We start from the raw sequence: 72,089 nt of genomic DNA, 5'->3' as shown, positions 1-72,089 counted from the left end.
CCTGCAAAGGGATGATAATTGAGTATATAAGGGTTGCTCAGTTCACCAAGTGAAAGAAGAGAGGAGAGCTGAGGTATGAGTCCTGTAGGACATCCATGGTTAGTGGGCATGATGTAGATGAAGCTAAAGCAGAGGAGAATGAGGACTAGACAAATACAGGGGAGGAGAACAATCAACAATGATGTTCCAAACTTCTCAATAAGAGTATCAAGGAAGTAGGGAGATCAGTAGTGTCAAATGTTGCAGAGATGTCTGGAAGAATGCAAATGGAGGAAAGATCACTGGATTTGGCAACTAAGAAACTGGTGACTTTGGTGGGAGCAATTTCAGCGACATGATGAGGTTGATAGAAAGATGGTAGAGAGTCAAGGACAGGAGAGGAGAGAAAGTGGAAGCATCTATTTAGGATGCCCTTCTCCAGGAGTTTATCCACAAAAGAAAGAAGTGATGTGAGATGATAGTGGGATGGAAGGATCAACTGAGGGTTTTCTGAGGATAAGAAAACATGAGTATGTTTTTATTTATTAGGAAAACAGCTGATTGACAGAAAAAAGTGGAGATAAATGAAAGAATGGGGATGGCAGAGAGGGCAATACGCTGTGGTAGAATGTATCTGGGGGATGGGAGATAAGGAAAAGATGAGAAAGGACAGAATTTCCCTCCCTAGAAAAGTTTTTTAGCTGAGAGAATTGGAGGAGGGGGCATGGGATGTTTGAGTAGATGTGGAAAGGTTTCAAGCAATTACTTTAGTGAGTGAGATATAGTCAATTAGGGGTTCACAAAATAATTGCCTAGCTGCAGTGACAGTGCAGTTGACATGGTCCTCCTCCTTCTCCTTCTCTTTCTCTTTCTTCACCTCTTTCTCCTCTTTCTATTCCTCCTCCTCTCACTCCTCCTCCTCCTGCTGCTGCTCCTTTTCTTATTACAAGTATTACTCTGTTTTACAAAACAGTGATATATACAGGGAGTCTTAGTATGACTTTAGTTGACTGATAACTCAAAAGTAGTCACAATTGTGACATGTCAGATAAAAAAAAAGAACAAAAGAGAAAAGAACTGCTATGATCTTTGACTTTACTGAGAAAGGCTTCAAGGCATAAGCAGGCAGTAATCCCACTGTACTCCAACCTGGTCACACCATATTTAGAGATCTATGTCAACATCAATAGAATACTCTTTAGGAATGGTATTAATGAGCTGAAAATTTTGGAGTCAACTTGGAATGGTTAAGGATCCTGAGACCATGTCATAATATATATCCTCGAAGGAGATTGGAATATTTAACCTGTAGAAGAGAAAACTTAGGGGGCAACATGATAGCTATTTTCAATGAGATATCAAGTAGAACAATCAGAATTCTACTTTACTTTGATCGAAAAACTAGGAGCAAAAGATGAATGATGCATAGAAATGGAATCAGGATTCACACGAGAAAAGAAAATTTTCCTAATAGAGCTTCCTAGGTACAACAATAGGCTACCTCCAACAGCAGTGAATTATTCCACAATGAACGCTTTTAAGCATGCCATAGAGAATAGAATATTTGATATGTTTGATAGTAAAAAGGATTGATGTTGAGTTACAAATACCAATTCTGAAGGTGGAGGGAGGAGAAAGAGAGGCAGAGGGAGAGAGATAAAGAGGGAGAGAAATAGAAGGATAGGCAGAGGTGGAGGAAGGGTTAGAAAGGGAGGGAGAGAGAACTGTGGATTAAAGAAATACAACAAATATCAGGAAACCATTTAGTGCAATACATATGAAAATAAAGCTATTAAGGAGATGTGGTTTAATGTCAGAATCTTTCTCTCTTATGTACAAGAGTAGCATGTTTTCATGCACACACGAAGTTGAGGTGGAAGGTGTGGCTTAATGAGTTTTCCAGGATGTTGCTGTTTCCATCTGGATCTATCCTAACACTCTTTCATGGATGGACATCAATTAGATGCCTCATATAAACTGGTACAGACTCAATCTAAGGGCTATCATATAAGATCATGTGAGTCTGTTTTGTTTTGTTTTGGTTTGGTTAATTGACTTGGTATTCAAGTTAAAGCTATTATATTGAAGCACAATTTTTCTTTAAAATGAATCAACTTATTTTTTACTTTATTTATTTAGTTTTGGTCTGTGAATTTCTTTGACAACATGACTAATGTGGAAATATATATTTCATGACTGCTCATGTATAACCTATGTCAAATTGCTTGCATTCTCAATAAAGGGGGAACAATGGAGAAAATGGGGAATTAAAGGTGTTAAGAAATGAATATTAAAATTATTTTATATATAAATTGGGAAAACTTGACATTTTAAATTCTTTAACATTAAAATAACTTAAAATGATGCATTTTATTTTCTTCAGTTTTCATGAACTTTGATCCTCAGGATTTGTCTAAAAATAATACTTCATGTGTCAGTGTTTGGTTCTTCCTAAAAGTATTTTGAAATCCATGTCCTCATATCCTCTTGATTAGAATAAATTCATTTACTGAAATATAAATCTTTAGAAATTTTATCCTTTTACTAGATTTATTCTTGAGTCTCTTATTATGGGTAGCATGTAGTCTACTAAGATGATCATGCTGGAATTATTTTAAAGACATGAAATTAAAACCCTCTGCTTTTCAGTGTCACTTAAGAATATATCTAGGTAGGAGTGGAGCCAAGATGGGGGAGTGAGAGCAACTACTGACCAAAACTCTTGGACAAACTCCCTCAGATACCTCAAAAAAGAGAATCTGACCAAATTTTGGAGGTGCACAATCCAATAGGAGACAGACTGTGGCAGTCTGACAGCCCATGACAGACTGGAAGACCCATTCAAAAGATTTTTTCCATGGGGGTTGAGGAGAATACAGCACTGTCCATCTCCACCTCAGCAGGGCTGAGCAGGAAAACCCCAGGGCAATCTGAGGAGGCCACAGCATGGCGAGAAAGCAAGTCAGGGCAAGAGTCAAGAAGAGCCAAGCAAGTGAGAGCCACGGATGGAGCCCCAGGTAGAAAGACACAACAGCAGCCAGGATCACCAAGCACTGAACTTGCCTTAGCTCTAGCTCAGCTGAGGAGAGTTTCCAGGACCAGACAACCCCTCCCCCACACTTAAAGTCTAGCTCCAAGGCTAATCCAGGAGAAGAAAAAAGAATCCAGCCTGCCTCTGCTTTCTCATATCAGCCAGCTCAGCACCAGGTTCTTTAGCTTCTAGCTGACAGAACCAGAGGCCATAACACACAAAGCCTCACCATCATGAATAAGAAGTAAATGAGGAAGGAAAAGATCATAGAACCTTTCTATGGGGACAAGGACAAAATCCCAAATACCAAAGAGTATTGAGACTGTACTCTCACCTGAAACTTCAGAAGGGACTATGAACTGCTCACATGCACAAAGATCACTCTGGGAAGAACTGAAGAAGGAAATAAAAGAAAAAATGACCAATGATTTTAAAATATGAAAAAAGGACTCACTGAAGAGAATAGCTTTTTAAAGAGGAAAATTGAACAAATGGAAAAGGAAGTACAAAACCTAACTTGGACAAGTGGAAAACTGGAAAAGGAAGTATAAAAACTAACTGGAGAAAATAATTCCTTAAAAGGAATAATTGGACTGATGGAAAAGTAGATGTAAAAGTTAACTGAAGAAAACAATTTGATGAAAATTAGAATTGGACAAGTAGAAGGTAATGACTCTATGACACATCAAGAATCAGTCAGACACAATCTAAAGAATGAAAAGATAGAAGAAAATTAAAAATATCTAACTGGAAAAACAACTGACATGGAAAATAGATCTAGCAGAGAAAATTTAAGAATTATTGGCCTACCAGAAAGCCATGATGAAAACAAAAAGAGTCTGGACAAAATCTTCCAAGAAATCATCAAGGAAAACTTCCTAGAAGTGCTAGATCCAGAGGGCAAAATAGTCATCGAAAGAATCCACTGTTCACTTCCTGAAAGAGATCCCAAACTATAAACACCAAGAAACATTGTTGCCAAATTCCAGAACTATTGAGTGAAGGAGAAAATATTACAGGCAGCTAGAGAGAAATCATTCAAATATCGAGGAGCTATAGTCAGGACCACACAGCTTCTACATTAAAAGATCTAAGGAACTGGAATATGATATTCTGTAAGGCAAAGGAACTGAGACTACAACCAAGGAGTGAAATTCAGTGAAATAAAGGATTTCCAGACTTTCTGAAAAAAAGGTCATAACTCAATAGCAAATTTGATCTTCAAACGCAGACCTCAAGAGAGGCATAAAAAAGTAGAAGGGGAAAAGAAAACTTGTTGCACAATTTAGACAAACTGTTTACTTCCCTATAAGGGAAGATGATACTTGTTAATTTTTAGAACTGTATATGTATTATGAGATATAAAAGGGATATACATAGATAGAGGGAATGGGTATGAAGGAAATTATGTGATGGTAAAAATGTGATTTAAGAATGTGAAGGGATTGTAACAGGAGATGTGAAAAAGAGGAAGCAGGAAATGTTAAATTACATTACAAGAAGAAGTACAAAATTATATCATAATAGGGGAAAAGAGGGAAGTGAGATGAGTATTGTTTGAGAGGTACTATCATCTGATTTGGTTCAAAGAGGGAACAGCAAACTTAATTAAGTATACAAATCTAACTAGTTCTCTATGAATTAGAAGGGGAAGGGGGAAAGAAAATGAAGACGAAGCTAAAAGGGAAGGAAGAAGTAGTAAGGGTAAAGGCCAATAAAAGGGATGAAGTATGAAAGAAGGAAGGGAAGACTGTGGGAGTTGGGCAACAATTAAAACTCTACTGGGGAGGGGAAGAGAGAAGGGAGAACTAAAAGCACAAACCATGAGAAAAAGGATTGAAGGAAAGACACAGATAATGGTCATAACTGTGAATGTGAATGGGATGAATTCTCCCATAAAACAGAAATGGACAGCAGAATGTATTAAAAGCCAGATATTGTGCTTCAGCTGATATAAGAAAAGCAGGAGAAGGAATCCTAATCTCAGACAAAGCAAAAGCAGAAATAGATCTAATCAAAAGACATAAGGATGGAAACTATATCCTGCTAAAAGACACCACAGACAATGAAGGAATATCATTACTAAACATGTATGCTCCAAGTGGTATAGCATACAAATTCTTAGAAGAGAGGTTGGGGCAGTTGTAGGACCAAATAGACAGCAAAACTACACTAGTGGGGGACATCAACTTCCCCCTCTCTAAACTTGATAAATCTAACCTTAAAATAAACAAGAAAGAAATTAAGGAGGTGAATAAAACTCCGGATAAGTAGATATGATGCATCTCTGGAGAAAACTGAATGGGGATTGAAAGAAATATATCTTTTTTTCAGGGGTACATGGCACATATAAAAAATTGAGCATGTTCTAGGGCATAAAAACCTCACAAGTGCAGAAAGGTAAAGATAGTCAATGCATCCTTCTCAGATCATAATGCAATAAAAATTACATGTAATAAAAGGTCATGGAAAGATAGATCAAAAATTAGTTGGAAACTAAATAATCTAATCGTAAAGAATGAGTAGGTTAAACAACAAATCATAGAAAGAATCAACAACTTCAATCAAGAGAATGACAATAATGAGACAACCTACCAAATCTCATGGGGTACTACAAAAGCAGTTCTTAGGGGAAGAATTATATCTTTGAATGCCTACATGAATAAAAAAGAGAAAGAGGAGAACAATTAATTGGACATGCAGATAAAAAAGCCGGACAAAGAACAAATTGAAAATCCTCAAGTAAATACCAAATTAGAAATAATGAAAACCAAAAGAGAGATTAATAACATTGAAATTAAGAAAACTGTCAAAGTAATAAGTAAAACAAAGAGTTGGTTTTAGGGAAAAAACAATAAAATTGATAAACCTTTGGTTAATTTGATAAAAAAAAAAAGAAAGAAGAAAACCCATTTGCCAATATCAAAAATGAAAGGGATGAACTCATCTCCAAAGAGGAAGAAATTAAAACAATAATTAAAAATTACTTTGCCCAAATTATGCCCATAAATTCGACAATCTAAATGACTTGGATGAGTATTTTAAAAAAATACAAATAGCCCAGATTAAGAGAAGAGGAAATTGAATACTTAAATAACCCCATCTCAGAAAAATACATGAAACAAGCCATCAATGAACTCCCCAGGAAAAAATCTCCAGGGTTCGATGCATTTACAAGTGAATTCTACCAAACATTTAAAGAGCAGTTAATTCCAATACTATCTAGACTATTTGGGAATATTGAAGAGAGAAGACATTCTCCCAAATTCTTTTTATGTACAAATATTGTTTTGATACCTAAACTAGGAAGAGACAAAACAGAGAAAGAAAATTATAGACCAATTTCTCTAATGAATATAGATGCAAAAATATTAAATAAGATTTTAGCAAAAAGGATATAGCAACTTATCATGAGAGAAATGCATTATTATCAGGTAGGATTCATACCAGAAATGCAGGGCTGGTTCATTATTGGGAAAACTATTAGCATTATAGATCATATCAACAACAGACATAACAGAAACCACAAGATTATCTCAACAGACACAGAAAAGGCTTTTGAAAAATGCAACACCCATTTCCATTAAAAACACTGGAGACCATAGGAATAAAGGGAACTATTCACAAAATAATAAATAGTATCTACCTAAAACCTTTAGCAAAGAGATAAGTTAGATGCATTTCCAATAAGATCAAGGGTGAAACAAGGATGTCCATTATCACCACTACTATTCAATATGGTACTAGAAAGGTTATCTGTAGCAATTAAAGAAGATTAAGAAATTGAAGGAACTAGAATAGGCAAAGAAGATGATGTGATGATATCCTTAGAGAATCCCACAGATTCAAGTAGAAAACTACTTGAAATAACAAACAACTTTGGCAAAGTTGCAGGTTACAATATAAACCCACACAAATCTTCTGCATTTCTACATGTTGTTAAAAAAGCCCAACAGCAAGAGATAGAAAGAGAAATCCCATTTAAAGCTAGGGTAGACACTATGAAATATTTGGGAGTCTCCTTATCAAAAGAAATCCAGGGACTATATGATCACAATTACAAGACACTTTTCACACAAATTAAGTCAGATCTATGTAAGTGGAAAAACATCAGTTGCTCCCTAGTAGCCTGAGCCAATTAAATAAAAATGGCAATTCTACCTAAATTAATTTACTTATTTAGTGCCATACCAATTAAAGTATCAGATAATTATTATCTAGACCTGGAAAAATCATATCAAAATTCATCTGCAAGAACAAAAGGTCCATAATTTCAAGGGAACTAATGAAAGGAAATGCTAGGGAATGTGTCCTAGCTCTACCAGATCTCAAATTATATTATAAAACAGCAACTATCAATTATCACTTGCTACTTGTCTAAGAAACTGAAGGGTAGACAAATGGAATATCCCAGCTACTCAAGACTCAGTAGGCAATGAATACATAAATCTACAGTTTGATAAACCCAAGGAATTCTGCTTCTGGGATAAGAACTCACTGTTTGACAAAACTTACTGGGAAAACTGGATCAAAGTGAGGTGAAAACTAGGGATAAACCAATGCGTGACACTGTACACAAGAATAAAGTCCAAATGGGTACACGATCTAGGCATAAAGAGTGATACTATACACAAATTAATGGAGGAAGGAATAGTGTATTCATCAGATTTATGGAGAATGGAAGAATTTTAGACTAAACAAGAGATAGAAAGCATTATGAAGTGCAAAATGGATAATTTTGATTACCTTGAACTGAAATGTTTCTGCACAACCTAATCCAATGCAACCTAGGTTAAGAGGGATGTAGAAACCTGGGAAAGAATTTTTGCAATTAGTGTCTATGATAAGGCCTAGTTTCTGAAATACATAGAGAACTGAGTCAAATAAATATACACAAATGCAAGTCATTACCAATTGATAATTGGTCAAAGAATACAAACAGGAAATTTTCAGAGGAAGAAATTAAAGTTATCTACAGTCATATGAAAAAATGCTCTAAATCACTACTGAATAGAGAGATGCAAATCAAAACATCTCTGAGATACCACATCATACCTGTTAGAGTGGCTAACATGACAGAACAAGAAGACAATAAATGTTGCAGAAGATATGGGAGAGTTGGAACACTAATTCATTGTTGGTGGAGCTGTGAGCTCACTCAACCATTCTAGAGAGAAATTTGGAACTATTCCCAAAGGGCTACAAAAATGTGCATACCCTTTGACCCATCAATATTCCTCCTAGGACTATATCCCCAAGAGATCATAAAAATGGGAAAGGGTCCCACATGTACAAAAAGATTTATTGCAACACTCTTTGTGATGGCCAAAAACTGGAAATCAAGGGGATGCCCATGAATTGAGGAATGGCTGAATAAATTGTTATATGAACATAGTGGAATACTAGCGCACTATAAGAAATGAATAGAAAGACTTCACTTAGGCATCGAACCATTTATATAATCTGATGCTGAGTGAAAATAGCAGAACCAGGAGAACTTGTACACAGCAACAAAAACAGTGTGTGAGAATTTTTTCTGGTAGAGTTAGAACTTCATCGCAATGCAAAGACTTAAAAAATTCCCAATGGTCTTTTAAGGCAAAATGCCTTCCACATCCACAGAAAGAACTAAGGAATTCAGTCGCAGATTGTTGCAGATCATTTTCTTTTGTATTACGTTTTGGTTTGTTATATGATTTCTCCCATTCATTTTAATTCTTCCATACAACCTGACTATGGTGAAAATGTATTTAATAGTAATGCATGTGCAGAACCTATATAAAATTTTATTCCATCTCATGGAGATAAATGAATGAATGAATGAATGAATGAATGAATAGTGTATCTGGTATTTCATAAGCCTGGGCTCCTCTTATACACTCCCAGGGGATGAATTTGTCAATTTTTATACCTTATAAAGTGCTTCATTGTAAAATATATAATTTATTTATTTTTCAGTTCCCAAGATTTACTTCCACTACAACTTAAATTCAAAATTTTCTTCCCATCTCTCCCCCACCATGCCAGCATCCATCCAATTTATTCCTTCCTCCACTCTGTCCACCCTTCTACTATCACCTCTTCTTCGATTCCCCTCCCATATATTTTCCTGTAGGGCAAAATAGATTTCTATATCCCATTCCCTGTACATCTTGTTTCCCAGTTGCATGCTAAAACATTTTTCAACATTCATTATTAAAGCTTTGAGTTCCATATTTTCTCCCTTCCTCCCTGCCCACCGACCCTCATTGAGAGAGCAAGTTATTCAATATAGGTTATACATGTGTCTCCATGCCCAACCCTTTCATACCAGTTATACTGCAAAAAACTAACCACATTTCGCTCTGTCCTCTCCTGCCCTCCATTTATTACATTCTCTCCCTTGACCTGACCTCCCACAATAGTGTTTGCTTCTGATTATCCCTTTCCTCAATTTGACTTCCCTTTGATTATCTTCCTCTCCTATCCCCTTCCACATTGCCTTCCTGCAGGGTAAGATAGATTTCCATATCCAATTGAGTGTGAGATCCCCTGAGAGTAAGGCTCACTTATTCCCTTTCATTTCCCTCCTCTTCCCCTCCATTGCAAAAGCTCTTTTTGGCCTCTTATTTGAGTTTCTTTGCTATATTCTACCTCTCTCTTTTTATTATTCTTAGTACATTCCACTCAACAGTAAATTTTATTTTTTCTGTATACTCCTTTCATATTTAGCTCACCCTGTGCCCTCTGTCTATGTATGCATATGCATATGTGTGTGTGTGTGTATTTTTCTTCTAACTACTGTAATACTTAGAAAGGTCCCATGAGTTCCAAATATCATCTTTCCATGTAGGGATGTAAACAGTTCACCTTTAATAAGTCCCTTCTGGGTTCTCCTGTTTACCTTTTCATGTTTCTCTAGATTTTTGTATTTGAAAATCAAATTTTCTATTCAGTTCTGTTCTTTTCAACAAAAATGTCCTCTATTTCATTGAAATTACATTTTTCTTCCCCTGAAATACTATAGTCAGTTTTTCTGGGTAGGTTGTTCTTGGTTTTAGTCCTATCTCCTTTGGCCTCTGAAATAGTATATTACAGTTCCTTCGATCTCTTAGTGTAGAAGTTGCTAAATCCTGTGTTATCCTGATTGTATTTCCACAATACTTGAATTATTTATTTCTGATTGCTTGTAATATTTTCTCCTTTACCTGGGAACTCTGGAATTTGGTTGTAATATTCCTGGGAATTTTCCTTTTGGGGTCTCTTTCAGGAGGTAATCAATAAATTTTTCCATTTTCTCAATGAGGGTGGGTGGAGAGGGAGGAAGGGAAAGAATATGGAACTCAAAGCTTTAATAATGAATGTTAAAAAATGTTTTAGCATGCAACTGGGAAACAAAGCATACAGATAATGGGATATAGAAATCTATTTTGCCCTACAGGAAAATGTGCAGAAAGGGAATTGAAGAAGAGGTGGTAGTAGAAAGGTGGACAGACCAGAGGAAGGAGTAAATTGGATGGATGCTGGCATGGCTGGGGGAGAGGTGGGAAGAAATTTTCTTGTGGAAGCGAATGTTGGGAACTGAAAAATAAATAAATTATGTATTTTACAATGAAGCACTTTATAAGGTATAACAATGATAAATTCATGCCCTGGGAGTATAAAAAGAGGAGAAAAGGCTTAAACTATTTTCCAGTGAATGAAATGCCATATGTAATCTTCATTCATTCATTCATTTATTTAGCTTCTGATTCTAAAACGTCAGGACAGTTTTCCTTGAAAATTTCTTTCAAGGTGATGTCTAGTATCTTTTTTGATCATGATTTTCAGGTAGACCAATAATATTTAAATTAACTCTCTTTAATCTGTTTTACAGTTCAGTAGTCTTTCCAATGAGAAATTGTCTTCTTTTTTTTTTCATTCTTTTGGTTTTATTTAATTTTTTCTTGATTTTTCATGAAGTCATTAGTTTCCATCTGCTTTATTCTAATTTTTAAAGAGCTATTTTCTTCAGTGAGCTTTTGCACCTCCTTTTCCATTTGGCCAATTCTACTTGTTAAATCATTCTTTTCCTCATTGACTTTTTGGACCTCTTTTGCCTTGTGGGTTAATCTACTTTTGAAAATGTTCATTTCTTCAGAATTCTGGGGTGTTCTTGAGCAAGCTGTTGACTTGTTTTTCATGATATTCTTGCATCACTCTCATTTCTCTTCCCAATTTTTGCTCTAATTTTCTCTGACTTGATTTTCAAAATCCTTTTTGACCTCTTGCATTGCATATTTTTTAGGAGCCTTTGGATGTAGGAGCCTTGACTTTGCTCTCTTCCTCCAGTTGTATGCCTTGATCTTCCTCTGGCTGTATGCTTTGCTCTTCTTCATTTGAAAGGATGGAAGAAAATACCTTTTTACCAAGAAAATAACTTTCTCTAGTCTTATTTTTCTCATTTTTGGCAATTTCTCAGCCAATTACTTGACTTTTGAGTCTTTTGTCCAGTGGAGGTTATACTAACCTAGATTTCAGAGGTTTTGTGCAACTGTTCTCCAAGATATCTCTAGAGACCTGTAAGTTTTCAATTCCTACAAAGTGTCACAGTCAAGGGAGAGGTATTTACCCTTTTCTTGCCTGGTCTCTGCTTTGTGAGCAACCAAAAGCACTCTTTTATGCCCTGGAACTACACGTAGGAGTCCCTTTGCACAGTTGCCATGAATTCTACCATGCCAACACTTCTCCTCACCCCAGGAAGGCCACCCAGGACTGAGACTCAGATTACCTTCTTGATTCCCCCAGGGTCTGTCAGCTGAGAGATCCAGAAGTGGATACTGCTACTGCAGTGGCTCCAAGCCTCCCTGGGGCCGAGACTGGAGCCCAACCAAAGTCCCCTCTCACCCAGGTAACAGAGCTTTATCACTGACCTTTGAAACTGTCTTAGACATTTGTGAGTTGCAAAATCTAGGAACTGCAACAGCTGACCCTGATTCAGTGCCCTGAAGCCTGCTCCAGTCCTATGTGTGCCAGATGTGGCCCACCCTGGGCTTGCCTTCAAGTCCAGTTGTGACAGATCATGCCTGTCTACCTTCCATACTGTCTTGGACTGGAAATCTGTTTTAGTCTGTCATTTTGTGGCTTTTGCTGCTCTAGCTTTTGTTAAGAGTCATTTTTATATATATTTTAATGACTTTGGGGGGAAACCTTGAACAAGTTCATGGTTCTACTATACCATCTTGGCTACACCTCCTTAAAATTGCCTCACATCTCCATATATGTATGTATGTATGCATGTATTTGTATTTTTCAAAAGATAGACCCAGTTGATAAATATTTTATACATGGATGAGGATAGGGATAGAAGTTGTAAATTCATTTCTTGTTTGGAATTCTGAAAGGAAACTCTCTGTAATTCCACTATAATGTATAGTATACAGGACTTGCCAAAAGTACTGCAATATTATGTGAAATCAAATCATCAAGTATCTATCATGTGACAAAGAATTGGAAACTGAGTGGATGCCAATCACTTGGGGAACAGCTGAACAACCTGTAGTATATGAATATAATAGAATATTATTGTGATATAAGAAATGATGAACAGGCAGATTTCAGAAAAACCTGGAAAGACTAAGAAGAACTGACACTAACTGAAGTGAGAAGAACCAGGAGAACATTGTACACAGTAACAGCAACACAGTGTGATGATCAGCTATAATTGAGTTAGCATGATGCTCCAAGAAAATTTCAAAAGACTCATGGTGGAAAATGCTATCCCCATATAGAGAAAGAAGTATTATGGCATCTGAATACGAATTCAGGCACAAGATTGTCACTGTTTTTTGTTTGCTTGTTTGTTTTTCTTTCACATGATTTTCCCTTTTGTTCTGATTCTTCTTTTACAACATACCTAATGTGAAAATCAGTTTAACCTGACTGTACATGTATATCTTATATCAGATTGCTTGCTGTCTTGGGTTGGGGGTAGTGGAAGGAGGAAGGAAGAAAAATTTGCAACTCACAGTTTTATAAAAATGAGTGTTGAAAACTTTCTTTATATGTAATTGTGAGAAAAAGAAGATACTATTAAATGAGGAAAATAAAGTATCTAGCATGTACCAGGCACTTGCCTAAGGGCTGAGGTTACAAGTAATGGCAAAAGTCATCTGCATTCTGAAGGAGCTCTCAGTATAATGGGAGAGACAACATGCCATACAAACAATTACATACAAAGAAAATATATACAAGACAAATAGGAGATAATCAATAGAGGGAATATAGTAAGTGGCATGAAGAAGGATGGGTAAAGATTTCATATAGAAGGGGAGAACTTATCTGGGACTTAAAGAAGACATGAGGCAGAGATAAGGAGGCAGAAAATTCTAGACATGGGGGACAACCAATGAAAATTCTCTGAGTGAATGGAAATGGTGCCATATTATATACACATATACATACACACACACACCCCACACACACATATATAAATACTTGCATATATAATATATACAAATATGTGTAGTTAGATAGATTTATAACTATGTTAATATGTATATACAGGGTTTATATGTCTGTACAGAGAGACACACAGAGACAGTAAAAGAGACAGAGCCTGAGAAAAACAGCAATAAGGAGACAATAAGAGACACAGGTAGAGACACTCCCAGAAAGAGAGAGATGGATATACCTAGAAAGAGAAAAAGAACAAGATAATGATAGAAACAGAAAGAGAAAGAGAAGCAGGTAATTGAGATCACTAGATGTTTGACTTTTTTTTCTGTTTCAGGAAAGATCATCAAATCCTGAATTTGGTATAGTTATATATATGTATGTATGTAGGTAGGTAGGTATATATGTATATGTATGTATATATGTATGTATATCTATATCCATATAAGCATGTATTTATGAAAGAAATATATACATGTATGTACATATGTGTGTATATGTATGTGTCTGTATGAAGGAAATGGAAATGTTTCTTATATCTTAAACCACAGAAATGTTACACATTCATACATACACACACACATAGAATTTTCCTCTCTATTCCTTAAATGAATAAGTATATTTTATGTCTATATGTGTAGCTACAGACATCTTTCTCTGAATTTCTATAGCTATAGTTATATTTTTAAAGACTACATGGGAAAAATGCTACAAAGTCTTGGCAAATGTGACCTTTACTAGAGACTATTTTATCAGAATTCCTTTGTGAAAAAAAAATTCTGTGACTTTTTGAATAGATATCTGTAAAATAAATAAGCTAGTTCAGGACACATAGAGTTCTAACTGCGAGAACAGTAACAGCATACCTTTATTTCATTCATAAACCAGGCAGTATTCAAAATCATAAACCTTAAAATTTCAATTGAAGGGCATAACTGATGTTCTCAGTTATCCCCTCTGGTGGTTTCTACATGGGTAGCTATTGTTTATTTGGCTGACAGAATCTGGACAATTTGATATGGGCTTAGGGAACCTTAAATTCTCAGAACCATAATCACTTAAACCATCTAACTGCTCTGGGTTACCAGAGAGACAGAAAAATAAAGAAATAGAAAGATTGAGTGATGAATTGATTGATCAATAAATAGATCAAATGATAAGAAAGGAAGGGAGATAAACTTTCTCCCTTTTCTGTGGGGAATAAATGCATATACTTAGCTTGATATGTATTCATTAAACATGCAAATGCATGTATATATACATGTATTTAGATATATAGATATGCGTGTATATATGTGTGTACATAAAAGCATGTTCACACACACACACATATATGTTGCCTATAAGTAACTGAAAAAGTAAAGTCTCCACTCATTCCTTATCATTTACCTGGATACTGAGAACTCTGGAGAAGAAAAAAAATCCTTCAAATGGCCACAATCAGATCATTAATTTTGTAGACTGAGGAAGATTTCAGAACAAAGGCTTAATGAGTTATTAGCAGAAAGATCCTCCCAAAAAGAACATATAAAAAGACCAATAATATAGCAATTACCTTTTAAAGAACATTTTATATAATTCATCCCATCTGATGTTCACAAAAAAAGTGGCAGCGATGGATATGGCTAACATTTTTACCCGTTTTTGTTAATGAGAAAATGGAAATTTAAGGAATTCACATGACCAATAAACAGAAGGGGTAGGATATAAAACCAGATTTTCTTTCCACTTTTAAATCTAATTCTCTGCCCCTGTGAAACACTATCTCTGTTTTTGGAGTCACTATTCTGGCGGCTTTAACATTTCTGTAACGTTTAGGGTCATTTCTCAGTCACCCAGGGGAAAAAAAAATGCATGAATACGTTCTGATCAGTTTGAAGTTGTGACTGCAGACCTGGGTGATGGATACATTTGGGGTAAAGAATAGCTCAGATGGCAGGGGGGGGGTGGGTGGGTGGAGCCAAGATGGCTTAGTAGAAAGACACACATACACAGGGTCTCCCCACACAGCCCATAAAATACCTGTAGAGAGGGACTCTCAACAAATTTTGGAGCAGCAGAAGTGGAGAACAACAGAGTGGAGGAGATTTCCAGCCCAGGGTGACCTGAAAGGTCCATGGGAAACCTCTGTTGCACTGGACGTGGAGCAGAACCTAGCCCAGCCCTGGCCACATGGCTCACAAATAGCCCTTGGGGGTGGAATCTCCAGTCTCGGAATCCCCAGTCTCAACAGCAGTAGCGGGTCCACAGATCCCTCAACCCACAGGTGCTAAAGGTCAGTGACAGGGTTTTTTCACCTGGCCAGGAAGGGAGAAGGACCTTCCCATAACCCTGGCAGCAGGTCACATTGCAGGCTCAGCAGCCACATACATTGTTGGAGCATAAAAACCCTGGGGGCACTAAGGAGCTGAGTCTTGCCTCCCCCCTGTGTAGAGGTCCTGGGTGAGCTGGTCTTTGTCTCACACTGAATGGCAGCCCTGCCCATCCAGTTTATCTGAAAATGTAACTGGAGGCCAAGTGGCTGTGGAGAGGTAACTAACTGCTAAGATTCTGCGCACAAAAATCCCTCCCTGAGCCTAGAACAGTACACACTGGATTGTGCCACCTTGGAGGAACTGATATCTTACAGGTCCCCAGAGTGTACCCTACTCTTGACAAATTACCAAAAGCCAAGTAACTGATTGGGAAAATGCCCAAAAAAGGGGAAAAAAAATAAGACCATAGAAGGTTACTTTCTTGGTGAACAGAAATCTCCTCCCATCCTTTCGGATGAGGAAGAACAATGCTTACCATCAGGGAAAAACATAAAAGTCAAGGCTTCTGTATCCCAAACATCCAAAATAAATATTCAATGGGCTCAGGCCATGGAAGAGCTCAAAACGGATTGTGAAAATCAAGTAAGAGAGGTGGAGGAAAAACTGGAAAAAGAAATGAGAGACATGCAAGCAAAGCATGAAAAGTAGGTCAACACCTTGCTAAAGGAGACCCACAAAAATGCTAACGAAAATAACACCTTTAAAAATAGGCTAACTCAATTGACAAAAAAGGTTCAAAAAGCCAATGAGGAGAGGAATGCTGTAAAAAGCAGAATTAGCCAAATGGAAAAGGAGGTTCAAAAGCTCACTGAAGGAAGAGTTTTTTTTTTTAAATTAGAATGGAACAGATGGAGGCTAATGACTTCATGAGAAACCAAGAAATCACAAAACAAAACCAGAAGAATGAAAAAATGAAAGATAATGTGAAATATCTCATTGTAAAAACAACTGACCTGGAAAATAGATCCAAGAGAGACAATTTAAAAATTACAGGACTACCTGAAAGCCATGATCAAAAAAAGAGCCTAGACATGATCTTTCATGAAATGTTCAGGGAAAACTTCTGTGATAGCCTAGAACCAGGGGACAAAATAAATATTGAAAGAATCCACCAATCACCTCCTGAAAGAGATCCAAAAAGAGAAACTCCTAGGAACATTGTGGCCAAATTCCAGAGTTCCCTGGTCAAGGAGAAAATACTGCAAGCAGCTAGAAAGAAACAATTCAAGTATTGTGGAAATACAATCAGGATAACACAAGATCTAGCAGCTTCTACATTAAGGGATCGAAGGGCATGGAATATGATATTCCAGAGGTCAAAGAACTAAGACTAAAACCAAGAATCACCTACTCAGTAAAACTAAGTATATTACTTCAGGGGAAAAAATGGTCTTTCAATGAAATTGGGGACTTTTAAGCATTCTTGATGAAAAGACCAAAGCTAAAAAGAAAATTTGACCTTCAAACTCAAGAATCAAGAGAAGTATGAAAAGGTAAACAGCAAAGACAAATCATAAGGGATTTACTAAACTTGAACTATTTTCATTTCTACATGGAAAGACAATATTTGTAACTCTTGAAACTTTTTCCAATATCTGGGTAGTTGGTGGGATTACACACACACACACACACACACACACACACACACACAGAGAGAGAGAGAGAGAGAGAGAGAGAGAGAGAGAGAGAGAGAGAAAGAGAGAGAGAGAGAGAGAGAGAGACAGAGACAGAGACAGAGACAGACACAGAGACAGAGACAGAGCACAGAGTGAATTGAATAGGATGGGATCATATCTTTAAAAAATCATATTAAGCGGTGAGAGAGAAACATATTGGGAGGAGAAAGGGAGAAATGGAATGGGACAAATTGTCTCTCATAAAAAAGGAAAGTAAAAGACTTTTCAGTGGAGGGAAAAAGAGGGGAGGTGAGAGAAAAAACATAAAGCTCACTTTCATCACATTCGACTAAAGGAAGGAATAAAATGCACACTCATTTTGGTATGAAAACCTATCTTACAATACAGGAAAGTGGGTGTGAAGGGGATAGGCAGGTTGGGGGGGATAATGGAAGGGAGGGCAGTGGGAGGAGGGAGCATTCTTGGGGAGGGACAGGATCAAAAGAGAGACTGGAAGCAATGGGGGACAGGATAGGATGGAGGGAATTATGTTTAGACTTACACAACATGACTGTTGTGGAAGTCATTTGCAAAACTATGCAGATATGGCCTATATTGAATTGCCTGCCTTCCCAAAGGGAATGGGTGGGAAGGGAGGGATGGGGATAAGTTGGAACTCAAAGTTTTAGGAACAACTGTTGAGTATTGTTCTTGCAACTAGGAAATAGAAATACAGGTAATGGGGTATGGAGAGTTATCTTGCCCTACAGGACAAAAGAGAAGATGGGGATAAGGGAAGGGAGGGATGTTAGAGGAGAGGGCAGATTGGTGATAGGGGCAATTAGAATGCTCAGTGTTTTGGAGTGGAGGCAGGGGAGAAATGGGGAGAAAATTTGGAACCCAAAATTTTGTGGAAATGAATGTTGAAAAGTTAAATAAATAAATTAAAAAAAAAAAAAGAATAGCTCAGACATGCAAAAAGAAAAAAACAGAACCTTTTCACCTGTCCTGCTATAATTTTACTGACCCAGAATAAAAAGTATGGAGTTGGAAATCTAGGATGTCATACCTGTGAAGTGAATGCCTCTGGAAATTACAAGGGGAATGTGCTTGGTTCCTTGATACACTGACTCTTTGACAGTCACTGTTACTGAAACGTCCATTTTCTAGGGATTTGGAATTTCCTAAGCAGGGATTTTTCCCTCCAGTTACATTAATGATAGCTCTTCAAGGGGATTCCCTCAACTGACCTCTGAGTTTTCCAGAAAATAAAGGATTCTTTTCCCAAAGACCAACCTGCCTAGGCTGGCTCTTGACCTTAAGACAATCTGCCACAAGCTGATATTCCAAGCCTTTCCAACTTGTCTCGGCCTCACAATGCTTCTGTTTTACAAGCATGGATTTTGGGAAACTAGGTTCGCCTCCATGTCATGAGGAGACATCAGGATAGTATTTTTGTAGGAAATAATCAGTTACATAGCACAGTGGATAGAATGGTAAGTGTGGAGTTGGAAAAACTCATCTTCAGAAGTTCAAATCTGACCTCAGACATTTATTCGCTATGTCATCCTGGGCAAGTCACATAACTGTTTATCTCAGTTTTCTCATTCGTAAAATGAACTAGAGAAGGAAATGGCAAATCCCTCCAGTATCCTTGGGAAGAAAACCTTAAAAAGGGGCACAAAGGGTCAGAAAGAATGAAACAAAATGACTGAATGACAACAAAGTCTGTCTGTCACTCAAAACAAAGTCAAGTGCAAGTCATGTGATCATTTCTCTTATGTCATGGTCTTTTTGGAAAACAAAGGAGGAACACAAACTGAACAGACTGAGCTGCCTGAGTGGGGACCCAGATAGCTGGGCAACTCAGCTCATCCTCTCCTTTCTGTCTCCCTCTGCCCTTCCATTTGGGCTTTGGGGTTTGCTGACTAGACATCTATGCATCCATCCATCCATCCATTCAATCTTCCTTCCTTCCTTCCTTCATTCCTTCCTTCCTTCCTTCCTTCCTTCCTTCCTTCCTTCCTTCCTTCCTTCCTTCCTTCCTTCCTTCCTTCCTTCCTTCTCATTCCCAGAACCTTAAATCCAGTGCACTCTGAATCCCATGGACAGGACAAAAAGGGATCCTTGCTCAAGCTCCATTTAATGACTGCATTAGAATGATTATCACTAATAACAGTTTCTGTTGATTTAGTTATTTTTTTCTTTTGTTCATTAAAAGGAATATTCCCTGACTCCTCTTAAAGAGACCTATTCACTCAAGGGGCATTACCTCTCTCTAAGTGAGTACTTGAAAAGGCCAAGGTCTCCCATTGCATCCTGGGCCATCTCCAGTCATTCTGATAAATATCTGACCATTGGACCTGGATGGTTTAGGAGGAGAAAGTGAGGCTGGTGATCTTGCACAGCCTTCCCTCACTAAAAACAAAGTCAAATGCAAGTCATGTCATCATTTCTATGATGGTATACTATTCTTTGAAAACGAGGAATGGAGGCAGAGCCAAGATGGCGGAGTAAAAGCAATGACTCACCTAAGCTCCTGGACAAATTCCTCTGGATACCTCTGAGACGAGAATCTGACCAAACTTTGGAGGTGCAGAATCCAGTGGGTGACAGACTGTGATGGATTCGGAGCCCAGGTTAAACTGGCAGGTCCAGAGGAAGGATCTGTTCCGCGGGAGTGAGCCCCCAGCGCACAGCGCAGCACGGTCAGCGCAGCGGGGCAGAAGGGACCTGAGAAACCCAAGAGCGGCGGGTGGAACCAGCGGAGCAGGAGACCAGCTAAACCGAGCTGGTGAGAGCCGCTGAGTGCCAGATATCAGCGCAGCAGCCCTTGAAACCTTCAGCCTGAAGACTAAACTTCAGTAAGTCACCTACTTGAACTTCTGGGAGCCAGGATGGCGGAGTTATCAGAAATGCTCTCTCCTCCCCCCTGATGACCGTGAAAGAACCATAAAATATTTCCCCAGAAAAATCCTGGATCAGCGGGAACAGCAGAAGGGGGCAAATAGTCTCATAACACCAGAGGCTAGGAAAATAGCAAAGGGGGATTCTTCCTACTGTGGGGGAGGTGATCCAGAAGGACAGAGGACCCAGGGCAGAGAAAATTTGCACTGAGACCCAGGCAAGCCTCAGCGCCAGGAGAGGAGGCCCAGGAGGGGTGGGAAGACGCATTAGCATCTAGGCGTGCCTCAGCCCTCCAGGGGAAAAGGGAAGACAATAGGGAAGCTGGGATCACCATCCCCAGAGCTTGCCTTTGCCTCAATTCAGCTGAGGAGATCTCCAGTGACCAGACCACTCCTCCCACACACTTAAAAAGCTAACCCCAGGGTTGATCTGGGAAACAAAAAAACAAAAACCTGCTTTTAGCTTTTTCACACATCAGCTCAAAACAAATTTCTATACCTTCTGACTGAAAGAACCAGAAGCTACAACACTCAGCCAACATCATGAATAGGAAAAAGCAGAAGGGAGAAAAAACCATAGAATCTTTCTATGGGGATAAGGACCAAAACACAAACACCAAAGAGGTCAGAGCTGAGACTGTACTTCCATCTGAAACTTCAGAAGGGACTATGAATTTCTCACAAGCACAACTAGCTTTCCTGGAACAGCTGAAGAAGTAAATAGAAGAAAACCTGGCCAATGATTTTAAAATTATAAAAAAAAAAAGAATTTACTGATGAGAACATCACTTTGAAAAGGAAAATTGAACAAATGGAAAAGGAAGTTCAAAAGTTAACTGGAAAAAATAACTCCCTAAAAGGAAGAGTTAATCAAATGGAAAAGGAAACCCAAAACCTAATTTGGGAAAATTGATCAAATGGAAAAGGAAACACAAAACCTAACTGGGAAAATTGGTCGAATGGAAAAGGAAGTACAAAAATTAAATGGAGAAAATAGCTCCTTAAAGGGAAAAATTGGTCAGATGGAAAAGGAGATGCAAAAGTTAACTGAAGAAAGCAATACGATGAAGATTAGAATTGGGCAAGTAGAAACTAATGACTCAATGACGCAGCAAGAATCAGTCAAACAAAATCTAAAGAATGAAAAGATAGAAGAAAATGTAAAATATTTAATTGGAAAAACAACTGATCTGGAAAATAGATCCAGGAGAGAAAATTTAAGAATTATTGGCCTGCCAGAAACCCATGATGAAGAAAAGAGTCTGGACAATATCTTCCAGGAAATCATTAAGGAAAACTGCCCAGAAGTACTAGACTCAGAGGGCAAAATAGTCATAGAAAGAATCCACTGTTCCCCTCCCGAAAGGGATCCCAAACTCAAAACCCCAAGAAATATCGTTGCCAAATTCCAGAGGTATCAAGTGAAGGAGAAAATACTACAAGCAGCCAGAAAGAAACAATTCAAATATCAAGGACATACAGTCAGGATCACACAGGACCTTGCAGCTTGTACATTAAAAGATCGACAGAATTGGAACCCAATATTCCATAAGGCAAAGGAGTTGGGACTTCAACCAAGGATCAATTACCCAGCAAAGTTCAGCATAACATTTCAGGCAAGGAGAAAATCATTCAACGAAATAAGGGATTTCCAGAGCTTCCTGACCAAAACACCAGAACTCAATAGACAATTTGATCTTCAAATGCAGGTCTCAAGAGAATCATGAAAAGGGTAAACAGGGGGGAAAAAACAAAAACAAAAACTTGTTACTCAATTAGGGCAAACTGTTTACCTCCCTATGAGGGAAGATGATACCTGTTAATCTTGAGAACTGTGCAGCTATTATGATAAAAAGGATATACATAGAGGGAACGGGTGTATAGTAAATGATGTCATGTCAAAAATATGATTTAAGTATGAGAAGGGATTGTAATAGGAGGTGTGGAAAGGAGGAAGCAGAAAATGGCAAATTACATCACAGGAAGAAGTACAAAACTAGAGTAGAGGGAAGGAGGGGAGGGAGATGAGCATGGTTTGAGAGGTACTCTCATCTGATTTGTTTAAAGGAGGGAACAATAATCTTAAGTAGATAATCCTAACTAGCTCTATAGGTAGTAGGAGGGGAAGGGGGAAGAAAGGGGAGGGAGGCTAAAAGGGAGGGAAGAAGCAATAAGAGTAAAGGGGAGTAAAAGGGAGGGGGGCTAAAAGAAGGAGGGGAAGGCTGCAGGAGGAGGGGGTGAAAAGTGAATACTATTGAGGAGGGGAAGGGAGACAGGAGAGCTAAAAGCACAAATGGTGGGAAAGAGGATGGAGGGAAATACACAGATTGTAATCATAACTGTGAATGTGAATGGAATGAATTCTCCCATAAAACGGAGATGGAGAGCAGAATGGATTAAAAGCCATAATCCAACAATATGCTGCTTACAAGAAACTCATTTGAAATGGGGGGATACACATAGAATAAAGGCCAAAGGATGGAGCAGAATATATTGTGCTTCAGCTCATGTAAGAAAGGCAGGAGTAGCAATCCTAATCTCAGACAAAGCAAAAGCAGAAATAGATCTAATCAAAAGGGATAAGGATGGAAACTATATCCTGGTAAAAGGCATCATACACAATGAAGCCATATCATTACTGAACATGTATGCTCCAAGTGGGATAGCATCCAGATTCTTAGAGGAGAGGTTGGAGGAGTTGAAGGAAGAAATTGACAGCAAAACTATACTAGTGGGGGACCTCAACCTCCCCCTCTCTGAACTTGATAAATCTAACCTCAAAATAAACAAGAAAGAGGTTAAGGAGGTAAATAAAACTCTGGATAAGGTAGATATGATAGATCTTTGGAGAAAATTGAATGGGAATAGAAAGGAATATACCTTTTTCTCAGCGGTACATGGAACATTTACAAAAATTGACCATGTACTAGGACATAAAAATCTCACAGTCCAGTGCAGAAAGGTAGAGATAATCAATGCATCCTTCTCAGATCATAAAGCATTAAAAATTACATGTAATAAAAGGCTATGGAAAGATAAACCAAAAATCAATTGGAAACTAAATAATCTAATCCTAAAGAAGGGTTGGGTTAAAGAAGAAATCATAGAAACAATCAACAATTTCATTCAAGAGAATGACAATAGTGAGACAACATACCAAATCTTATGGGATACTGCAAAAGCAGTTATTAGGGGAAGTTTTATATCTTTGAATGCTTACATAAATAAAATGTAGAAAGAGGAGATCAATGACTTGGGCTTGCAGTTGAAAAAGCTAGAAAAAGAACAAATTGAAAATCCCCAAGTAAATACCAAATTAGAAATACTGAAAACCAAAGGAGAGATTAATAAAATTGAAATTAAGAAAACTATTGAATTGATAAACAAAACCAATAGTTGGTTTTATGAAAAAACTAATAAAATTGATAAACCTTTGGTTAATCTGATTTAAAAAAAGAAAGAAGAAAATCAAATTACTAATATTAAAAATGAAAGGGGTGAACTCACCTCCAATGAGAAGGAAATTAAAACAATAATTAGAAACTACTTTGCCCAACTTTATGCCCACAAATTCGATAATCTAAACGAGATGGATGAATATGTTAAAAAATACAAATTGCCCAGATTAATAGAAAAGGAAGTTGAATACCTAAACAACCCCATCTCAGAAAAAGAAATAGAACAAGCCATCAATGAACTCCCTAGGAAAAAGTCTCCAGGGCTAGATGGATTCACAAGTGAATTCTATCAAACACTTTATGAACAGTTAATTCCAATACTATATAGACTATTTTTGAAAATTGGGGAAGAAGGAGTACTCCCAAATTCTTTCTATGATACAAATATGGTTTTGATACCCAAACCAGGAAGAGACAAAACAGAGAAAGAGAATTATAGACCAATTTCCCTAATGAATATATATGCAAAAATTTTAAATAAGATTTTAGCAAAATGAATACAGCATCTTATTAAGAGATTAATACATTATGATCAGGTAGGATTCATACCACGATTACAGGGCTGGTTCAGTATTAGGAAAACTATTAGAATTATTGATCACATCAACAACAAAGCTAACAAAAACCACATGATTATCTCAATAGATGAAGAAAAAGCTTTTGACAATATACAACACCCATTCCTACTAAAAACACTGGAGAATGTAGGAATAAAGGGAACTTTCCATAAAATAATAAGCAGTATCTATCTAAAACCTTCAGCAAGCATTATATGCAATGGGGATAAGCTAGATGCAATTCCAAAAAGATCAGGAGTGAAACAAGGATGTCCATTATCATCACTACTATTCAATATGGTACTAGAAATGTTAGCTGTAGCAATTAGACAAGATAAAGATATTGAAGGAATAAGAATAGCCAAAGAAGAAACTAAGTTAGCACTCTTTGCAGATGATATGATGATTTACTTAGAGAATCCCAGAGATTCAAGTAAAAAATTACTTGCAATAATAAACAACTTTGGCAAAGTTGCAGGTTACAAAATAAACCCACACAAATCTTCTGCATTCCTATATATTACCAACAAAGTCCAACAGCAACAGATAGAAAGAGAAATCCCATTTAAATCTAGGGTAGACAGTATAAAATACTTAGGAGTTTACCTGCCAAAACCAACCCAAGGATTATATGAACACAATTACAAGACACTTTTTGCACAAATAAAATCCGATTTAAGTAAGTGGAAAAATATTAGTTGCTCATGGGTAGGCCGTGCTAATATAATAAAAATGACAATTCTACCTAAATTAATTTACTTATTTAGTGCCATACCAATTAAACTATCAGACAATTATTTTCTAGAGGTGGATAAAATAATATCAAAATTCATTTGGAAAAACAAAAGGTCCAGAATATCAAAGGGACTAATGAAAAAAATGCTTGGGAAGGTGGCCTAGTGCTATCAGACCTCAAATTGTACTATAAAGCAGCAGATATCAAAACCACTTGGTATTGGCTAAGAAACAGAGAGATAGACAAGTGAAATAGACTTGGCACTCAAGATGCAGTAGGCAAGCAATATAGCAACCTTCTGTTTGATAAACCCAAGGACCCCAGCTTCTGGGATAAGAACTCACTGTTTGACAAAAATTGCTGGGAAAACTGGATAACAGTGTGGTGGAAATTAGGCATAGACCCATAGCTGACACCACACACAAAAATAAAGTCCAAATGAGTACATGATTTAGGTATAAAGATTGATACCATGAATAAACTGGAGAAGCAAGGAATAGTGTATTTATTAGATTTATGCAGAAGGGAAGAATTTTTTACTAAAGAAGAGATAGAAAGCATTATGAAATGCAAAATGGATAATTTTGATTACATTAAACTGAGAAGTTTTTGCACAACCAAACCCAATGCAACCAAAATCTGGAGGGATGTAGTAAATTGGGAAAGAATTTTTACAGCTAAGCTCTGGGATAAGGCCTCATTTCTAGAATATATAGAGAACTGACTCAAATGTATAATCATACAAGTCATTCCCCATTTGATAAATGGTCAAATGATATGAACAGGCAATTTTCAGAGGAAGAAATTAAAGATATCTATCATCATATGAAAAAATGCTCTAAATCACTGTTGATTAGAGAGATGCAAATCAAAACAACTCTGAGGTACCACATCACACCTATAAGATTGGCAAACATGACAGAACAAGAAAATGATAAATGCCGGAGAGGATGTGGGAGAGTTGGAACACAAATTCATTGTTGGTGGAGCTACGAGCGCATCCAACCATTCTGGAGAGTGGTTTGGAACTATGCCCAAAGGGCTACAGAAATGTGCGTACCCTTTGACCCAGCAATATCGTTACTAGGACTGTATTCCCAAGAGATGATAAAAATGGGAAAGGTTCCCACATGTACAAAAATATTTATAGCAGCACTCTTTGTAGTTGCCAAAAACTGGAAGTCAAGGGGATGTCCATCAATTGGGGAATGGCTGAATAAATTATGGTATATGAATGTAATGGAGTACTATTGTGCCATAAGAAATGATGAACAAGAAGACTTCAGAGAGGCCTGGAAGGACTTATATGACCTGATGCTGAGTGAAAGGAGCAGAACCAGGAGAACTTTGTGCACAGCAACGACCACAGTGTGCGAGAGTTTTTTCTGGTAGACTTGGAATTTTGTAATAACGCAAGAACTTCTTAAAAAAAAAATAATAAAATTCCAATGGTGGTTCTCTAAGGCAAAATGCCTTCCACACTCAGAGAAAGAAATATGGAAGTCATTTGCAGAATGTAGCAGATCATGTTTGTGTATGTGTTTGTGTTTGTGTACCATGTTTTGATCTGTTATATGATTTCTTCCATTTATTTTAATCTGACTACATAGCATGACTATAGTGAAAATGTACTCAGTAGGAAAGTATATGTAGAACCTATACAGAACTGTATGCAGTCGTGGGGAGGGAGGGGGGTAGTGGGGGGTAGGTGTGGGGGGGGATAAAATCTCAATTGTATGGCAGTGATTGTTAAACATTAAAAAATAAAAAAAAAAAAGAAAATGAGGAATGAACACAGATAGACAGAAAGGAATGGAAGCCCCTCCATTTCATGGAAAAGAAGCAGAGTCAGTATCTAGGAAGGTTGGCAGTGGATTCAACGAAACTTGTCTTCAAATCATTGTATGTAACCAGGAGTAAGTTCCTTAACCTCTATTTGTCCTTCTAAGAATATATATCTAACTATACATGCATACACATGTACACTTTATCTACATTATTTTACATATTTTAAGTTTATATTATTATTATATTATATTATATTATAATATTATATTATATTATAATATTATATTATATTATAATATTATATTATATTATAATATTATATTATAATATAATATTATATTATATTATATTATATTATATTTACATATTTTAAGTTTATTGCTTGCATTCATGGATGGCATTTCCTTTCTTGGAGCTCCCCCTCCATCATTCTTGACTGAAACAAAGCAAAACAAAAAGTATGAAAGATTACTCTTGCCAAAAGAGCCCCTCCTCTTCAGCATTGTGGCGAAGCAGGTAAAGAATAGGGCTTAAAGTCAGGAAGCCTGACATTGAAGTCCCCACTTTGGCATATACTGGCAGCTTGACTTGGATGAGTTAGTTAAAGTAGTGTATTCTAAGCAACTGTGTCAGACTAGAAATTTCAGCGACAGTATATTGGTCAAGAACATTCATCAGCAGGAGTTCCCTCTACCAATGGAATTTCTCTCTGTATGTCTCTTTACCACGTTAGGAGCTTGGAGTAGAAATTTTCTTTAAAGACAATTAATCAGATGCTTCTCTCATGGGGCTTTATTATCAAACTTACATTTATGATCTTCATGACTCACTTCAAGATTGTGCAGAACTTAAATGACAACGAGCAGCATAGTGGGGTAGGGTAAGTGTGAACGCAAGAGCCAAGAAGATCAAGCGCTAATGCTATTTAAGGTGCATGCTAGCTAGGTGACCCTAGAGGCATGACTTAACCTCTAAGGCTCCTTGTGGTCATCTATACATGGGGATAATAATAAGTTCCCTAAAGACAGCAGAGCTTACAGCAGAGGCAACCACCTTCAGAGGGCCCTGGAACTGACTTCAAGGTCTGACTTTGACACATAATGACTGGGATACTGGGCAGGTCACAAGTCTCTGAGTTATAATCTTCAGAATAGTAGTTAATTGGCCTCATTGACTATTGAGATTAATCATTCAGAGTTCATAAAACAATGAAATCCCAGGCTCAGTTAAAAATATATGAAAGGATTAATGGTCAGTCAATAAACAAGTATGGATTGTGTGTCATCTGGGATAGGGTCTAGGTTCCTGCCCTTGGGGAGCATATAGTCTAATGGTGTGAGAACATATACATATATGTAGGAGATGAGAGAGAGAGAGAGAGAGAGAGAGAGAGAGAGAGAGAGAGAGAGAGAGAGAGAGAGAAATCCTTCTCCTGTCTACCCTCCATGTAGGTGTCAGATTGATCTTCCTATACTTCACATAAAAACCTTTCACCTCCCCCTTCTTATTAAGTTGGGCTCCCTTAAAGTCTTCATTAAAATCCTTTCTGTGGACAGCTAGATGACACAGTGGATAGAGTAACAGGCTTGAAATCAGGAAGACTTCCTAAGTTCAGATATGACCTCAGACACTTACCAGCTGTGTGACCCTGTGTAAGTCATTTAACCCTGTTTGCCTCAGTTCCTCATCTATAAAATGAGATGAAGAAGAAAAATCACAAAATTTGAAGTCCAGTATCTGACCCCAAATGTGGTCTTGAAGAGTAGGACATGACTGAAATGATTAAACAATAACCAAGTCTCCTTTTCTACAAAGCTTTTGCTAATGCTTCTTACCCTATCTTTCCTTTCCTCTGAGATGATCTTAAATTTGTTTATGTATATATCTTGTTTTCACAGAGTCCACCATTAGATTGCGAGCTCCTTGAGAGCAGGGATCTTTTGTTTGTTTGGTTTTGCTTTACTTTGATCCTTCTTTGTAACCATAATGCTTAGCATAGCACCTAACAAATACTATGTGCTGAGGAAATACTTCTTGACTTGACTTACTGCCTATCTCACAGGTTCCTTGTGAGGAAAGCCTTTCAAAAACCAATAAATGATATATAATCATGATTTACTATGGTAGTAAAGGATTAAGAATCATTATTAAAGTTATTTTTTTCTATTTTTGCCATTTAAAATGGTACAAGAAAGTACAAGAAGGATGAATTCTATTTTATTTTGTTATTCACATGGCATCTCTTCCTTCACTATAGACCGTTTGGAAATACGATGATAAAGACAAGAGTTGGTATTTCAACCAAGCTGCAAATGAAAATTGAAAAAGATATAAACACATTTGCTCCAATTATTTTTCTTTTTACAATCCAAATTACATACAGATTTTGACAGGTCGAAGACAGTGCAAGACATTGAACTCTACTGAGACTGGCAGACCTTTATCACTCAGAGTATCATGGCCCTGAGTCAGTGAGTTATGAGGAAGCAGACAGTACTAGTGAAATGTATTAACAGATATTAGGGGGGAAATCAACCTGATGATTTTGAGTATTAGAGCTTATTTGAAGAATGACCAGTTATCAGGAAATTGTAATGATCTGTGTCCAGCATATTCCTATTAATCCAAATCTATCTTTAATGTCACCACACACACAAAAAAGCAATTACTGACACCAATAACAACTCAATCTCATCAAACCCTCAGTACAGTATGAAAAGTTGCATTACAGCAAATTTCCATGCCTTTTCTTTCTATCTATGTTAGTATGTCAGGTGCAGACAGTATTGAGGAGCAAGGATATTGATGAATTACCTTGACCTCATCATCTACCACCAGTCACAAGATGATGAATGGCTCTTTGTCTGTTAATCAGGCAATGGGGACAACATGAGGGACGGTTTTCACTTGAACATAAAATTAGGTGAGCTGTCAAACGTACTGAAACAGGCAACAATTACTGCAGTGTTCTCTGGTTATTCTTCCAGTGATAACATTAATGAAGACACCAGAACAGAATTCTGTGGCTCCTTTTAATAAGCCACACAATGTTCTAAAGGGTGTTATTTATTACCCACAAGTAAATAAGCAGCAAAAATAAATGGTTTGGAGGAAAAGGTCAACTTGACCCTCAAAGGCAAAAGAGAAACACTGACCCTGAGAAGAATACTCAGGAAACATACAAATTTACACTTCAAAATTAATGCACAATGTTACTTCTTCTACATATCTAACCTTTTCCCTCCCATTCATAGGAAATATCTCTAGGCAATTAAGAGTGTTTCTAAAATAAGGCGCAAGTGGTGAGTGCATAAATTCAGTTTGTCAGGCAGGCGTCCTAAGAAATGAGTGAAATATTTCCACATTTATGTCAAAGTTTGTTAGAAAACACTACCTTATGTTAGAAAATACCTACCTTGCCAATAGTCAGATGCTTACATACCTAAGGTTGTTGAATGGTCTATGCTGAAATTAAACAATGTACAGGCTTGGTGACTTTGGATCATTTTACTTCTTTTTTTTGTCCCCCAAGCAACTGCACCTCCTCTTGTCACTGAGTGGGAGAAAACCAGCCAAGAAAGCTCATTGACTCGTTCACTTTCATCCTATACCCAAAGAGAAGCCCTTGTCCTGAGAGATAAAGGCAGTGTGTTTTCTGGATCATGGAATCCTCCAATATATAGTGCAAGTGTCCAAGGTTCAAAGCTCTCTTTTTGATGATGAGTTCCATCCTGGCAGAAAGACAAGGAATAGATCATAGAATCATAAATGAAAAGCTGTAAGGGACTTTAGAGACCATTGCTTCCAAACTCTTCATTTTACAGATGAAGAAATTGAGGTCCACAAAATAAAAAACTTTCCCAATGCCATAGCAATAGTAATAAGGAGGATGACACTAGGGATTTTCTGCAAAAAGAAATGCATGTTTTATTTTATTTGTTGTTTCTTTTATTGGGGCCATTTGAATATATTCCACAATAATTTCACACCATTTCTGTCATAAAATACTCCCTTATAGTACAGGAAATAAGTTATTCCAAATCAATCAATCGAATAATTGTATTTGAATTCATGTGCAACTTTCCTAGAAAATAATGTTATAGGAATTAATAGGAAAAATGAGAGGCAAAAGAAATCTTAGAGTTCATCTCAATCCACCCATCTGATGATATGAGTGAAATAAGTAAGTCACAGAGGGTATAATTTTTTCTTCTCTCTCTCTCTCTATATATATATACACACACACATATATGCATACATATATATACACAGATACATACATACATATATACTTATTTATACATATACATATGTACGCATATATTTATTTATACACACATATATGTTGAGATACGTATATGTATATATATATATATATCAACCCACTTGTACAAAAATATTAATAGCAGCTCTTTTATGTGGTGGCAAAGAATTGGAAATTGAGGCGATGTCCATCAGTTGGAAATGGCTGAACAAGCTGTGGAATATTAATGTAATGGCATACTATTGTGCTATAAGAAATGATGAGCAGGCGGACTTCAGAAAACCTGGAAAGATTCACACGAACTGATGCTGAGTGAAATGATCACAATCCAGAGAACACTGTATAAAGTAACAGTCACACTCTATCATGAGTAACTTTGATAGACTTATCTCTTCTTAGCAACGCAAGCATTTAAGACAACCTCAAAAGGCTCACAGTGGAAATGCTCTCTACTTCCAGAAAAAGAACTATGAAATCTGTATGCAAATTGAAGCATATTATTTGTTTGTTCTCTTTTTTTTTTCCTCCTCTAAGCACCTGCACCTGTGATTCAGAAACTACACTGCCTTTGTCTCTCACGAAAAGAGCTTCTCTTTGGGTATAGGATGGAAGTGAACGAGTCAATGAGCTTTCTTGGCTGGTCTTCTCCCACTCAGTGACAAGAGGAGGTGCAGTTGCCTCTGTCTCTGTCTCTGTCCCTCTCTGTCTCTCTCTCTCTCTGTCTCTCTCTCGGGTTCTAATTCATCTGTACAACATGACTAATATGAAAATAAGTTTACATGAATGTACATATAGAACCTATTTCAATTTACATGCCATCTTGAAGTGGGGGGACAGGAGAGATTGGGAAAAAATTTGTAACTCAAAATGTTATGCAAGTAATTGTTGAAAACTGAAAATAAATAAATCACACACACATATATCCCAGTTCAATATAGGTTAACACACCTGTTATAAAATTCACTTTTAAAATTCTAACTATATTGATAATACTATGTAACATTTATAAGACATTTCAATTTTCCAAAATACTTTGAAACTGTCAATAATAACTTATTTGATTAAATTAAACAATTTTTTCTCTCCCCTGCCCTCATTGTTCCCCTATCCCAAACCAATTTGGTCATTTAGACACAGACAAAAGAGATGCCCAAGAAGAAAAAAAAATGGTACAATACAAGTGACTTTGCCTCTCAGTTTCCCAGGTAGCTTTACTAAGATGTAAATGGAGAGAAGTGCATCTTATTTAATGGAGACAATTTTCAGTTCTGCTAGTTCCACAAATTTTTCTTTGTTGTTGCTTTTTAGATATTTCCAATTCTTACTAACCCCATGGGGGTTATCTTGAAATCAATACTTGAGTGAGCTGCCATTTCTTTCTCCAGGTCATTTTATACATGAAGAAATTAAAGTAAACAAGATTAAGTGACTTGTACATAAAGTAAGTGCTTGAGGCCAGATTTGAACTCAGGAAGAGGAGTCTGTGTGACTCACGGTCCAACCCTCCAATCTGTGCCCTAGTTGCCCTAGATGAAATCCCAGCTTTTGATCTATTCTAGAATGATGCTGTAGGGATGATTACGGTCCTAGAAGGGATCCAGATAAATAGCTAGAAGCTGAGTAAGGGATAACTTTTAAAAAATTATTTAGTTTGTTTTCAGTTTTTGACAGTCACTTCCATCTGTCTTAGACTTTCCCCTCCTTCCTCCCTCTTCCCCCCTCCCTCCCTGAGATGACATGCAATCTTATATAGCTTCTACATATTCATTTCTTTTTAAAAATTATTTGTTTTCAGTTTTCTACCATGACTTCCATATATATTAAATTTTTCCCCTCCCTCCCCTCCTTCTCACCTCTCTCTCCATTCCCTCCCAGAGACAGCATGCAGCTTTAGATAGGTTCTACACATACATTTCTATTAAATATATTTTCACCATAGTCATGTTGCATAGAAGAATTAAAATGAATGAGAGACACCATAAAACAAAACAAAACATAACACAAGAGAAAATAATCTGCTTCATTCTGTGATCCAGTTCCATAGTTCTTTCTCTGGATGTATAAGATGTTTTGCCTCGAGTCCATAGGGAATTTTTTAGGTCCTTGCATTGCTGTGAAGGACTAAGTCTACCCCAAAAATTCTTCACACACTGCGGTTATTGTTGTGTAAAAAGTTCTCCTGGTTCTGCTCCTTTCACTCAGCATCAGTTCATATAAGTCCTTCCAGGCCTCTCTGAAGTCTTCCTGTTCATTTCTTATTGCACAATAGTATTCCATTATATTCAGATACCATCTGTTCAGCCATTCCCCAAATGATGGGCATCCCCTTGGTTTCCAGTTTTTGGCCACAACAAAGAGTGGAGCTATAAATATTTTTGTACATGTGGGACACTTTCCCATTTTTGTGATCTCTTTGGGATATAGTCCCAGAAGTGATATTGCTGAGTCAAAGGGTATACATATTTTTGTAGCCATTTGGGTATAGCTCCAAATTACTCTCCAGGATGTGTGGATCACCTCACAGCTCTATCAACGCTGAATTATTGTTACAACTCTCCCACATCTTCTCCAGCATTTATCATCTTTCTGCTTTGTCATGTTAACCAATATGATAGGTGTGATGGGGTACCTCAGAGTTGTTTTGATTTGCATCTCTCTAGTCAATAGTGATTTAGAGCATTTTTTCATATTACTATAGAGAGCTTTAATTTCTTCCTCTGAAAACTGCCTGTTCATATCTTCTGACCATTTACCAATTGGGGAATGACTTGTATTCTTGTACATTTGACTCAGTTCTCTATATATTTTAGAAATAAGGCCTTTATCACAGACAGTAGTTACAAAAATTCTTTCCCACTTTCCTGCTTCCCTCCTAATCTTGGTTGCATTGGATTTGTTTGTACAAAAACTTTTCAATTTAATGTAATCAAAATTATCCATTTTGAACTTCATAATATTCTCTATTATTTGGTCAAAAATTTCCCCATTCTCCAAAAATCTGACAAATACACTACTCCTTGCTCCCCTAATTTGTTCATAGTATCAGGCTGTATACCTAGATCATGTACTCATTTGGACTTTATGTTTCTGTACTGTGAGAGGCATTGGTCTATGCCCAGTTTCTGCCACACTGTTACCTAGCTTTCCCAGCAATTTTTGTCAAACTGTGAGCTCTTATCCCAGAAGCTGTGGTCCTTGGGTTTATCAAACCATGAATTGCTATATTCATTGACTACTGTGTCTTGAGTAGCTAAATGATTCCACTGGTCTACCCCTCTATTTCTTAGCCAGTACCAAATGGTTTTGATGATTGCTGATTTTTAATACCATTTGAGATCTATAGGGGTAGTCCACCTTTCCAAACATTTCTTTTCATTAGTTCCCATCATATTCTGGATCTTTTGTTCTTCAAGACGAGTTTTGATATTATTTTTTTTCTAGCTCTAGAAAGGAATTTTCTGGTAGTTTGATTGGTATAGCACAGAATAAGTAAATTAATTTAGGTAGAAATGTCATTTTTATTATATTAGCTCAACCTACCCAAGAGCAACTGATGGTTTTCCACTTACTTAGATCTGACTCTAAGTGCAAAACGTGTTTTGTAATTGTGTTCATATAGTCCCTGGGTTGCTTTGGGCAGGTAGATGCCCAAATATTTTATAGTGTCTACTGTAGCTTTAAGTGGGACTTCTCTTTCTATGTTTTGCAGTTGGGCTTTGTTAGTAATATACAGAAATGCAGATGATCTATCTGGGTTTCTTTTGTAAGAACTTTGCCAAAGTTGTTTATTATTTCAAGTAATTTTTTTTTTCCTGATTCTCTGGGAATCTCTAAGTATATCATCATTTCATCTACAAAGAATGATAACTTAGTTTCTTCTTTGTCTATTCTAATTCCTTCAATTTCTTTTTCTTCTGTTATTGCTAAAGTTAACATTTCTAGTACCATTTTGAATGACATTGGTGATAAAGGACAACCTTGCTTCACCCCTGATGTTATTGGAAATGTATCTAGTTCATCTCTATTGCATATAACGTTTCCTGATAGTTTTAGGTAGATACTGCTTGTTATTTTATGGAAAGTTCCCTTTATTCCTATGCTCTCTAGTATTTTCAATAGGAATGGGTGTTGTATTTTGTCAAAAGCTTTTTCTGCATTGACTGAAATAATTATGTAGCTTCTGTTAGTTTTGCTGTTCATATGATCAATAATGCTGACAGTTTTTTCTAATATTGAACCAGCCCTGAATTCCTGGTATAAATACTACCTTATCATAACATATTATTCTCATAATAAGTTGCTGTATTCTTTTTACTAATATCTTATTTAAAATTTTTGCATTTATATTCACCAGAGAAATGGATCTATAATTTTCTTTCTCTATTTTGGCTCTTCCTCATTTAGGTACCAGAACCAAACTTGTATCATAAAAAGAATTTGGTAAGGCTCCATCACCAGTTTTCCCAAATAGTCTATATAGTGTTGGAGTTAGCTGTACTTTAAATGTTTGGTAGAATTTACTTGTAAATCCGTCTGACCCCAGAGATTTTTTCCTAGGGAGTCCATTAATGATTTGTTCAATTTAATTTTCTGAGATGGGGTTATTTAAGTATTCCACTTCCTCTTCTGTTATTCTGGGCAATTTATATTTTATTAAATATTCATCCATCTCATTTAAATTGTCAAATTTATGGGCATACAGTTGGGCAAAGTGATTTCTAATTACTCTTTTCATTTCCTCCTTTTTGAAGGTGAGTTCACCCTTCTCATTTTTTTATATTGGTAATTTGGTTTTCTTCTTTCTTTTTTTAAAATCAGATTTACCAAAAATTTATCAATTTAATTTATTTTTTCATAAAACCAACTATTACTTTTATTAGTTCAATAGTTTTCTTAATTTCAATTTTCTTAATTTTTCCTTTGATTTTTAGTATTTCTAATTTGTTATTTACTTGGGTACTTTCAATTTGTTCTTTTTCCAGCTTTTTCAGCTGCATGCCCAATTCATTGATCTCCTCTTTCATTATTTTATTCATGTAGTCATTCAATGATATAAAACTTCCCCTAAGAACTGATTCTTCAGTAATGCATATGTTTTTGTAGGTTGTCTCATTTTGTCATTCTGTTGAATGAAGTTGCTGATTTTTTCTATGATTTGTTGTTTAACATGCTCATTCTTTGAAAGTTACAATTAAGTATGGATATAAACATAGACATAGTTAGATATAGATATGCATTTCAAACACATCTATAGATAGATACATAAACATACATACATATATATGTTATACACACACACATATACACACACACACACACCCATACACATATAGGTAAGACTCTGCTATGCAAATTTTCCCTGGTCATCTGTTTCTCTGAAGTAGGATAGAAACTCCCTTCATAAGTCCAAGTCTTTCCACATTTTTCCAAATCAACCAGTTCATCATTTCGTAAACCACAGTAATATTCCAACCCAATAACATCCTATCTGAAAGATTGTGTTTGAATGTCCCCACTCCCCAATTTTCTGTATTCCTTCAGTTCTTGGATATATGGTTTTAATTTATAAAATAAAATTTTAATTGAAAAAATATCCTTTTGATGCTTTGACAATGCTTTCACCTTGTAATATGGTTTACATTTTGATATTGCTGAATCTACCTCCTTGCATCTTTTTCTCTATGGTTTTTTTTAAAGTTCCTGGCTTTTCTTTCTTACAAATGAATTTTGATATGATTTTTTGTAAGTCAGCTTTTTTAGTAATTTATTTGGGATGACATTGAATTAAAAAGATTAGTTAGTTAAAATCATTATTTTTAGAAAAAGAATATATTGGCTTTACTTAACTATTAACAATAAATATTATTTCAATTATTTACATCTGAGGTTATTTGTTTAGTAAGTATTTTGTGTTTATGTTCCTATAGTTCCTATAATTTGTTTTGGCAGTTATACACTTTGGTATTTTATACTTTTTAGGTATTTAAAGTGGTCTAAAATGATATTGAATGATATTGTTGACATATTAGTGTCCTTCTCAGGTTTTCACTTTTGATTAAATCCATTTTAACTTCAACTTTGTCTGAGATCATGATTGCTATTCCTGTTTCTTTTTTATTACTAACTAAATTCTACTCCTGCCTTTTATTTTATCTTTGTATATATCTTCCATTTTTGTAATGGTTCCTGAAAGGAACATGTTGAGTTCAAATTTTTCATCTGATATTCATTTCCCTTTTTATGGCTAAATTTGTCCCATTAGCATTCTAAGCTACTATTGCTTGTTTTATTTTCCTCCTTCCCATTTTTTCCTCACTATCTTCTCACCCTACTAATCCTATCCCTCCTCATTCTTCTGTTGTATCTATCTATCTAATCCATCTATCTAATCCTATTCCTTAGTCTTCCCCTCTCTTTAAGAGTCTCTCTCTTAACCTTTTCCATTGCCCTCTTATTTCTTTCTGATTTTGGAAGGTGTTTACACCCTTCTAGATATGTGTGTTGCTCCTTCTTTAACCCATTCTCAATGAGGTTAATCAGAACTATCCATCATCCCCTCCATGTAGCTTGTTCTGTACCATTTTTTTTCATTTTATGCCTAATTTGTATGTAATAAATTCTCCTTTTTATCTCTCTCTACATCACCTCACCCTGCTTAACTCAGCCCATGTATTTCTAACTACCCAAATAATGATGACAATATTTAAAAAAGAGTACCATTAACATTGTCACATATATTAAGTAATCTATCTTAGTGAGTCCCTTATCAACTTTCTTTAGTGTTTACTTTATATTTCTCCTGGATGCTATATATTGAATTTTCACTTAAGTTCTGGGATTTTTGTAACTAAAATTGAAAAGACTTTGATGTTAAATGTCCATTATTATTTTCATTCAAAATTGTACTTAACTTTGCTTGGCAAGTTACTCTTGGTTATAATCCCAGCTTTTGTGTTCTATGGAATATAGCATTCCATGATCTTTGGCCCTTCAATAGCTGCTAGATTTGTGTAATCCTTATTGTAGCTCTATGATATTTAAACTGCTTGTTTTTTCTTGTTGTTTCCAATTTTCTCCTTAACCTGGGGGCTTTGAAACCTCTCAATGATATCAATGTATGCTTCCTTCTGGGATCTCTTTCAAGTGGTGATGGGTGTTTGTTGTTTTTTTTTTATCTATTTCTACTTTTTGTTTTTGTTCTAGAACTTCAGGGCAATTTTCCTTGAAAATTTCTTGCAATATTGTATCAAGATTCTTTTTTAATCACAATTTCCAGGTAGTCTGACTCTTTTTATATTATTTCTCCTTGATTTGTTCTCTAGATCAGTTTAATTTTTTCTTTTTTTTCCATTTTTTTCCTTTGTTTTATGATTTCTTGCTGTCTTAGAGCATCATTAGCTTCCTCTTGCTGAATTCTAGTTTTCAAGAAATTATTTTCTTCTTTAAGTTTTTGATTCATTATTGCTAGTTGGTTGGTTTTGTTTTCATAATTTTCTTGATTTTCTTGGATTAGTCTTATTTAAAAATTTTTTTTCAGTCTCTCTTATTTGATTTTTAAAGTTCCTTTTAAGTTCTTCCAAAAACTATTTTTTGTTCTTGGGACCATTTGATGTTTCTCATTGCAAATGGAGTAGCTTTTTTAGCTTTATTATGTTTGGCTGAATTTGAAACCAGATCCTCTTTATCTCCGTAGTAACTATCTATGGCTTGTTTCTTTCTCCTTTATTTGTTCTTTTATTTCTTAGTTTGTTTGCTTCTCTTTGTTTCGTTTTGTTTTAGCAGCTATTACTGTAAATTTCTTGTAGTCTTGAGTTATGGAGAATGATGCCCCAAGCCTCAGGTCTGTCATAGGGCTCAACCTTGGGTTTTCAGCTCCACTCCTAAACCATGGCTAGGGCCTCCAGCCACACTGTCCCACAAATGATCTTCCTCCCTGTAGTCCTTTAGATAGATGCAAACTACAGCTGTCCTCTCTGCCCCCATAGATGAAACCAAGGACTTTCCTCTCCTGCAAGTGACCACAGTCAACAGTGTCCCTGCCACCCTTGCTACTGCACTAACACAGTGTGTGCTAGTTCCTTCTGTCCCATAGCAGCAGCCCAACCCTGGATGCATCTGATCTGCACAGCTATACTTGACTTCCCTCGACAATGGAAGGACCTTTATTCTTTTAGTAGTTTGTCTGCAAGATGAAAATTTCTAAGGCTGAGGCTACCCCCCAAACCCAGCTGCCTCCAACAATTATCGTCTGTTGATTTTGTAGAGTTGATCTGGAGGTATATGTACTTCACCCAGGCCAGACCTCTGCCCCTAGAGGTCTGTTCTTTTAATTGTCAGATTGTCTTCTCAAATTCTTAGGACAACTTCTTTACTCTGTTTTTATTTCTGCTGCTCAGAGGTGATGATATGTAGAATTGAAAGCTTTCTGACCTACCTTATCATCTTCCCAGAGTCCACTGAAAGCAATATGATCAAGTCTGTTTTATTATTTTTGAAAATTTTGGCTTAACAATGGATTATATGGTCTAGAATTATGTTTAATTTACTTCATTACTTGATTAATTTCTTGTCATTGTTGAAAATAAGAACTCACAACAATCTAAATGGAAGAAGTCTATCGTTTACTATACTCTCAAAGAAAACCATTCTTTTTTTAGTCCATCAACCAATTATGCAAAAGTTTTTATCAAAATTCTATAGGTAAAATCCAATCTTCCTTGATTTCATTATCTTTTTCTTACAAACCTAAATGGAAAGTGTTACTTTTTTATATTTATAATTAATGGCTTCAAAACCGACTGCATTTCTTCCTTTGGCAGATTCATAATCAGATTAGAAAATCATTTTGGCCAATGTCATGGCCAGCAAATTTTAGATGTTTTGTTTTGTTTTTGTTTTTTTTTCAATTTAGAGTATATTAGTAAAAAAAAAAATCATTCCATGCATTGTTGAATGATACAACAAAGAGACATATTCATTGGCGTATTAAAAAATGTGTCTGTGGGGCAGGTGGACTTTCCAATAGGATCCTCTTACCTCAGTGATTTTTGGAATGGAGAAAAATAGTTATCCTAGGTTCACAACTGATATATTGCTGTCTAAGAGAGTAGTTCATTGTGTTCAGGAGAGAGAAAACAGGATCTAACCTGCTGGTGGGGAGGGGTGGATATTCATTTATTTAGTGCCCACTATATACCACCTTAAGTTCAATCACTTTATAAATATTGTCTTACTTGATGCTTACAATAAACCTGTGAGGTAGGTGCTAGTATGATCCTTTTTTTTAGATTTCACAAAACTGAGACAGAGAAAAGTTAAGTGACACTTTGCCCAGGATCCAGAGCTTGCTAGTTTCTGAGACAGGATTTGAACTCAGATCTTCCTGACTACAGCATCAGTCAGTCATCTGTCCATTATACAACCTAATTACCCCTATCTTGGGTCTTTATATTCTGAGACAGGGTGGATTTTGAGTTTTGATTTTCTTTTCACAGGAATTAAGGTAAAGAAAGGTGAAACAACTTGAGAGTTCACATCCTATTTTTAATAGAAATGTATAACATTCTAAAATTGAATTAATCATTTCAAGAAGGAAAAAAGTGTTGCCACCTTTTTTTCTGCCACCACAAAATATATTGTCAATATCATGATCATGATCATCATCATTACTGAGATGAGAATTTTAGAAGTGACATAACTTTTTAATTGTTATTAATTAGATAATTTAATTTTAGTTTTCAACATTGACTTCCACAACATTTTGAGTTCCAAATTTTATCTCCATTTCTCCCCTCTGCTCACCCCAAGACATGCATTCTGATTACCTCTTCCCCCAATCTGCTCTCCTTTCTATCCCACCCCTCCCTTCTCTCATACCCTTCCTCTCTATTTTCTTATTCGGCAGGATAGATTTCTATACCCCATTGCCTATATGTCTTAATTTCCAGCTGCATGTGAGAACAATTTTAATATACATTTTTAAAATTTTGAGTTCCAACTTCTTTCCCTTGCTCTCTCCCCACCCATCCCCACTGAGAAGGTAAGCAATTCGACATAGGTTATACATGGGCAGTCATGCAAAACCCTTTCATAACAGTCATATTGTGAAAGATAAACTATATTTCTCTCCATCCTATCCTCTCTCTATCCTATCGTATCCTATCCTATTCTCCTTTTTGACCCTGTCCCTCCTCAAAGGTGTTTACTTCTAATGAATCCCTCCTCCCATTTGCCCTCCCTTCTATCATGCCTCCATCTTCCTACTTATTCCCTTCCCTTCTACTTTCCTGTAGATTTTCATACCAAATTGCATGTACATGTTATTCCCTCCTTAAGCCAAATGGGATAAGAGTTAGGTTCACTCTTTCCCTCTCACCTCCCCTCTCTTCCTCTCCATTGAAAAAGTTTTTTCTTACACCTTTTATGTGAGAGATAATTTACCCCATCCTATTTCTTACTTGCTCCTTCTCCCAAGATATTCCTCTCTCACCCCTTAATTTATTTTTTAGATATCATCTCTTCATATTCAACTTATCCTATGCCCTCTGTCTATATGTATATAATTCCTCCAACTACCCTAATACTGAGAAAAGTCTGAAGAGTTTTAAATATGATAGTTCCATGTAGAAGTATAAACAGTTCAACTTTAGTTGATGATTTTTCTTTCCTATTTACCTTTCCATACTCCTCTTGATTCTTGTGTTTGAAAGTCAAATTTTTGATTCTGCTCTGCTCTTTTCATCAAGAATACTGGGAAATCTTCTATTTAATTGAAGTTCCATTTTCCCTCCTGAAGTGGTATACTCAGTTTTGCCAGGAAAATGATTCTTGGTTTTAATCCTATTTCTTTTAACCTCTGGAATATCATGTTCCAAGTCCTCTGATTCCTTAATGTAGAAGCTCCTAGATCTTGTGTCATCCTGATTTTGTTTCCACATTATTAGAATTGTTTCATTCTGGTTACTTGAAATATTTCTCCTTGACCTGGAAACTCTGGAATTTGTTTACAATATTCCTAATTTTCCTTTTAGGATGTCTTTCATGAGGTGATCAGTGTGTTCTTCAGTATCTATTTTACCCTCTGGTTCTACAATATCAGGGCACTTTTCCTTGATAATTTCTTGAAAGATAATGTCTATGCTCTCTCTTTTTTTGTTTGTTATCATGACTCTTGGCCAGTTCAATAATTTTTAAATTGTCTCTCCTGGATTTCTTTTCTAGTTTGGTTGTTTTTCCAGTGAGGTATTTCACATTGTCTGCATTTTTTCATTCCTGTGGTTTTCTTTAATAATTTCTTGATTTTTCACAAAGTCATTTGTTTTCATCTGCTCTATTCTAATCTTTAAGGAATTATTTTCTTCAGTAACCTTTAGGATCTCTTTTCTTTTTGGCCAGTTCTGCTTTTTACGGGATTCTTCTCCTCATTGGCTTTTTGGATCTCTTCTACCATTTGAATTAGTCTATTTTTTAAGGTTTATTTTCTTCAGCATTTTTGGATCCCCTTTAGCAAGTGGTTGATTCATTTTTTTGACTTTCTTACATCACTCTCATTTCTCTTCTCAATTTTTGCTCTGCTTCTCTTACTTGATTTTCAAAATCCTTTTTGAGCTCTTTCATGACCTGAGACAAATTCATATATTTCTTGGAGGCTTTCGATGTAAGGACTTTGACTTTGTTGTCTTTTTCTATTTGTATATTTTGGTCTTCCTTCTCACCAAGTAATATTCTATAGTCTGATTCTTTTTCTGGCTTTTACTCATTTCCCCAGCCATTTACTTGACTTTTGAGCTCCTTTCCAAGGTAGTTCTCTGCTTCCAGTGGGGTGGGAGGTGTACTGCCAGTTGCTCAATCCTCTCACAATCCGTGGTCCAAGAGCTCCAGAAACAGCAGCTGCCACTGCCTCTGTTGCTGCTGTGGCTGCTGAAGGCTCCTCTACCCTCCACCACCCTGGGGCTCAGGCCAGACCACTCTACTATTTCACACAGGTCCCACAGGTCTTTTCCACTGGCCTTCTAATTTGTCTTTGGTGATTTGGGGTTGTGAAGTCTGGAAACTGCCACAGGTGCCAGAGACTCAGTCCCCCGACACCTGCTCAGGTCCTATATTTGCTGGCACATCTCATGCTGGACTGCACTCTGCTCCCAGAATAATGTGAGAGATGCTTCCCATAGAGCTTTCAGGCTGTCTTGCACTGGAGATTTGCTTCACAACATCATCCTCTGGGTTCTTCATGTCCAGAATTTATTTAGAGTCATTTTCACAAGTATTTGACTGGGCTTGGGCGGAGACCTCTAGGAAGTCTCTGCTTCTATTCTGCCATCTTGACTGCACCCTGAAACAACATCATTTTAATCAACAAAATCTCCATTGTGAAATGCCTTGATTATAACAATGGCTTCATATTGTGGTTGGTTCATATACAATTAAGAAAGTTTCATTATTCCTTTCATGTTTGTAAATTTTTATTTCATATACTCTTCTTGAAAATTTCCCATTTTAAGGGCAATGGAGGGTTTTTTCCAGGAAAAATGGTCAACTGCCATTTCTTTTCTTTTCACATTGTTTGTATTATCTTTAATTCCTGACTTTTGCAGAGATATTTTTAGTCATTGGTGCATGCTATATATATATATATATATGTTTTATGTACAGAATTCACCTATTTTCTCTGTTAGAATGTAGAATGAGGACAAGTGGTGCTTGAAAATATTTAAATTTTTTTGTCACTCCCATCTATTAGCTAGGAGCCTGGAACATAATGAAGACTTAATGAATGTTCACTGATGATAATGATTATGATGGTGATGATGATGATGGTGATGATGATGGTGATGATAGTGATGATGGCGATGTTGATGATGATGATGGTGGTGGTGATGGTGATGATGATGTTAGTTGAAAACTTTGGAGTATGCTGACAATAAAATTGAACATATAAAATATGATATATAACAAAATTGGAATGGATAATTAAATATTTAAAATTATTGAACAAGTTGTCTTTCTGCATTATGGAACTCCTATAAATTCCTCTTGTTGCCACACATGCAAAATAGTTCCCGTCCTATGAAACCTCAGTTCTTCCTAGGTTATTATACCTGAATGAAATGTATTTTCTAACCTTCCCCATCTTGATCCTTTGGTCAATCAATTTAATTCTATACTCTTCTTTCAAGATCCTGGCCTCTGTATCTTACTTCTAATCTTGTCAGGTTAAACCTGAGTCTTAGACTGGTCTCACCATTTTCTGGTTTCACTCCTACGCACATGCTGCTGAATATAGCTGGAAAAAGTAAGGAAACTGTACTTACTGGATTTACTATAAATGTCTGTTACATAATCTCAGATGGATCTGCACTGGACCAAGGTAATACTTTGACACTCCCTTACTTGACTTGCTACCACACTCACCTAAGAGACTTTTCCAAACTTTTTTTTTTCATTTTTCCTCAAGCCTCCTCTCCTCCCACTCTCTCTGCTGAGGACTTTGTTTCACATATCACTATCACAATATCCTTCTGGTTGGTCTTCCAGTCTCAAATCTCTTTACACACAGCTCTCTCCTTGCTTTGATGTCAAAGTAAAATTTCTAAAACTCATTTCTCACCATCTTGATCTACCCTCCTCACCTCCATATTTGACATTCCAAGTCAATTGTATGTAATCTGTCTCTCTCCTACTTTTCCAGTCTTCTTATGCTTTATTCACCCTCATGTACCATGCAATTCAGTGTTGTTGATATCCTTGCTCCTCAAACAGGACACTCTACCTCTCAACTCCACACATTTTCATTGGCTGCACCACATGCCTGGAATCTCCCCCTCATTGGCTTCAGCTCCTAACTGCCTTGGATTCCTTCAAGTCTCAGTAAAATTCTACATTTTGTAAGACCTGTCCTCTGTCCCTTAAAGTTGGTGAGTTTCCTTTGAAATTTTCTTTAAATTCCCTAGTTTATAACTTGTTTTAACTAGTTGTTGGAATTTTATATCCATCCTTAGAATGTGTGCTCTTTGGACTGTTTATAGTATTAAGTAAGAAAACATATTTAAAACATTATTCTACAAATGGGTCCAAAGTCTTCACTAGACAGCCAAAAATGTCTGTAACAGGTTAAATAAAGCTTGCTGAAGATTTACGATCTTATAAAATAAGACTGAAGATTTCAAAAATTTAATGAGAGGAGGAAGAGAAGGATGAAGGTTCGGATGAGGAGCAGGTGGAGGATGATGATGATTCAAGCCTATCACAATTGGTTGCAGAGGAATAAGAGCTACCTCTCTGATTTCACTGTCATATTGAGATACTGGGATATGTAACTTCCTCTCTAAGTCAAGAAAACTCCATATTCTAAAACTTAATCACTTTAGGGATTTTTCTGGAGCACTGAGAGATTAAATGATTTATCTATGCATCACACAGCAAATATATGAGAAAGGCAAGACTTGAATCTGGATCTTCCTGACTTTGAGGCAGGCTCACTAAATACTACACCACAGTTCTTCATTTCTTCCTCCAGTGGCCTACTTGGTGACTTCTCTGATATCTCCACCATAACTTAGGAAGCTCATTATTGGGAACCCTATGAATATCAATGTTCTTCTTATCTCCAATTTAGAAATAAGGAAATCGAGGCTCAGAGAAATTAAATGATTTGCCAAAGGTCATCTAGCTACTGTGTATCTAAGGCAGAATTTCAGCCCAGTTCCCCCTAAATCCTGGTTTGATGCTCCAAGAACTAAGCAGTTGTCATCAGCTAGATGAGTTAGCATCCAGAACAGTCAAATTGGAATGGTGTACCTCTAGTTATTTAAAAGTTATGTGTCCAAGCCATTAAGTTCAACCTGATGAGATGAATTTTTTTAGGCATAAATGTAAAATTTTATACTTTGGTTCAAGACAGTGATCTCATAGTACCAAGATAGGGAGGGATAGCTAACCAGATAGGAGTGGGGGGCCAAGTTAGGCAGATGGGTGGTAAAGATAGGCAGATGGGGGCACAGGTATGCAGGCAGGGGCATAGTTATGCAAAAGTTCATTCAAAAAAGATTGGAAGGAGGAGGGCTTGGACAAAATGCAGTGTAGGACTTAAATGTGATAGTTTGACCCTGAAGTCCTGGGCTTAATTGGAAGGTTTGTAGGACTGTGATGTAACTAGATGTTTTGTCTTAGTGAGATAATGATGCCACTGATCCTTGGGAATCTACTCAGAGTCTTTTAGGGTCAGTGGACTCAAGGCTAGGAACCTCGGAACAAGAAAGGGCATTAGATGTTCGGTATGGGGGCCTTTCCTTTTCTAAATAAAGTACTTAGTCTAGGAGTTTAATTAGGTTGGGGCCATTACCGTACCCTGCCAAAGGTCACAGTGGTCATTCATAGAAGAGCAAGCATTAGATGGAAGGATTCTGAAATCCAAGTTTAAGCATCTTTCTACTAGTCTATGTTGCTTCCCATTTGATAAACCCAGGGGATGGTATGAATATTGGGACTTGGTCTAGACTCAGGAAAACCGGAGTTTGATTCTTAACTAAGACATGTAATTATTGTGTAACCTTGAACATGTCCTTTAACCTCTCTGTGACTTGTTATGGAGAGATCTATCTGTATTTACAGAAATATACATCTCTATGCCTATCTATAAACATAGAACTATATATATATATATATATATATGAAATGTATATGCATACATATGTGAAGCATATACATACATATATGCAAACATACATGTGGCTACTTAGTGTTGGACCCACAGGTCAGAAAGTCCTGATTTCAAATCCTGATTCATATAGTCTCATGTGTATGTTTGCATATAGATTTCTGACTATAAACAAACCATTTACCTTCTCTCTACCTTAGTTTCCTCACTTGTAAAATGATGAAAAATATAGCACCTACTTCTCTGGGGTTGCTATGAGAATAATTTGATATTATAAGTGTAAAGCACTTTGCAAACCTTAAAACTCTATATAACAATCTTATTATTGTTATAAGAATTGACTATTATTATAACATTTTTGAACATATGTGTGTGAATGCCTATTGGTACATGGGTAATAATAATCTCATGTTGTAGATCATCATTGGGGAGTCACTGGAAATGGTGGGGGAGGAGGTAGAATGTTCCATCATTCTCTCTGATTTGCCAGTCAAGTGAGGAATTATTTGCTTGATTGTCGCTACAGAACCGGACTGGGGCAGTGGAAGTTGGAGAGCATTAGTCAATCCAATCCACTCTTTTTAAATGTATTCTCTTCTCTTCAGCTATCATTTTCCTAACTATCAGAACTCAGTCAATGAGAAGAATGAGACACTACTACAAAGGGTCTTGGGACATCCCCTCTAATACAGATGTGGGCCATGAAATTTGTCCTCACATTTTGTTTTAATTTTTGAGGGGAAAGAGATTCATTTAGATGCCAGCACCTTTTTATTTTCAAAAGAATAATCAGTTACTGAAGTTTCAGGGGTTCAAAAGGCCAATTTATGCCAGATTTTGCATGCAGCCCAGTATTAAAGTCCAGGAATTGACCTTTAGACCTGTCCCTTTGGGTCAATGAGATGAGAATTTATCTGCTAACCATTTTAATGAAGAAATGATCTTGGTGGGACTAGTACTATTTGGGATATCTATTAACTCTGAGTCCACTCTCCCCAGAGAACAAGATGTTATTGGGAAAAGTGGATGTTGGAGGTAAATATGTGTACTTCACTTCCAGTTCTATCTTTTAAAAGTATAACCTTTTGGAAAAAGCAAATGGACCTATGGTACAAGGTATTAACACAAATGGGAGGGAAATGTCTTAAATGGCATCAGTCAGTCACTCAGTCAGCATTTATTACATACCTACTATGTGCCAGGAATAGTCCTAAATGCAAGGGATGAAAAGAAAAATTAAAATAAATAAACAAAATAATCCATATTCTCAAGTGGAGTAATTCTAATGTTTGTGCCAATGGCAGTCAAGAAGATATTCCTCAATGACTCAGTTATAACCCTAGCATCCTGAATGAGAGATATAGCTGACTTTGTTCAGAGCTCTGAATTCTGGCGTCTTTTCTTAGAAGTAAATGCAGAATGTACACGTGGTTTTACATATATATATATACATATACATATATATATATATATACATATATATATATATATACATATATATATATATATATATATGTATATATATATATACATATATATATATTTTATTCACAAATGTTCACACAAGTATAGATCTGAACATGCAGGTGCATACTTAAATACATATACCTGTATGTGTACATTTGTATATACATGTTAATATATGTATGCATATAAGTATATGTACATGTGAATGTGTATATGTATGTATGTGTGTGTTAATATGTATGTATATTTGTGGTTATATGTGTATATTTACACATAAACATACACACATATTTAAATAGGTTTAGCGATTTGTAAGAAATATATAATCATTTCTTAAACCTTATGTTGGAGGAGAATTATTCCTGCTATTATTTCATGGAAATTCAATGTGATTTTGACATAAAACACATGTCCTTTACAAACATTTTCATTTATAGATGTTTATGTTAACATTTTCATATACACCAACATATTAAGTTTTATTTATTCAAAATTTGGGAGAAATAAATATTGAAAATAGTTTATGCATAATTCCTTAGACAGATTTCTTTTGACAATTTCATCCATAAGAGGTTCTAAGCAATCATTTTCATATAGTAATTCTCAATTGTGCTTTGCAGGCATTAATTTGCTGACAACCATCTGTTTCAACTTAACTTTTCTCACATACAGGCCAAAGGAAATTAAAATATCAAAAGAAAAATTTTCTTCAGGAAAAGAAAAGGAATTGAAGTTTTGAAGTTGGAAATAGTTTTTTTTTTTTTTTTTTTACTAAACTTTCTGTTTTCCCATCTTCAGTGATTTCTCTTTTGTTTTGGATCCTTCAACTCATAGAAATGTTTGCCATTTTCTTTAGATATAGCACAGCTGGCCAGATAATGCATAGATTGTTGTGCTGAGTTCCAGATAGCACATTTTTAGGAAAATAACAATAAAATCACAAAAAAAAGACAAAGGGATCAGTGCATATGTGGATCAGTTGTGGTATGTTGTGATGTGTATGCCATGGTATGATATCATATCAATCAATTTTTCTTCCTTCAGTTTTTTTTCATAATTTTTCTAATTTTCCAAAGTATACAAAAATACATTTGGAAGGCTAAATCTACACAAATGCTGCTATATGTGGTTTCTTCCTGGATTCCCACATTTGGTAGACAGTTTTCTTTCCCAGACATCTGTCCTACTTTGCACTTGGATCATCAAAGAGGTGGGTTGGAGAATTACCCTGACTAACGAAAAGTTAGCTATTTAGCAGAGACAGAAAATATCTCAAAAATATGTGAGAAATTCTCCAAGAAAGAAAAAGATCCAGTTGATGGGTATCTTATAGCAAACAACCAGGGTATTAGCAAGAAAGCAAGGAATATGGTATGGGTGCAAGGAAAACCGAGGAGACAATTCTCTTTGCTCTCTGTCTTGGCCAAGGTATGATTGATATGTTTGTCTTTTAGAGACATGAGGGGTCGATGCTTCTTGCTGATCAAGCCCTCCCTATTCCCCATATACACACACATGGAGAGACATATGATGTTTAATTCCAGACAACTGTTTTCTCTTTGTCAACTTGGACAACATTAGAATGCTATTCATCCTTTGGTTATATATCTTTCTTTACTCCTCTTATACACCCCTCCCCACTTTTTCAAATATTGAGAGAAGGACCTGGGTATCATTCATCTGTTTGCATGTTTCATTCCCACAACACCCAGTGATATGTCAATAGGATTTTAATCCAACTATGTAAGCTTATCAGATTGGATTACTTCCTGTTTTTTACCCTTAAACTATGGAAATATATGTAACAGTAAGCACCCTGACATACACGAGGTAGGGGGGCATGCTGTCACAAGTCCTTTGATTTGTTTTTTCTTAAAGGAAAGGTGACTTTTGAAGAGTCAGAAATCACTTTCATCAAGCACATATATCATTCATTTAGTTCAGGGGAAAAAGTCAGCACCCTGAACTTCAGAGAAAATACATAGCACTACAGATCAACAGATAGCGCTTCCAGCTGTCTGAAATAAGCAATACATACATCATAGATCAACAGACAGATTCTGTGTCTGACCATTACATACAGTTACCAGAAAGAGAAGTACTACCACTTGAGTTTTCAAAGTCAGATGGCTGTTTAGAGGCTTCCCAGAGTCTCATCTGGCCAAACAAAACACTTTCAGTGAGTAAGCCCCAAAGTAATACCTCACCCTCAGAGTATTTACACATTTTTTAGAACCAGAGGTCATCACAACCCTTGAGAACCAGTGCCTCATTGGAAACAACAACAGGTGTGGGCCTTCCTACAAATCTTCCCTAGACAAAGTTCCCTCAATGGGCAGACCCATTAATGAGTACGGAAGGTCTTTAATCACATTATTCAATCAGAAGCATTTGATTATACTAAAACAAAAAAATGCATTATAAATGTAATATATGAGCCATAGGATACACACTTCTTGGAGGCAATGAATTTCTCAACCTTGCCTTCATTATATTCAGCACCTAATATTATACCTTGTATATTTCCTTCCTTGGGTCTCTATCTTCTTTCTCCTTTCTATGTTTCTGTCACTGTCCTCTTTCTATGTGTATGTTTGTATATATGTGCATGCAGGTATATATTTTCATCAAGTCTAGTATTTTTTGGTGTGGAAAATTCCTGTACCAGTTTAGGTAATCACTTATAAACTAACTCTCTACTTTTCATCTCTAGTTCAGCTTGGTTTGAACTCCACAAAATATGCTATCCACAAAATACGCTATCCCACTGAATAAAAGGGGATCATCTGAGATCTCATCACCACATTGTTAGCACAGCCCTGGATGCTCATCACCTTTCTAACTCCCTCAGCCTCCTATCTCCCCCAATTGGAAGCATCCTGGGATTGGAGCTTCCAGTTCAGCAATAATCTCTCCCAAAGCATTCTTTCATAGAGAATTGGAATCCTGACTTTCGAACCAAATCTCCGTGTTTCCTCAGTAAATGTTCTTGATTTGAACTTCATGGAACATGATGCCCATGCACCAAATGCCCTTTGGTAATGCTCCACGTTTTCTAACTTCATTTTGTGTGATATCTTTTTTATTATTTGATTTTAAGTTGCTTGACAATATGACCTATGTTTCTTTTTTCTTTTGGTGTTTTCACTTTCAGCACTTAGCACAGTCCTTGGCACATAGTGGTTGCTCAACAAATGTTTACTGTATGGAAGTGAATAGGTAGGTAAAGGGGACAGTGTGATGGATCTGGAGTCAGGAAGTTGTTCATTTGCTTTTTGTCATGTCTGACTCTCCTAGATCCCTTTGCAAAGATACTGGAATGGTTTGCCATTGCCTTCTCCACTTCATTTTACAGATGAGAAAACTGAGGCAAACAGAGTTACACAGGTGGCAATTATTCAAGGACAGATTTGGACTCAGGATGATTGGTTATCTTGATTCCAAGCCCAGGGCTCCATCTATTCCATCTCCTAGCTCTTTCAGGAGTCAGAAAAACCTCAATTCAAATACAGCCTCAGATATTTATTAGTTGTGTGACCCTGGGCAACACACATAACCTTCATCCATATCAGGTCCCTTGTTTGTAAAATGGATATAACAGTGGCATCTACCACTCCCAGGACTTTTGTGAGCAGAAAATGAGATATTTATGAAGCATTTCATAAGTGATAAAGCACTTGATAGTTATTATTACCTATTGTCAATAACTAATAGTCTTAAAGAATTTCCTAGAGTTCTCAAAAGTTAAAATGCCTCCTAATGTTCACCCAAATAATTTGTGACAGAGTTGGGCCAGGAACTCAGATCCTTTTTACTGTGTGGACAACTTCCAACTCGAAATGACTCATTGCTTTTGTTACCTGTACTGAAGATGGTCAATAAAGGGCAGGTGAAATAGAACTCAAATTGCCTTCAGGATGTCCTTCAGATTCCATGCTCTGTTATTAGACAAGGCAACTGCTTATTTCACAGTCAGAATGAAGAAACTTTAAAAAGGAGATCTATAATAATAATTACTAGTCATATTGTTCTTCTCTAATAGTTCTTTCATCTCAGGGATGTGATCAGTCCTCCTGGTGGTGGGTGATAATTATGATGATGAGGAAGATGAAGGTAATAGTAGCTTCTATTTACAAAATCCATTCTGAGACATAATTTTAGCCTATTTTCACAACAATTGGAATTAGAGGTACTGAGGTGGAATGTGGATTTCAGTACTTGGTGATGGCATATTTGGGGACAGGACCAGGTACTCTGGATTTCAGTTTTCTCATCTGAAAAATGAAGAGATTATAACAAAGAATTTCTGAGATACTGCCGAACTCCAAAAATTGAGTGCAATTATTCTGGGATCTAGAGTGGGAAGGGTATTCCAAGGGCACCTAATACAAACACATCATTTTACAAATGAGGAAACTGAGTTCTAGAGTTAATGCATTAGCCAAAGTCAAATGGGTTGTGACATTATAGCATTATATTTGTAGAGCTGGAAAAGATGCCAGTGGTCATTTAAGACTTTTGATAATATACAAACCCCACAAAGTAGATAGGATACAGTGTAATTTGCATATGCCTGGTGAAGAAACTAAAAATCACTAATATCAGATGAGTTGAAAAAATACATATTAAAACAGCAGCAGATAGATAATCAAGCCTAATAATGTCCTTTTTAAAAAAAATAACTAATTAATTTACTTTTTTTTAAAAAAAAATCTTTATATCTTAGTGAGAGGGATTGAGAACAATGCTTTGGGGGGATACTGCTTAAAAAACATGTTTAAGAGAAGGACATCAGAGAGTCTCATTTCTCCTAGACCAAAGAGGTGAACAAGGGCAATGTTATGCATTTGAATTACAATCTCTGCATTTCTTAGTATAAAAATCATTCAAATGCTCAGTTTCTTTCAGTATTTGAAAGGATAAAATACTATGTGCACCATTATCTTGTTGCTAGCAAGGCAAAGAGCCAGAATTCAGCGAGGATATAGAGGACAAAGAGTTTCACCTACAAAAAATTGTTTCCAAGTGAAAGATGAAGAAATAGAATAAAATATATTCAGTTTCTCCTTATTTAGCCACTGCATATAGAATACATTGCTTTATTGTGACATCAGGGGATTCATTGCATAATTTTTTTAGAACAATTATTCTCTCTCTTTGATCCCTCAAAACAAAAAACATTTTGTTCGAAATTAAATCACTGTCATTTTTGTCATATAATTATCCAACTTCTGTTAAGATGAATATTATCCCTTCTACTTCTGGAAATAGGATTAAAATATTCATCTTATAAAACCTACTTTTTCTCCTTTACAGCAGCTGGAAAAATCAATCTGCTTTCTACTCCATATTTAACACCAAACTCTTAGAAAGAATCAAGTATAATTCAAGTCCCATCTACTAGCCGAAATCCACATTGATTCCTGAAAAATCCTGTGACAGAACAAGAGGGCATAGATCAGACATTATCATTTGGCACCTTGTCTACTTCATTTTCCACCAATTAAAAAAACAAATAAACATTTATTCAGTGCCTACTTTGTTTTAAGTATTATGCTAGGTTCTGAGATTGCTTTTTTTTTTTCTTTTTTCTTTTAACATAACTTTGTTTTTGTCAGTCAAGAACTCTTGGTAAGGAACTTCCTCTATCAATGAAAATCAATGTGTATTCTGAAATTCATTGTCTTAGCATGCTGTCTGCTAAACTGAATGGTTAAGGCTCCTTCTTAGGATCACATGGCCAACATATGCTAAAGGTAGTATTTGAACCCAAGACGTCTTGACCCTGAGATCAGCTCTCTATGGATTATGCCATTGCTAGAAATTAAGAATTCATACATTCATACATACATACATGCATACATACATACTTGAAAATAAAACAGCATTGCCAAGTAAGAAACAAATGCTGAGGAAACAACACATGAAATTTGAGTATTATTTTGTTATGTCTAAGTCTTAGGAGATGAAGGATGACCTAAAGCAGTCCCTTAGAGTCTGTGCAGGTCTATATCCCCAGAATGGGATTCTTCAAGCATCGAGCAACTTGATGCAACAAGGTATTGAGACATTAGAGGAATTTTCATGTTACTGTTTCTTCCTGGTTGCGTGGGATTTGGAATAAGGTTGTGTTTCTTGTACCTCTTAGGAACATGCCAAGATCAAACATATACCTGGGTCCACTTCCATTTTGTGTTAATCAACCCTCATTCATGTGATAATTTAACTTGAGGAATTAATTCATTAGTTGAAAAATTGAAAAGAATAAATGAGAATTAAGCTCTTTTCCATCTTATCAGCAAAACAATGACACATATAATTTTGTTCTCAGACCATGGAAAAAACTGTGCATTCTGATGATTTTATAGTACTAGCCATAGAAATAGCATGCTTTGTGGGGCCCCCCACTCTCCTCATTGCTGCCATGGATGCATTGTTTATTGCAGGTTCAGTGAATTATTTCTTCTGTGGAATTATCTTCCTGGCCATAATTTCATGTAGGGTAAAATGTTTCTAGTGTCTGTGTGTGTGTGTGTGTGTGTGTGTGTGTGTGTGTGTGAAATAATAGTCATTTTCTTACAATTGGCTTAAAAAAAGGGGAAATAATTTGTCTTATTTCAGAGGAAAGAACAAAATAAGTGGATTCTGTGTTAAATTCCAGATTGTAAGATTAGTCTTTTGAATGTATCAGAAGAAACAAAGAAAGATTGCCCTTAGCCACTTCTCCTTCAGAAGCTGAGGAATATAGACCCTCAAATAAAAGTTTCTCATCAGAAACTAGAATGAGTCTTCAATGGATTCATTTTTCCTCAAAATATTTCAGAAACTCCATTTTTTCAACATGTGCCATCTCTTCAATAAAGAATCCAAGACATTTCTTTCTATTAGATGTAGAAGTTCACTTTATTTATTCTTTACTTTCTCTATTCAACTTCAAGGAGTTCTTTCTTTTTTACCCTGATATCTTTGGTGATTAAGGTTTGGGTTTTCCTATCTATATCCTGACCTTCCTTAGGTCATTTATTTTTCATTTTGAAGTCACAGAATCTAACTATCTCAGAATTGAAAAGTAACTAAAAGACCATTTATTTTCTCCCAGACCTAGACAACAACCCCATGTGCAATGCAGCAAACCAGTGACCACTCAACCTTTCCTTTAAGTGCCTCCATGAGAGGGAATCCATCTCTCCCAATAACAATCTAGTGTATTTGGTAGTTTGATTCATATGGCATGTAATAAAATACTTAAGGAGAATTATCATCTATGTCATATTGGTTCAAACTACCCACAGTCAATTAATGTTTCTCTAATTGTTTATATTTTTTTCTGTTTGCGTGAGAAGTGTTTCATATTTGTATTCATATAACCTTGGGTTAATCTTGGTAGTTAGACCTCCAAGTATTTTACATTGTTTGAAGTTATTTTAAATGAAATTCCTCTTCCTGCTAAATTTTGTTAGGTTATAGAAATGTTGATGATTTATGTGGGTTTATTTTATGTCCCGCAACTTAATGACGTTGTCAATTATTTCATCTAGTTTTTAGGTGATTCCTTAGAGTTTCCTAAATATACCGTCATATCATATGAAAAGTGATGATTTGTTTCCTCATTACCTATTTTTATTTCTCCAATTTCTTTTATTATTGTTGGAGCTACTATTTCTATTACAATATTGAATATTAGTAGTGATAATGGGCATCCTTACTTCACCACTGACCTTACTGTTAGTACTTCAAGTTTATCACATTCCAGATAATGTTTGCTCTTGGTTTCAGACAGACACATCTTTCTATCATTTTAAGAAAAAAAAAATCTATTGATTGCTATGCTTTCCAGTATTTTTTTAAGTAGTAATATATTATATTTTGTAAAAAGCTTTTTCTTCATGTATTGATATAATCATATTATTTTGGTTGATCTTGCTCCCAATATGGACAATTATCTTGATAGTTTTCCCAATATTGAACAATGCTTTCATTCTTAGTATAAATCTCATCTGGTCAAGGTGTATGAACTTTGTGATACATTGCTGAGATTTTCTTCGTAATATTCTATTTAAATTTTTTGCATTGATAATAATTATGGTGATTGGTCTATAGTTTTCTTTCTTATGTTCTTTCTGGTTTGTGTATCGAAGTCATATTTTGTCATGAAAGAAATTTAGTATGACTCTTTCCTTAACTATTTTTCATATAATTTATGTAGCACCAAGATTAAGTGTTTCTAAAATGTTGGCTGAAAATCTTGTCCTGGTGAATTTTTCTAAGGGAACTCAAGGATGTAGTGTTTGATTTCTTTTCCTGAGATACAGTGATTTATTCTATTTCCTCGTCTTTTAATCTGGGAACTGTCTCTCTCCCTCTCCATCTCCCTTTCCCTCTCCCTCTCCTTCTCCCTCTCTCTCTCCATCTCTCTCTCTCTCTCTCTCTCTCTCTCTCTCTCTCTCTCTCTCTCTCTCTCTCTCTCTCTCTCTCTCTCTCTGTCTCTGTCTCTGTCTCTGTCTCTGTCTCTCTCTTTCACCCTCCAATTTGCAGGTATTCTTTTTCACCTGGGTTGTTGGTTTTATTGTAATATAATTGGCAAAGTAGTTCTCAATAATTGGTATAATTTTATCATCTCATTGGTGGTGCATTCAACCTTTTTGTTTTTGATATTAGTAAATGGGTTTTCTTTTTTTATATTCAAATTAACCAATGTTTTCTCTATTTTATTGCTTTATTTTTCACAAATCACATAGGAATTTTATTTCTTACCTTCATTTTTTTAAAACTGTAGACTTTATTAATTTTTCTTTTCATTTTGAAGATTTCTATTTTGCTAATTAATAAATGACATTTAATATTTTTATACTTTTTAAAGTTGTATGCCTAATTTATTGATCTTCTCTTTCTTTTATTGATATACATGTGTAGAGAGATTAATTTCCCCCTAAATATTGATGTTGGTACTTCTTATAAAATTTGGAATATAGTCTCATTAATGTGATTATTGTTTTGTGAAATTATTGCTTATTTCTGTGATTTGTCCTTTAGATCACTTATTATTTAGGATTAGATTAAGAAATTTCTAATTGATCTATACTTGCACAGTCAATTCAATTTTCTCCCCCAGAGGTTTATCATATATAACTTCTCTAAGATTTATCCATCTCCTTAACTTCTTTCTCATACATTTTGTGTTTTTTTAATCTATTCCCTAAAGGGCAAAGTTGAGTCACCCCATCAGTATAGTTTTACTCTTTATTTTCTTCGTGGTGATGCATTTTGATCCTCTTCAAGAATGGACAACAACTAACCAATTGTTTATTTTCTTCTACTTTCATTTAACTTTTTCATAAAAAAATTAGAATACTATTCCATTTGGTGTATATGTGTTTAGCACCAATATTACTTCATTGTGTATAGTTTCTCTCTTTGGAAGATGTAGTTTCTCTGCTTATCTCTTGTAATAAGACCTATTTTCACTTTTGCTTTGCCTGAGATCATGATTTCTTCCCCTGTCTGTTTTTGGTTTGGTTTGGTTTTTACTTTTAGCTGAAGGATAATAGATTCTACTACTCCAGCCTCTTGTTGTAAATCTGCATGGGTCTCTCTGTTTCATATGTATTTCTTATAAACAACATATTGTTGAAATCCAGCTTCTATTCCTTTCTGCTCCTCTTTTTTATGGGTAAATTCATCCCATTCCCTTTCAGAGTTATAATTACTAATGTGAATTTCTCTCTGTCCTATTTTCCTCCATTTATACTTTTTTACTCTATCCTGACCTTCTTTAAAGTGTGGTTTGCTTCTAGACACCACTTTATTTGATTAGCTTTTTCCTTTATCACTTCCCCTTTCTCTTATTCACTTCCTCTCTTACTTTCCTGTGGCGTAAAATAGTTTTGTATTTGCAATTGAGCATGCAGATATATTTTCTATCTTTGAATCAGTTTAGATGTGAGTGATATTCAAACATTTTTTACCCCCTCATTTCACCTCTATTGTAAAAGCTCTGTTTTGCATGCTCTTTTATATTAATTTTGTTTTTCCATTTCTCCTCTCCTTTCCCCCTTCTCCAAGGTATCCCTCTCTCTTGCCTATTCATTATGTTATGTTTTTTTTACATTATCTCAACATAATCTACTCACTTTCACATACTCTTTCTATATATTCTTCCAACTGTCCTAACAATAATATTTAATAAGATACATGTTTCATCTTCCCATATAGAAAAGCAAACTGTTTAACCTTGTTATGATTTCTCTTTCATCTTTACTTGTTTATTTTTCTCTTGAATATTTGATAGTCAGATTTTCTATTCATCTCTGGTCTTCTCATTAGAAATGCTTGAAAGTCCTCTTTCATTAAATATTTATTTTTTCCCTTGAAGGCTTAAATTCCGCTTTGTTGTGTACATTATTTTTGCTTGTAATTCCAGTTCTTTTGTTTTACATAATGTCATATCTCAAATCCTCCATTCCTTTATGGTGGTAGCTGCTAAATCTTGTTTGAGCCTGACTGTGGCTCCAAAGTATTTAAATGATTTCCTTCTGGATACTTGAAATATTTTCTCTTTGATCTCAGGTCTCTAGAATTCCATTATTATTTTTCTGGCAGTTTTCATTTTGTAATCGTTTTTGTTGGTGGTGGTGGTGGTGATTGATAGATTCTTTCCTTTTCTAGTTTACCTTCTGATTCTATGATATCAATGCAGTTTTCCTGGATATTTTTAAAAATATCATGTCTAGGCTCTTTCTTTTATCATCTTTTTCAGATATTCCAATAATTCTTAAATTGATTCTCCTCAATCAATTTTCCAGGTTAGTTTCTTTTCTTTTTTTTTTTGGCAAGATATTTCACATTTTCTTTGATGTTTTTTTTTTCATTTTTTGACTTTGTTTTATTGTTCTGTGTTGTCTTGTTGAATCATTAGCTAACACTGAATTCCAAATTTTAAAGAATTGTTTTCTTAAGTAAGATTTGTATCTCCTTCTCCATTTGGTCAATTCCGCTTTTTAAGGATGTATTTTAATAAGTGAATTTTTGTATTTTTCCCACTTGGTTATTTCTGTGCTTTTTTAAGTTGATATTTTCTTCAATATTTTTGTGTATTTTACCAAGCTTGTAGGTGTCTCTTTCATAATTTTATCCCTTTGCTTGCATTTCTTTACTCATTTTTTCTTCTATTACACTTATTTTATTTTGAAAGTTATTGACAGGGCTTACAGGAGTTGTTGTTGGGTTTGCCCTATTCATATTTTTGACACTTTGCTTGTACATTTTGTTTATTTTTATCTATTTTTTGTGTGTGTTTGTTCAGTCACTTCAGTCATGTCCAACTCTTAGTGACTTCATTTGGGGTTTTCCTGGCAAAGATACTGACACAGTTTCCTTTTTCTTTCTCTAGCTCATTTTATAGATGAGAAACTGAGGCAAAATTGTTTAAAAGACTTGTCTAGGGCCACACAGCTATTAATTGTCCGAAGCCAGATTTAAACCCGTCTTTCTGATTCTAGGCCCAGCACTGTATCCACTGAGCCACCCAGTTGCCTATCTATTACAAAATTCCTTAAAAACCATTGTGCTATAGGAAATGACAAGTAGGATGCTCTCAGACCTGAAAAAACTTATATGAGCTGATGCAAAAATGAGCTGATGCAAAATATTATGTACCACATACACAGTAATGGTAATATTATAAGATGATCCACTGTGAATGACTTAGCTATTGTCAGCAATACAATGATCCAAGACAAGTTTGAAAAATTTATGATGAAAAAATGTTTCCATCCCCAGAAAAAGAACTGATGATATCTGAATACAAATTGAAGCATATTTTTTAAAATTATTTTTCCTGACTTTGTCTATGCTTTTTTTTTGCAATATGAGTATTACGGAAATATTTTGCATGACCACACATGCATAACCTATACTGAATTGCTTGCCTTCTCAATAAGAAGGGATGGGGAGGAAGGAAGAGAGAGAATTTAGAAATCAAAGTTTTGAAAATAAATATTAAAATTGTTTCTATATGTAAGTAGGGGAAAATAAAACACTAAATCAATAAAAAAGAAAAAAGCATGTGTGTGTATGTGTGTGTGCATATGTGTGTATATATGAGCCCTATATGAGGGAACAATATTCCCTAAGAGTATAAGTGCATTTCCTGACTTCACAGAGATACTTCATTGTACCTCACTTCTTTATTTGGAAACCTTTCCTCATTCCCCTAGTTGCTAGTGTTTCCTTCCCTACCTAAAGCACCTCATAAATACTTTGCCTATGTTTGGTCTATAATGTCTTGGGCATTTGCATACTGCCTTCTCTGATAGAATGTGAGTTCCTCAAAGACATACACACTATTTCGTTTTTGAGATTTGGCCTTGGAATAATGAAGACTTGCTTTCTTGGTCCTAGCTGTGTGATTCTGGGTAAGTTATTTAAGTTCAAAGCTGCAAATGAGAGTCCATGACTCTAAACCTACTTTCCATCTCTACTCTAAGTATCATATGTGTACCTGTTAATTCCCAATATTTTTCCAAATTGAGCTGTAAACTCTCTCATGGAAGAAGCATTTATTTGCTTATTTTTATCCCATGAGCTTCCCACACTACCAACCACATAGTAGAGGTAGAATAAATGTTTGATGATTTTTGATCAAATAACTGATTTGGAGATGGAAAAAAAAATATTGATGCATTGGCAAATAAGCTTCACTTATAGAAAGCATTTCTCTTACATGCTCCCCAGCCTAAATTTACCTTGACAAAGTTCTCAGAGTTCCTAAAGTTTGCCTTTTTGGGCCAAGCAGACTGAGATTAATCTTTCTTCCCTCTTATTAGCCTTCAGATTTTTTCTTTTTTTTTTTATTTAACTTTTAACATTAATTTCACATAATTTTGGGTTACAAATTTTCTTCCCTTTTATCCCCTTCCCCCCCCCCCCCAAACCCAAGCATTCTAGTTGCCCCTGTGACCAATATGCTCTCTCCTCTATCCTCCCTCCCTGCCCTTGTCTCCGTCTTCTCTTTTGTCCTGTAGGGCCAGATAGCTTTCTTAACCCCTTAACCTGTATTTCTTATTTCCCAGTGGTAAGAACATTACATTTGATCCTAACACTTTGAGTTCCAACTTCTTTAGCTCCCTCCCTCCCCACCCCTTCCCTTTGGAAGGCAAGCAATTCAATATAGGCCAAATCTGTGTAGTTTTGCAAAAGATTTCCATACTAGTTGTGTTGTATAGGACTAATTATATTTCCCTCCATCCTATCCTGTCCCCCATTACTTCTATTCTCTTATGGTCCTTTCCCTCCCCATGAGTGTTGACCTCGGATTGCATTCTCCTCCCCTTGCCATCCCCTCCATCCTCCCCCCCCACCCTGCTTGTGCCCCTGTCCCCCACTCTCCTGTATTATGAGATAGGTTTTCCTATCAAAATGAGTGTGCATTTTATTCTTTCCTTTAGTGGAATGTGATGAGAGTAGACCTCACGTTTTTCTCTTGCCTCCCCTCTTTATCCCTCCACTAATAAGTCTTTTGCTTGCCTCTTTTATGAGAGATAATTTGCCCCATTCAACTTCTCCCTTTCTCCTCCCAATATTTCTTTCTCACTGCTTGATTTCATTTTTTTTAAGATATGATCCCATCCTCTTCAATTCACTCTGTGCACTCTGTCTCTATGTATGTGTGCTTGTGTGCATGTGTGTGTGTGTGTGTACTCCCACCCAGTACCCAGATACTGAAATGTTTCAAGAGTTACAAATATTGTCTTTCCATGTAGGAATGTAAACAGTTCAACTTTAGTAAGTCCCTTATGACTTCTCTTTGCTGTTCACCTTTTCATGGTTCTCTTCATTCTTGTGTTAGAAAGTCAAATTTTCTTTTCAGCTCTGGTCTTTTCATCAAGAAAATTTGAAAATCCTCTATTTCATTGAAAGACCATTTTTTCTCCTGAAGTATTATACTCAGTTTTGCTGGGTAGGTGATTCTTGGTTTTAGTCCTAGTTCCTTTGACTTCTGGAATATCCTATTCCATTCCCTTCAATCCCTTAATGTAGAGGGTGTTATATCTTGTGTTATCCTGATTGTATTTCCACAATACTTGAATTGTTTCTTTCTAGCTGCTTGCAATATTTACTCTTTCACCTGGGAGTTCTGGAATTTGGCCACAATGTTCCTAGGAGTTTCTCTTTTTGGATCTCTTTCATGCGGTGTTCTGCGGATTCCTTGAATATTTATTTTGCCCTCTGGTTCTAGAATCTCAGGGCAGTTTTCCTTGATAATTTCATGGAAGATGATGTCTAGGCTCTTCTCTTGATCATGGTTTTCAGGTAGTCCCAGAATTTTTACATTGTCTCTCCTGATTCTATTTTCCAGGTCAGTTGCTTTTCCAATAAGATATTTCACATTATCTTCCATTTTTCAAATCTTCATGCTATGTTCTGTGATATCTGTCTTTCTCATAAAGTCCTTAGCGTCCATCTGTACCATTCCAGTTTTGAAAAATCTATTTTCTTCAGTGAGCTTTTGAATCTCCTTCTCCATTTGGATAATTCTGCTTTTGAAAGCATTCTTCTCCTCATTGGCCTTTTGAACCTCTTTTGCCAATTGAGTTAGGCTAGTTTTCAAGGTGTTAATTTCTTCAACATTTTTTTTTTTTGGTTCTCCTTTAGCAGGGAGCTGATCTGCTTTTCATGCTTCTCTTTCATCCTTCTCATTTCTCTTCCCAGTTTTTCCTCCACCTCTCTAACTTGATTTTCAAAATTCTTTTTGAGCTCTTCCATAGCCTGAGCCCATTGGGTGGGCTGGGACACAGAATCCTTGATTTCTGTGTCTTTGCCTGATGGTAAGCATTGTTCTTCCTCATCAGAAAGGAAGGGAGGAGGTGTCTTTTCTCCGAGAAAGTACCCTTCGATAGTTTTATTTCTTTTCCCTTTTCTGGGCATTCTTCCAGGCCAGTGGCTTGACCTCTGAATATTTTCCTCACACCTACGTCGCCTCCTGGTCCTCCCAGCCAGTGTTTGGGGACTGAGATTCAAATGCTGCTTCCCGCCTTAGGGCTTTTGGCGGGGGCAGGGCTGCTATTCAGTGTGAGAATTAAGTTCAGATGGTCAGGTTGGAGCAGGGCCGCCTCTCAGGCACAGTTCCCTTGGGGGGTTTATGCACAGACCTTCCACAATGGATCCAGGCTCCTGCCCACTTCGGGAGCCCCTGTCTGCAGCCGCCTCTCAGCTTCTATCTCCCGGGGGGGCCCGAGCCATGGGGGCACCCCACTCCCCTCTCGACCCACCAAAGAGACTCTCTCACCAACCCTTGTCACCTGTGGGTGGTGGGGCTTTTGCCGCCGCTGGAGATCCCGTTCCTGAAGCCTGCTCAGATCTGTACCTCTCGGAGCCGCAGCCGCCGCAGGTCTGGGCTGGGCTCTGCGTCTGCAGCGCGACGGACCTTTTGCGAGAGGTTTGCAGGTCCCTCTGTGGGTGGAGGGACCCGCGTGGCCGCAGGATATCCCGTCTCCGTAGCCCGCTCGGATCTTTCCCTCACAGTGTCGTGGCCGCTGCAGGGCTGCACTCAGCTCCCAGTCCCGGCGCCCAGTCCACAGCGCGAAGGACCCCCCGCGAGAGGTTTGCAGGTCTCTCCGAAACAGAAATCTCCCTCGCTCCAATATTCCATGGCCTCTGGGTGCAGAATTCACCGTGAGTTGGTCCCCTCTAGCCGTTCTGTGGGTTGTGGGTTCGGAGCTATGTGTATGTGCGTCTTTCTACTCTGCCATCTTGGCTCCGCCCCCTCTGGCATTTCTAGCCTTCAGATTCTTGAAGAAAACATTTTTTTCCTCAGGATTTCAGTTTTCACTTTTGCAAGACTAACTTTATAGATGTTCATGATATATTTAATATAAGACGTACAAAACATATTTAAGATAATATTATGTGAAATATGAAAACTGTCAGATATATAGATATATTAATATAATGAATAGAAGTCATAAGATTATACTTTAACTTACTGTATTTGTCTGATATTCTATGCATCTATTATCTTTCTATTTTTTAAATGTATTTGTCTATTTCTACTCATGTCTTAATCTGAAACTCTTCAGCCTCCTAGTGACCCTCCTCTGAATACTATCTAGTTCTCAATACTCTTCCTGAAATTTAGTATCTTAAAATTAACATGATTTTTTTAATAAGATTCAGTGATTGAAATAAATAAATGCCCCATATGTACATCAACCAATTCCCCAAATGAGGCAGAATTGTGCAATGAAGAGAACCTTGTCTATGGGCTCAGATTCTGGCTCTGAGGCTTGCTATCTACTATGATGTGAGGGTGTTAGATTAGCTGACCCTTCCACCTCTTCTGCCATGATGCAGCAATGCAATTCAAAACCCTTTCTGGGTAATGGGCAGACAAACCAAAGTCAACCCTCTCTGCCCTTCAGGAATTATACTACTTCTGAACAGTAGGGAGACAATAACTAATCATAGCAATTCAATGGAATTTGATGATGGATGATGTCATGCTAAAAACTAAGAAGATAAGAAAGATTTCTAGTAGGAGATGGAAACTGAGTCAAGCTTGCAATAAAGAAGACTTTGAAGTATTAAGAGAGTGTATTACAGGCATAGGGCTGGTCAGATTTAAAAGGACATTTACAAGAGCTGAAGTCTCAAGTTTGGGAAACAACAATTAGAAAAGTTTGCCTATAGCACAGAATCCATGAAGGAGGGTAAGATGATACATCAGTAGAGGTAGGCTGGAGCCAGGCCATCAAGGGATTTACTCATCAAGCTGAGACGAGGATAGTCTTTCCTCAGGGCAGTAGAGAGCCATAGAGGAGTGTCATGGTCAACCCTGTGATTTAGGAAGATGGCTTTGACTACTCTGGGAAGGTTAGATTGTCTGGAGAAGTGACTAGAAACACCATCTCAGTGGGACATGTTATTAGCAGGAGACTCAAGCTCTCTAGTCATTGAACTAAGAAGGGGATGGATTGCCTGTTTATTTCAAGAAATTTCAAGAAATTAACTTTGGCTAGGTATTTTTATGTATGATACAGTAGGTCAGCAGGGAACTGAAAATAAAGAAATTATTGCTGTTGAGTCAAAGGGTGATTAAAAAGGTCTTTGTTAATTACTTTACTAATTTAATGATTTATCATTTTATAGTTTTAATTAATTCATCTTATATTCATTTATCTGGTTTATAATAAATAATTTTAGGTTTTCTAGGAAGAAAAATACATTAAAATCAATTAGACAAACTTTAGAAAGTTATCATCAGAATAAAAAGCATATTTTTTCTTAAGTAATAAAAATATTTTAAAATCCTTTAAAATGATTAATTATTTAGTACTATCTTTTCTGCAAAGATTTTTAAAGTTCATGAATCATATGACATAGATCTAGGAAGATCTTGGAAATCATTTTTTCTACCTCACTTTACAAATGAGGCCTGGATAGGTTAAATGAATTGCCCAAGGTCATACCAGCAGTAATGAGTAGAACCAATGGTTTTAAATCTAAGTCTTTCTATTCCAAGTTCAGTGTTGTTGTCCTAACTTACTAAGTATATTTTAATCATACTGGAATTTAATGTCCTGATTTTCCACATTATCCTCAAATTTTTGGTACAAACAATCTATGTGAAGCACCATGATAAGAATTGAGGATCCAATACAAAAATTAGATGCTCCACTGTAACAATTAGGGGAGGCAGACATAGCAGAATTCAATTTCAACACCCCAGAAGCCTCGAGAAGTCATGCTCAGGTACATAGCATTTCCAATTTGGGGAGCTGGTGGCAGCAGCTCTTTATATCTCATTGCCAAAGAGTCATATGGGTAGAACATTAGTATTTAAACAATGAAAAACAAAAAGCATATTTTATTTAATGCAACATAAAAATATACAGTAAGCTGTGCCCTGGAGATCCTGCCTTATGCCCATCTATGCTTCAACTTAACATTAGTGTAAGGAGAACCCCAAACAGTGAATCTCTGGATCACTGAAATTTTAAAACACAATATATTTCCTATTTCACAAATCTCCTGGCACAATAGAGTGCTTGTCTTTTCAAACCTGTAAATCTCAGAGTTTAACCTGGTTTACTGATCTATATTAACTGGAATCATTTGTATTTGAAGCAATTATTTTTCACATTTCAAGAATGAATATCTCTGCCCTCATCTGTGTCTCTCTCTCTCACAGAAGCAAACACATACACATACACCCATGCACATATAAATACAAACATACACATATTCTGTTCTTGAGCTCCTTATTAAAATGGCTGGCACATGGCAGTTTCCCTGGCATGGTGTTGCCTACTGCTCCAGTGCCTTTCTCATGTTCTATTTTCCTTGTAATCCTCCCTGGAGAACTACCATTTCCACTTAAATGTATCTCTGTGCTAAGGCATACATCAATGTTTGCAACTGCTCTTTTCAATAAAATAATTTAAAAAATAAGATCTGAACAATGTGACGTATAATAGATTATAATTCATGACATTTTTGTGAATTATGATATGTGACTTATTTATCCTTTGTTGAGTCTAATCTTTCAGTTTTTCAGGCTTTAGAGGGATATTAACTACTTCCACAACCACTTCTACAACCACAAGTGAACAGACATAGTTTTAAGTTCATGACAATTCAATATAATGTTTACATTGTCCATTATTCTGATTTTCTGTCTCCTGGACAACTCACATTGACACCTGTGTATTCACTAATGGCTCCCCCAGGCTATTTGGTTTATGAAAGTCATCTACATGCTACATAAACCATGTTTGTGTGGAAAACAAGCCAATGGAATGTTTTATGGTAGAACTATTGTAGATGGATTCCTAATGACTTCCTTAAGAATTAGTATGTCTAAAGGACTAAAAATAATATATAAGAAGACATTAAGGGAGAAGAAAGCAAAGAACTAGAGGAGACTTAGGGGTCCATTTAGTTCAAACTCCTCATTTTGCATCTGTAGAAACTGAGGCACAGAGAGGTTAAATGATCTGCCCAAGATTACAGAGCCAGGAATTATGACATGAAGATTTGTAACCCAGGTAGGCCTGACTTCAAGAGAGTACTCCATGTAATCACCTGTATACCTTTGATGTCCTTGTTTTCTTTCTGTGCAGGATAGCAATAAAAAACAAATGGTTACAGAATGAAAGTCTTATGTAAAATAAAGGAGATTTAGATGGGCCATTTACAAAGTTTATCTATCAATATATGTATGTATATCTGGGGGAAAAGAACACCAGAAATTGTCAATAAGTGGAACCCAAACTTTAAGGGAAGGAGAACAGGGGTAGTTCAGTTTTTTCAGAAATCTAGACACTATGACAACTCCAAAGTTTTTCATAAAACAGATGCCTGTTTTTGTAATATAAAAATACCATTTTTATTTCCTTGCTTGACTGTGAGTCATGTCATCTCCAAAAATTTGAAAAGGAATACTGTGAAGAAGGCAATGAAGAAACAGACAGTAGGGGTGATAGAGGAAGAGATTGTTGTGTTTGTCCTTCATTTTCGAAGAAGACCATGACATCAGAGAAATGATGTCTTGTACTTGACTTTGTTTTGAGTGAGGGAGGGCTGTGCAAAATCACCAGTCCCACTTTCTCCTCTTGAGCCATCTGGATCCAGTGACCAGATATTCATCAGGATGACTGGAGATGGACCAAGAGGCAATGTGAGACGTTGGCCTTTTAGGCTAAGTCCTTTACAGGTACTCACTTAAAATGAGGTAAAGCACATTGAGTGAACAGACCTCTTTAAAAAGTAGTCAGGGGGATGGCCCCTTTAATAGAAAAGAAAAAAAAATAGATAAATCTTTCTGGGAGGGGTTGGAGCCTCAGGGTCCTGCCCCAACCTTCACTCAAGAGGAAGTGAAGAAGCATCTTGAAGCTCCTATTACGTACCAGGCACTGTGCTGTGTGCTTTACAAATTTAATTTCATTTGTTCTATAAACAATACTGCAAAGTAACTAATGTGATGATGTTCATTTTCTAGGGAAGATGAGGCACAGAGAGGCCCCATGACTTGATCAGGATCACATAGTAAGGTTAGAACCAAACTCAGTGATTCTAGCCAGGGGTGGGGAACCTGTGGTTTTGTGGCCTGCTATGCCAACTAGCTGGCCCTGGGCAACACTTCAAGGGCAAGTCCCATTTTTGTACATTGCTCTTTTAAGTAGAAGAAACATTTATATTAAGTTTACTTCTTTGTTACCTTTTTATTTCCCCTTGCATTTCGAGGGTGATTAAATTTTCTTTGAAGTATAACTGCTTTTAATCTCATTAGTTTCTTTACTGAAACATCAGTAGTTCTGTTCCCTTCTTCTGAAAATTTTGGACAAGACTTCTCCCCTCCTTGGACTTGAACATAGTTAATTTTTGTCAAGGTCATTCTCAGGATAATTATGAGCACCCACTCTGGGCCAGTTGCCAAGCCTAGGCCAACTGATAACGTCACTGAGTGTATATCATCCTTGTGCTAATTATGAGGACCAGCCCATCATAGTCTCCCCCGCCCCCAGATAAGAGACACCTGCCTCTGAGAATGCCAAGGGATTTGAATGCAGGCCAAGGTTGAGTTTTCCTGAAAGACCAATCGTGGGTTTGAAAAAGAGTTTCCACGCATACTCAGACATATGTGCTGGAGAATAAATGCTCTTGACTCCTCAAGGACAATGCAGAAATGGCATTCCTAATAAGTAGTATTCTGACAAGTGCAATTTTTTTCTCCACTAAATAAGTAAGAGTAACTCTGTTTCTTATGTCACATGGCCATAGGTCAATTCTGCTGAAAATGTCAAATGCTAAGGAGTAGCCCTAATGGCTTCCTTCTCCAGACCCAGTAAGTGAGAACACGTGAAAGTCTAATATAAGTCTAAGAGTATTGTCAGAAAACCATTGGATTCCAGTCCTCTTTTCAGTTATTTTAGATAATGACCAATTACATTTTGCCCTTTGAAAAACCCTGTGTAAAAAGGAATGTTCTGTATTTGACCTTTCTTTCTTTCTTTCTTTCTTTCTTTCTTTCTTTCTTTCTTTCTTTCTTTCTTTCTTTCTTTCTTTCTTTCTTTCTTTCTTTCCTTCTTTCTTTCTGTCTGTCTGTCTGTCTGTCTGTCTGTCTTTTGTCTACCACTGCATTGCACAAGGCCAACCATGTAGAGAAGATTTTTGGCTCTATGTTGGGGAATAAACAGGAAAATCTGATCATATAGTATCCCATAAAAGCATGTCCTCCACATAAGACTTTGGAATATCAAAAGAAAGTAAGGCAAACATAAATCATTGGTGTGTGGATCCCCTGTGGCAAACATTGGGGATGAAATTTGTGTTCATGAACAATGCAGGGGTGCATATTAAAATTTCCTTGTATAGAAAAAATTTAAAAAAAGGTTTTGTCTTCTTGTCTGTATGGAAGTGGGAGAAATGGGAATTAGATGAAATTATCATTTTTTTGGAGTTATCATTTTATTGTTCTTTTTGCACAGTATTGGAAACACAAATAAAATTCCTTATGTAATTTTCACCCAGAGGCTTCAGTACAGTGCTTTCCTTCCCTCCTTCCTTCCTTCTTTTGTCCTTCCTTCCTTCCTTCCTTCCTTCCTTCCTTCCTTCCTTCCTTCCTTCCTTCCTTCCTTCTTTTGTCCTTCCTTCCTTCCTTTCTTCCTTCCTTCCTTCCTTCCTTCCTTCCTTCCTTCCTTCCTTCCTTCCTTCCTTCTTTTGTCCTTCCTTCTTTTCCTTCCTTCCTTCCTTCCTTCCTTCCTTCCTTCCTTCCTTCCTTCCTTCCTTCCTTCTTTTGTCCTTCCTTCTTTTCCTTCCTTCCTTCCTTCCTTCCTTCCTTCCTTCCTTCCTTCCTTCCTTCCTTCCTTCCTTCCTTCCTTCCTTCCTTCCTTTGTCCTTCCTTTCTTTCTTTCCTTCCTGTCAGTGTTTCACAATCACTACCATACAACCTAGATTTTTTCTTTCCCTCCCTCCCCCTTCCTCCCTGAGATAGCACACAATTTTATATAGGTTCTACACGTCCATTCCTATTAAGTACTTTTCACCGTAGTCATGTTGTATAGAAGAATTAAAATGAATGGGAGAAATTATATAATAAACCCAAACATAATGCAAAAGAAAATGATCTGCTACAATCTGCGATTGAAGTCCATAGTTGTTTCCCTGGATATGGAAGGTATTTTGCCTTAAAAGATCATTGGGAATTTTTTTAAGTCCTTGCATTGCACTTAAGTTCTAAATCTAACAGAAAATGTCCTCTCACACTGTGGTGGTTGCTGTGTACGAAGTTCTCCTGGTTCTGCTCCTTTCACTCAGCATCAGTTCATGTATCTCTTTCCAGGCCTCTCTGAAGTCTTCCTTATTTTTTAAGATTAAAAAAATACTTTGAAGGGCCATGGAGAAAGCTTTCACCATATGGACAAGTCTGGATGGATTGCAATTTGTAGACTTAGAAGGAATAGCCACAATGATGAGTTCACAGATCCAGAAAATTATTTCGGTTTCAGATAACCAATGTTCCAAGCATCTTGTAGCTTGTACCAAATTTCCTAAGGCAAAGAGGTGAAAAAGAAAGGGCCCTCATAAAAAGAGAACATAGTTGAGTGGATAGAGGACTATCTCTGTTATAAGAGAAATAAATGACTTCTGATTTGCAGAACTTTGGACCCTTGCGAACAACATTTTGTAATCTTAGGCCTGTTTCCTCATGGATGTGAAAATGGTGAATTTGTGGATAGTGGAAAGGTCATGGGTACGTGTGGCTCTCACCTCGGCTCAAGGAAAAGGTTAGAGAAAATGAGGAAGTTGAGGAAATAGGGTGTTAGGGTGTTTGGAGCATTATCTTTATGAATGTTGACTTTCCCTAGTATAAGGGAGGGGACTAGTGAGGAAAGAGTGAACGAAACACTGGACTCTTTCATGAAATGGAGGGAAATGGCCCAGAACTGAGTAGGGAAAAAACTACTAAACTCTTGAATGTGTGTTACTTATGGAGTAGATGAACCTCAAATGAGAAAAGATTATAAAGTGATGGATAGAGAAGGAGAACCTAGAAGTAACAATGGGAAACTTGGGGTATTCCATTCCTTTTCCTTGATTTTCAGGTGCATTAGTGAAGAAAAGGTTGTGCCACTGCTGGCAAGAGTGGCCAGGGAGGCCAGCGAACAGGGTAATACGGAAGATGGAAAGAGCTGAGAAGGAAAAAAAAAAAACAAATAAGATAAGGACATTGGTTCCTGATTGTGTAAGCATTTCTGAAAGCACAGTAGAAGGGACTGGAAGTTTGGGATAAGATGTTTGGAGGATGGGTAAAGGGGTTTGAAATAGCTAGAGGACAGAGCTGGTGAGGAATAATTTGAATAATGACAGCTATGGATTTCTAATCATTGATGTAGTCGAGAGGCATGGCAGGGAATGGGATAGGGTGGAGGTGGTTAAACATTGAGGGATGAGTGTAGGTAGATTATTGCCTAATAAAAGCCTTGATCTCTACATATTTTTTTCAGGTTGCTTAGGCAGAAGTATGTACCTGGAAAGGGGAGGGGGAGATGTATGTGCTTGGAAGGGGGCTCAAGTCAGATGACCAGAAGAGAGTAAAATAGAATGGTGTTTTGTTCTTCCCTCTTTGGTAGACTCAGGTGAGGTGAGTAGTGAAGAAATGGACGAGAACAGCATTCCCCCGTATCTAAGAGGGTTTCACTGCAGGGTTGACAGAAAGACCTATTGGTTTTAGGGGGCAATTGAAGGGAGATTGCAAAATCAAGGAATCATTGTTTGTATCCAAGGCCAGACAGTAATGGCTGGAAGTCCAGTGGTTTTTACCACAAGGAAAAGGGTAAAGCCTTGTGGAACTTAGGGAGCACATGTTAAGAATCTGTTTTCTGTCATCTTACTAGACTGATGTTG

This window comes from Notamacropus eugenii, chromosome 2, assembly GCF_028372415.1.
Source record: "Notamacropus eugenii isolate mMacEug1 chromosome 2, mMacEug1.pri_v2, whole genome shotgun sequence".
Lineage (NCBI taxonomy): Eukaryota > Metazoa > Chordata > Mammalia > Diprotodontia > Macropodidae > Notamacropus > Notamacropus eugenii.
The sequence above is the reverse complement of the archived record's forward strand: the minus strand, read 5'-3'. Positions refer to the sequence as shown.